Source organism: Arachis stenosperma, chromosome 4, assembly GCF_014773155.1.
Source record: "Arachis stenosperma cultivar V10309 chromosome 4, arast.V10309.gnm1.PFL2, whole genome shotgun sequence".
In the NCBI taxonomy this organism is placed as follows: domain Eukaryota; kingdom Viridiplantae; phylum Streptophyta; class Magnoliopsida; order Fabales; family Fabaceae; genus Arachis; species Arachis stenosperma.
In genome coordinates this window covers 138,312,903-138,384,991 of record NC_080380.1, presented here as the reverse complement: position 1 = coordinate 138,384,991, position 72,089 = coordinate 138,312,903, and positions in this window count along the sequence as shown.

Sequence of the window (72,089 nt, the reverse complement as noted above, 5' to 3'; positions counted from 1 at the left end):
GCCATTCCGTGAGATCAGAGTCTTCGTGGTATAGGCGAGAACTGATGGCAGCATTCAAGAGAATCCGGAAGGTCTAACCTTGTCTGTGGTATTCTGAGTAGGATTCAATGACTGAATGACTGTGACGTGCTTCAAACTCCTGAGGGCGGGGCGTTAGTGACAGACGCAAAAGAATCACTGGATTCTATTCCGGCCTGATTGAGAACCGACAGATGAATTCCGCTATGCTGTGACAGAGCATATGCAATCGCTTTCACTGAGAGGATGGGAGGTAGCCACTGACAATGGTGAAACTCTTGCTTAAGCTTGCCATGGAAAGGAGTAAGAAGGATTGGATGAAGGCAGTAGGAAAGCAGAGAGACGGAAGGGAAGGCATCTTCATGCGCTTATCTGAAGTTCCTACCAATGAATTACATAAGTATCACTATCTTTATCTTTTATGTTATTTTCGTTCATCATCATATACATTTGAGTTTGCCCGACTAAGATTTACAAGATGACCATAGCTTGCTTCAATACTAACAATCTCCGTGGGATCGACCCTTACTCACGTAAGGTTTATTACTTGGACGACCCAGTGCACTTGCTGGTTAGTTGTGCGAAGTTGTGTAATGCCATGGTATTGATCTACCACGTTTTTGGAGCCATTACCGGGGATTATGAGAGTTGTGAAAAAGTATTGTTCACAATTTCGCGCACCAGTGACCATAGCTTGCTTCATACCAACAATCTCCGTGGGATCGACCCTTACTCACGTAAGGTATTACTTGGACGACCCAGTGCACTTGATGGTTAGTTGTGTGAAGTTGTAGTGATCACAATTTCGTGCACCACTCTTAACATTAACAGTGGAGGTTTAGTTGCTCATGGTTCAGAGAGAAAAACTAGGATTCGTAAAAATGTAAATTGCGGAATGAGGTCTCCGAAGAGATTCTCCTCTAATCCTCAATAAATGTAAAATATATTTCCTAAAACTAAATAATATCTTTTTCTAATTATAAATAAAATAAAGTTTTAAATCAAAACTAAATTTAATTGATCCGTGCAGGGCTTGGGGAGCGTGGGGACCATTGGACTCATTAAGATCCACGCTGAACTTGGAAATTCCCAAGTTTAGCATGGAGGAGGCAGCAGCGTTTTGTTTGTTTCCCTTTGAGTCCACACATCCCACGCTGAACTTGGAGTTCCTCAAGTTCAACATGGAATTGTACGTATGATGAGCGGATAATTTGTACGCTTTTTGGCATTGTTTTTAGTATGTTTTTAGTATCTTTTAGTTAGTTTTTAGTATATTTTTATTAGTTTTTAATTAAAATTCACTTTTCTGGACTTTACTATGAGTTTGTGTGTTTTTCTGTGATTTTAGGTATTTTCTGACTGAAATTGAGGGTCCTGAGCAAAAATCTGATCCAGAGACTGAAAAGGACTGCAGATGCTGTTGGATTCTGACCTCCCTGCACTCGAAGTGGATTTTCTGGAGCTACAGAAGCCCAATTGGCGCGCTCTCAACGGCATTGGAAAGTAGACATCCTGGGCTTTACAGCAATATATAATAGTCCATACTTTGCCCAAGATTTGATGGCCCAAACTGGCGCTCAAAGTCACCTACAGAAATTCCAGCGTTAAACGCCGGAACTGGCATAAAATTTGGAGTTAAACGCCCAAACTGGCATGAAAGCTAGCGTTTAACTCCAGAAAAGGTCTCTACACGAAATTACTTCATTGCTCAGCCCAAGCACACACCAAGTGGGCCCGGAAGTGGATTTTTCTGTCATTTACTCATTTCTGTAAACCTTAGGACACTAGTTTACTATTTATAGGATCTTTTGACATTGTATCCGTACCTTATGACCTCATGACATTTTTTACACATTTCTTTGTGTACTTCCACAGCATGAGTCTCTAAATCCCATGGTTGGGGGTGAGGAGCTCTGCTGTGTCTTGATGGATTAATGCAATTACTACTGTTTCTTATTCAATCATGCTTGCTTCCATTCCAAGATAATACTTGTTCTTAATCCGGATGAATGTGATGATCAGTGACAATCATCATCATTCTCAACTATGAACATGTGCCTGACAACCACCTCTGTTCTATCTTAGATTGAGTAGTTATCTCTTGGGTTCTTTAATCGGAATCTTCGTGGTATAAGCTAGAACTGATGGCGGCATTCAAGAGAATCCGGAAGGTCTAAACCTTGTCTGTGGTATTCTGAGTAGGATTCAATGACTGAATGACTGTGACGTGCTTCAAACTCCTGAGGGCGGGGCATTAGTGACAGACGCAAGAGAATCACTGGATTCTATTCCGGCCTGATTGAGAACTGACAGATGATTAGCCTATGCTGTGACAGAGCATCAGGGACGTATTTTCACTGAGAGGATGGGAGGTAGCCACTGACAATGGTGAAACCCTACATACAGCTTGCCATGGAAGGAGCCTTGCGCGTTTGAAGAAGAAGATAGTAGGAAAGCAGAGATTCAGAAGATGGAGCATCTCCAAACCTCAACCTATTCTCCATTACTGCAAAACAAGTACCTTTTTCATGCTCTTTTGCTTTTTACAATCAATCCTGATAATTTCTGATATCCTGACTAAGATTTACAAGATAACCATAGCTTGCTTCAAGCCGACAATCTCCGTGGGATCGACCCTTGCTCACGCAAGGTATTACTTGGACGACCCAGTGCACTTGCTGGTTAGTTGTGCGGGATTGCAAAAGTATTATTGCAATTTCGTGCACCAAGTTTTTGGCGCCGTTGCCGGGGATTGTTTGAGTTTGGACAACTGACGGTTTATTTTGTTGCTTAGATTAGGACTGTTTTATTTTTGTTGGTTTAGAGTCTTTTAGTTGAGTCTAGTTCATATTTTAAGTTTGGTGTCCATTGCATGCCTTTTGCTTTTCTTTTAATTTTCGATTTTTGCATGTTCTTAGTCCCTTTTTGATTCACAAAAATTCTAAGTTTGGTGTCCTCTTTGTGTTTTTCCTTTAAAAATTTTCGAAAAATTAGTGTTTGATTTCTAAAAATTTTAAGTTTGGTGTCTTTTTGTATTTTTCTCTTTCCTCCTTTTAAAAATCAAATCTTTCTCATAAAAATTTTTCAATCATATCTTTTTAATTGCTATTTTCAAAATCTTTTTAATTAACTAATTGATTCAGTTCTCAATTTGCTTTGATCTCATTTTCCTTTTGATTTTCGAATATTTTTTTTATTTTATTTTCCTTTTGTTTTATTTTATTTTATTTTATTTTATATTTTTTCGGTTATTTCAAAAAAAAAAAAATAAGCAAAATTTATCTCTTTGCAATCATTCTCATTTCCCTTTTGTCCATTATGGACTTAAGTGGAATTAATCAGTCCAAGAGGACTCTGGGGTCATATGCTAACCCCATTACAGCTGCATATGGGAGTAGCATCTGCACGCCCCCCATCAAAGCAAGCAGCTTTGAGCTAAATCCTCAACTCATTATCATAGTGCAGCAAAATTGCCAGTATTCCGGTCTTCCACAGGAAGAACCTACTGAGTTTCTAGCACAGTTCTTACAAATTGCTGACACAGTACATGATAAAGAGGTAGATCAGGATGTCTACAGACTATTACTGTTTCCATTTGCTGTAAAAGACCAAGCTAAAAGGTGGTTGAATAACCAACCTACAGCAAGCATAAAGACATGGAAACAGTTGTCAGACAAATTCCTGAATCATTTTTACCCTCCAAAGAGGATGACACAGCTAAGGCTGGACATCCAAGGCTTTAAACAAGAGGATAATGAATCCCTTTATAATGCCTGGGAGAGGTATAGAGGTATGCTAAGGAAATGTCCCTCTGAAATGTTTTCAGAGTGGGTCCAGTTAGACATTTTCTACTATGGGCTTACAGAAAAAGCTCAGATGTCTTTAGACCACTCAGCTGGTGGATCTACACACATGAGGAAGACAATTGAAGAAGCTCAAGAGCTTATAGACACTGTTGCTAGAAACCAATACTTGTATTCTAGCAATGAGTTCGTTCCAAAGGAGGAAGTCATGGCATTAGTCACTGATACTAATCCTCAAGAACAGATGAATGAGCTTAATCAACAATTGCTCCTGATGACAGAACAGTTAGCAGAATTTAAAGAAATGCTCCATGAAACTAAAGTTGCTAACAAGAGCATAGAACTGCAGTTGAATCAAGCAAAACAGCAAATATCTAAACAGATAACAGAGGAGTGTCAAGCAGTTCAATTGAGGAGTGGAAAGACCTTGAATAACACTGTTCAAAGGAGTAAAAAGCCAAACAAGGAACAAGTGACAGAGGACAACCAAACCTCTGTTCAAAATCCCTCTGAGGACAGTAAGAGCCCAGAGAGGAATATTGGCGTTCAAACGCCAGAAAGGGAAGGAAAGCTGGCGTTAAACGCCCATTCCTTGCCCAGTTCTGGCGTTCAAACGCCAGAAAAGGGGGAAAAGTTGGCGTTAAACGCCCATTTTCCACCCATTCCTGGCGTCCAAACGCCAAGGGAGGATCAGACACCTGAGAGTGCTGACAATAATCCCTCTAAAAAGGCTTCTTCAACCACTTCTGTAAGGAATAAACCTGCAGCATCTAAGGTTGAAGAATACCAAGATGCCTTATCCTCAGAAACTCCGCAAGGCGGAACAGGATAAGCAATTTGCCCGCTTTGCAGACTATTTAAGGACTCTTGAAATAAAGATTCCATTTGCAGAGGCACTTGAGCAAATACCTTCTTATGCTAAGTTCATGAAAGAAATCTTAAGTCATAAGAAGGATTGGAGAGAAACTGAAAAAGTGTTTCTCACTGAAGAATGCAGTGCAGTCATTCTAAAAAGCTTACCAGAAAAGCTTCAAGATCCTGGAAGCTTTCTGATACCATGCACATTAGAAGGCACTTGCACCAAGACAGCTTTATGTGATCTTGGAGCAAGCATCAATCTAATACCTGCATCCACTATCAGAAAGCTTGGGTTGATTGGAGAAGTCAAACCAACCAGGATATGCCTCCAACTTGCTGATGGCTCCATTAAACACCCATCAGGCATAATAGAGGACATGATTGTCAAGGTTGGGCCATTTGCCTTTCCAACTGACTTTGTGGTGCTGGAAATGGAGGAGCACAAGAGTGCAACTCTCATTCTAGGAAGACCTTTCCTAGCAACTGGATGAACTCTCATTGATGTACAAAAGGGGGAAGTAACCTTGAGAGTCAATGAGGATGAGTTCAAGTTGAATGCTGTAAAAGCTATGCAGCATCCAGACACACCAGATGACTGCATGGGCGCTGACATTATTGACTCTCTGGTAGAAGAGATCAATATGGCTGAAAGCCTAGAATCAGAGCTTGAGGACATCTTCAAAGATGCTCAACCTGATCAAGAAGAACCAGAGGAGGCAAAGGAATTTTCGAAAATTCCTCAGGAAGAGGATAAGCCTCCTAAGCCTGAACTCAAACCACTACCATCATCCCTGAAATATGCATTTCTGGGAGAGGGTGACACTTTTCCAGTGATTATAAGCTCTGCTTTAAATCCACAGGAAGAGGAAGCACTGATTAAAGTGCTAAGGACACACAAGACAGCTCTTGGGTGGTCCATAAGTGATCTCAAGGGCATTAGTCCAGCTAGATGCATGCACAAAATCCTGTTGGAGGATAATGCCAAACCAGTGGTTCAACCACAGAGGAGGCTAAATCCTGCCATGAAGGAGGTGGTGCAGAAAGAGGTCACTAAATTACTAGAGGCTGGGATTATTTATCCTATTTCTGATAGCCCCTGGGTGAGCCCTGTCCAAGTTGTTCCCAAAAAGGGAGGCATGACAGTGGTTCATAATGAAAAAAATGAACTGGTTCATACAAGGACAGTCACAGGGTGGCGCATGTGTATTGATTACAGAAGGCTCAATACAGCCACCAGAAAGGATCATTTTCCTTTACCATTCATAGACCAAATGCTAGAAAGACTAGCTGGCCATGATTATTACTGCTTTTTGGATGGCTATTCAGGCTACAACCAAATTGCAGTAGATCCTCAGGACCAAGAGAAAACAGCATTTACTTGCCCTTCTGGCGTGTTTGCCTACAGAAGGATGCCTTTTGGTCTGTGCAATGCACCTGCAACCTTTCAGAGGTGCATGCTCTCTATCTTCTCAGACATGGTAGAGAAATTTCTGGAAGTCTTCATGGATGACTTTTCAGTATATGGAGACTCATTTAGCTCCTGTCTTAATCACCTATCACTTGTCCTAAAAAGATGCCAAGAGACTAACCTGGTTTTAAACTGGGAGAAATGTCATTTTATGGTGACTGAAGGAATTGTCCTTGGGCACAAAATTTCAAGCAGGGGAATAGAGGTGGATAAGGCAAAGGTAGAGGTAATTGAAAAATTACCACCACCTGCCAATGTTAAGGCAATCAGAAGCTTTCTGGGGCATGCAGGATTCTATAGAAGGTTTATCAAGGATTTTTCGAAAATTGCTAAACCTTTGAGTAACCTGTTAGCTGCTGACACGCCATTTGTGTTTGACACACAGTGTTTGCAGGCATTTGAGACCCTGAAAGCTAAGCTGGTCACAGCACCAGTCATCTCTGCACCAGATTGGGCATTACCATTTGAATTAATGTGTGATGCCAGTGATCATGCCATTGGTGCAGTGTTGGGACAAAGGCATAACAAACTTCTGCATGTCATTTATTATGCTAGCCGTGTTCTAAATGATGCACAGAAGAATTACACAACCACAGAAAAAGAGTTGCTTGCAGTGGTCTATGCCATTGACAAGTTTAGATCCTACTTAGTGGGATCAAAGGTGATGTGTACACTGACCATGCTGCTCTTAAATACTTACTCACAAAGCAGGATTCAAAACCCAGGCTTATAAGATGGGTGTTGCTTCTGCAAGAGTTTGATATAGAAATAAGAGACAGAAAAGGGACAGAGAACCAAGTGGCTGATCATCTGTCCCGGATAGACCCAGTAGCTGGGACGTCCCTCCCTTCTACTGAGATCTCTGAGACTTTCCCAGATGAGCAACTCTTTGCCATCCAGGAAGCTCCATGGTTTGCAGACATTGCAAATTATAAAGCTGTAAGGTTCATACCCAAGGAGTACAGCAGTGTGCAAAGAAAGAAATTAATTTCAGATGCCAAGTACTACCTTTGGGATGAACCATATCTCTTTAAGAGATGTGCTGACGGAGTGATCCGCAGATGTGTACCCAGAGAAGAAGCACAAAGGATCCTATGGCACTGCCATGGATCACAGTATGGGGGACATTTTGGAAGTGAGCGAACAGCCACTAAAGTTCTCCAGTGCGGCTTCTACTGGCCTACTCTCTATAAAGATTCCCGAGAGTTTGTGCGTAACTGTGACAGTTGCCAAAGAGCTGGTAACCTGCCTCACGGATATGCCATGCCTCAACAAGGGATATTAGAGATAGAATTGTTTGATGTATGGGGAATTGATTTCATGGGACCATTCCCACCATCATACTCAAACACTTACATTCTGGTGGCAGTGGACTATGTATCTAAGTGGGTAGAAGCAATTGCTACACCCACTAATGATACCAAGACTGTACTGAAATTCCTCCAGAAAAACATTTTCAGCAGGTTTGGCGTCCCCAGAGTGCTAATCAGTGATGGGGGCACTCATTTCTGCAATAAACAGCTATACTCTGCTATGGTTAGATATGGAATCAGCCATAAGGTGGCAACTCCGTATCATCCACAGACAAATGGGCAAGCTGAGGTCTCTAACAGAGAGCTAAAAAGAATCCTAGAACGGACTGTGATAGCCCGGAGAAAGGATTGGGCAAAGAGCTTGGATGATGCTCTGTGGGCATACAGAACAGCATTCAAGACTCCTATAGGAACCTCTCCATACCAACTGGTGTATGGGAAGGCCTGTCATTTGCCTGTGGAACTGGAACATAAAGCCTACTGGGCAACCAGATTCCTAAACATGGATGCACAGTTAGCTGGTGAGAAAAGACTGCTCCAGCTAAATGAGCTAGAGGAGTTCAGACTCAATGCCTTTGAAAATGCAAAAATTTATAAGGAAAAGGCAAAGAAGTGGCATGACAAGAGATTGTCTACCAGAGTCTTTGAGCCAGGACAAAAAGTTCCGCTCTTCAACTCCAGGCTCAAATTGTTTCCAGGAAAACTCAAATCCCGGTGGAGGGGTCAGTATGTGATTACAGGAGTCTCACCATATGGATATGTTGAGCTTCAGGATACTGATTCTGACAGAAAGTTCATTGTAAATGGACAGAGAATCAAGCACTATCTTGAAGGAAATTTTGAGCAGGAATGCTCAAAACTGAGGCTTGAGTGATTCTCAGTAAAAGTCCAGCTAAAGACAGTAAAGAAGCGCTTGCTGGGAGGCAACCCAGTCATTAGGAAGTTGTATGAATTGTTCTTACAGAGGCAAGTATCAAAAATGAAGGAATTCACAGAGTTACAGAAGGATTCAGCTCAAAAAGCAGAGAAAATGAGCTTACTGGCAAAAAAACGCCAGTAAGGGGCATTTTGGGCGTTAAACGCCAGAATGGGCACCATTCTGGGCGTTTAACGCCAGGTGTGCAGCATCCTGGGCGTTTTGGAAAAACGCCCAGTGACAAAAGATTTCTGGCGTTTAACGCCAGCCAGGGCACCTGGCTGGGCGTTAAACGCCCAAAGGGGTAGCAAATGGGCGTTAAACGCCAGAATGGGTGCCATTCTGGGCGTTTAACGCCAGAAAGGTGGGGGGACCACATTTTTGTTTTCAACTCAAATTTTTTCAAACTTTCCTCTTTTTAACCATACTCTTCTACATAAATGCACTTCAACCTTTCATCATTCACTTTCAAATCTTCACAAATCAAAACCATTCTTCAAATCTATTTCAATTTAATCACAAATCTTCTTCAAAAACTCACCCTTTTCTCAATTTCTTTTCATATTTTCTCAAATCTCCTTTCAAATTTTTATTTTTTCGAAATCCCTTCTCCCCTCCCTTATAAAATCACGTTTGGAACCCCCTTTACCCACACCATTCGAATTTCCTCTTTCTCTCTCTCTTCTTTCTTTTCTTTTGCTTGAGGACAAGCAAACCTCTAAGTTTGGTGTGCTTTTCCGTGATCACTAAGCCAAGATTCACCAATATCATGGCTCCTAAGGGAAAACAAACCAATTTAAGAGGCAAGAAAGAGAATAATCCAAAGAATCTTTGGAATCAAGAGAAGTTCTTAACTAAAGAACATGAAGACCATTATCACAAAATAATGGGTCTGAGGTCAGTGATCCCGGAAGTGAAATTTGATCTGAAAGAAGATGAATATCCGGGGATCCAAGAGCAAATTCGAAACAGAGGATGGGAAGTTCTAACCAATCCTGAGACAAAGGTTGGAAGGAACATGGTTCAGGAATTCTACTCAAATCTGTGGCTAACAGATAAGCAAAGAATGACTGGAACTGCTTACCATACCTACAGAACTATGGTCAGAGGGAAAGTTATATACTTCCATCTGGACAAAATAAGAGAAATCTTCAAGTTGCCTCAACTGCAAGATGATCCTGATTCCTTTAATAGGAGGATGGTGAGAGTAGATAAGGGGTTGGATCAAGTTCTAGAGGACATATGCCTCCCTGGAACTAAGTGGATAACCAATTCTAAGGGTGTCCCAAACCAACTCAAGAGGGGAGACCTCAAACCAATTGCAAAAGGTTGGCTAGACTTTATTGGGCGTTCCATATTGCCCACTAGCAACCGTTCTGAGGTCACCATCAAGAGAGCAGTGATGATTCATTGCATTATGCTTGGAAAAGAAGTGGAGGTTCATCATATGATTGCCTGTGAGATCTACACAATTGCAAATAGGAATTCCACTGTAACCAAATTGGCTTACCCAAGCTTGATCTCCTTGCTCTGTAAAGAGGCTGGGGTGAAGATAGAAGAAGATGAATTCATACCCATTGAGCATCCAATCACCAAGAAGACAATGGAAGGAGCAAGAGAAGCAGGGGCGTGAAATTCAAGAGATGAAACGCCAAAAGCTCCCATCTCAAGCTGAGGGAGCATCCACTTCTCAAAATCAAGGTTGTTGAGTCCTAACTCTGTGAAAACCTCTATCATTAGGAGCCTATTCTTTTTCGTTTTTTTTAATTATTTCGTCTTTTTTTTTTCTATTTTTAGTTTCATCTTATATTTAATTTCTGAGTCTTGTTCTTAATTCATAATTAATAAAATTTAAGTTTATGCCTTAAAGTTATGAATGTCCTATGAATCCATCACCTCTCTTAAAAGAAAAAATGCTTTAATCACAAAAGAACAAGAAGTACAGGATTTCGAAATTTATCTCTGAAACTAGTTGAATTAGTTTGATGTGGTGACAATACTTTTTGTTTTCTGAATGAATGCTTGAACAGTGCATATGTCTCTTGAATTTGTTGTTTTAAGAATGTTAAAAATTGTTGGCTCTTGAAAGAATGAGGAGAAAGAGAACTGTTATTGAGGATCTGAAAAATCATCAAATTGATTCTTGAAGCAAGAAAAAGCAGTGAATACAAAAAAAAAATTTCGAAAAAAAAAGAGAGAAGAAAAAGAAAAAGAAAAAGAAAGAAATAAAGTTGTGAACCAAAGCAATAAGAGTGTGCTTAAGAAGCCTGGACACCTCTAATTGGGGACTTTAGCAAAGCTGAGTCACAATCTAAAAAGGTTCACCCAATTATGTGTCTGTGGCATGTATGTATCCGGTGGTAATACTGGAAGACAGAGTGCTTTGGGCCACAGCCAAGACTCATACACTAGCTATGTTCAAGAATCAATATACTTAACTAGGAGAATCAATAACACTATCTGAGTTCTGAGTTCTTATAGATGCCAATCGTTCTGAACTTCAAAAGATAGAGTGAGATGCCAAAACTGTTCGGAAGCAAAAAGCTACTAGTCCCGCTCATCTAATTGGAGCTATGTTTCTTTGATATTTTGGAGTCTATAGTATATTCTCTTCTTTTTATCCTATTTTGATTTTCAGTTGCTTGGGGACAAGCAACAATTTAAGTTTGGTGTTGTGATGAGCGGATAATTTGTACGCTTTTTGGCATTGTTTTTAGTATGTTTTTAGTATCTTTTAGTTAGTTTTTAGTATATTTTTATTAGTTTTTAATTAAAATTTACTTTTCTGGACTTTACTATGAGTTTGTGTGTTTTTCTGTGATTTCAGGTATTTTCTTACTGAAATTGAGGGTCCTGAGCAAAAATCTGATCCAGAGACTGAAAAGGACTGCAGATGCTGTTGGATTCTGACCTCCCTGCACTCGAAGTGGATTTTCTGGAGCTACAGAAGCCCAATTGGCGCGCTCTCAACGGCATTGGAAAGTAGACATCCTGGGCTTTCCAGCAATATATAATAGTTCATACTTTGCCCAAGATTTGATGGCCCAAACCGGCGCTCAAAGTCACCTACAAAAATTCCAGCGTTAAACGCCGGAACTGGCATAAAATTTGGAGTTAAACGCCCAAACTGGCATGAAAGCTGGCGTTTAACTCCAGAAAAGGTCTCTACACGAAATTACTTCATTGCTCAGCCCAAGCACACACCAAGTGGGCCCGGAAGTGGATTTTTCTGTCATTTACTCATTTCTGTAAACCTTAGGACACTAGTTTACTATTTATAGGATCTTTTGACATTGTATCCGTACCTTATGACCTCATGACATTTTTTACACGTTTCTTTGTGTACTTCCACAGCATGAGTCTCTAAACCCCATGGTTGGGGGTGAGGAGCTCTGCTGTGTCTTGATGGATTAATGCAATTACTACTGTTTCTTATTCAATCATGCTTGCTTCCATTCCAAGATAATACTTGTTCTTAATCCGGATGAATGTGATGATCAGTGACAATCATCATCATTCTCAACTATGAACATGTGCCTGACAACCACCTCTGTTCTATCTTAGATTGAGTAGTTATCTCTTGGGTTCTTTAATCGGAATCTTCGTGGTATAAGCTAGAACTGATGGCGGCATTCAAGAGAATCCGGAAGGTCTAAACCTTGTCTGTGGTATTCTGAGTAGGATTCAATGACTGAATGACTGTGACGTGCTTCAAACTCCTGAGGGCGGGGCATTAGTGACAGACGCAAAAGAATCACTGGATTCTATTCCGGCCTGATTGAGAACCGACAGATGATTAGCCTATGCTGTGACAGAGCATCAGGGACGTATTTTCACTGAGAGGATGGGAGGTAGCCACTGACAATGGTGAAACCCTACATACAGCTTGCCATGGAAGGAGCCTTGCGCGTTTGAAGAAGAAGATAGTAGGAAAGCAGAGATTCAGAAGATGGAGCATCTCCAAACCTCAACCTATTCTCCATTACTGCAAAACAAGTACCTTTTTCATGCTCTTTTGCTTTTTACAATCAATCCTGATAATTTCTGATATCCTGACTAAGATTTACAAGATAACCATAGCTTGCTTCAAGCTGACAATCTCCGTGGGATCGACCCTTGCTCACGCAAGGTATTACTTGGACGACCCAGTGCACTTGCTGGTTAGTTGTGCGGGATTGCAAAAGTGTTATTGCAATTTCGTGCACCAACGTATGAAATGGAAGAGAATGGTATACTATTATTTATCGTTGGAAAGCTCTGAAAGTTAGCTTTCCAATACCACTGAAATCACGTCAATTGAGCCTCTATAGCCCGAATTATTTTTGTTTGAGTGCAAGGAGGTCGGGGTTAATAACGTCATTCACTTTCTTCCTTTTCTGCTACAAAACTCTGTCAAATCCATCCAAATGCTACCTGAAATAAACAAAAATTGCAAAAAACTCAAAGTATCATTCATAGTGGCTAAAGGTAATTAAATATTGATTAAACTCAATAATTTGAATATAAATTCAGTAGGAAAAGATAAAGAAGATGCTCACGCATCAGCCCTTCTACCACCACTGGCTCCTCCGAACCCGCGAGGCCATAGACCACCTCACCAGACCCAGCCTCCCCCTTGAGGCACTGGGCGTCGCCTTCACTACCCTAGGGACCAGCATCCATGATCGGCAATACGTGTTGTTAGATTAGTTTGTAGTTTATCTTTATTACTCCAGAGTACAATATTTTGTACTAAAATTTTACATTATAGTGATGATGTACTCCTTTATTTTTGTCTGTTTTATGTACCCTATTTAATGAATTTTTTTAGTTACTATCCATGCCTTGATTAGGGTTATGTATGCAAATTATCGTAATAGACCATAAAACATAGGCAGTTCGATTGCTAAATAAAACAAAATAACAATGATACATAACATAACCTCAAATGAATAGCACGCTTCTAGTACATATGAAATGCATCACAAGTTATGCAATTGCTATGTATCCTCTATTGGTTGATTCGAACAACCCCTCTGAGTATGGCTCGTTTTGCCAGCACATCCCGTACCATTTCTCTTGGCGCTTCACTTCATCTATATCGTTATGAAACCTCGTAGAAACTGGTTTGTCGGTTGCCTTTCTACGCATGGCTGGATTAGGCAAAAAATGTTTCCCGTGCCACTCCGGCTAAAGCTTTTTGTCAAGGATCGAAAAAAACTCTACCTTGTAAACCATGAACACAGACTCTTGAAGGTAGACTAGATGGACATATGGCCTCCACTCGACGCTGGTAAGCGGCACAAGCAGCAAGTGCATGATGACAGGAGAAATAAAGTGACTAAAAAAGCCCGCAGTCGCATGTCCCCGAGCTCAACCAAACACGGAATGAACCATTGCTCCAACCCTCAAATGGCTCTAATTCCTGTACCCAAAAAACTGAAACGTTCATGTCGTAATATGTAACATGATCTTCTTGAAACCCTCTCTATTCTTTTCAACTGCAGCCTACAACCATTGTGAATACCGATTACTCAATGTTATTAGAGCATGCGCCTCCCTACCCTTCTGGACAAACAACTGCTATAATATTTTGTATGTGCATCTAACAACAGCTAAAATGGGCAGATATCTTGTACCCTTCAGAACTGCATTGATGCACTCGGATACATTAGTTGTCATGTGCCCAAACCAATGTCCACCATCACAATGTTGCAACCATATTTTCTTATTAAATCTATCGGCCCAGTCAGTCATCTCACGCGATAACGTTCTTAGAGCATCCACGTACCACTCGTACCCAGTATTGCCCTCAGCTGACTTGAACTGAGACATAAAGTTCGTAGCCATGTGCCTGATACAATATGCATGGAAAGCCCTAGTAGGCTACCAGAGGCTGTCATCGACTCTAAGTGCAGCCTTGCTTGCTTGGGATCTATCAGATATAATTGGTAGCCCTTCTTGTGGTGTCACATGGCATTTCAAATTGGTAAGAAAGAAGGATCATGACTCCGTACTCTCCGACTCAATAATGGTGAAGGCCACAGAGAGGATGTTACTGTTACCATCCTGTGCAACTATAATTAGTGATGCTCCACCATATTTGCCATACAAGTGCGTGCCATCTACGGAGACGAACGACTTACAATGCTTGAGAGCTTCAATGTAGGGAGGGTATGACCAAAACACCTTGTCAAACTGACCGCAATCGCGCACCATCAAGTGACCATCATAATACGGCACCATACTGATGTCACATACCGTGCCAAGGAGACAACTCTAAAACGCTTGGAGCAACCGCAACACCTTGTTGTACAACTCCTCCCAATCACCATATATCTGCGCAAATGCATTTTGTTCTACCATTCAAACCTTCCTGTATGACGTCTTGAAGTGATAGCTTTGTCTCATTGTACTATGTAGAACAGGAATGGTCACTGATGAACTGGAATGTATGAGTGGTATGATGATTCTGCATATGAGGTTGCTGTCCAGCTATCGACGATCTTGTGGCATGGTGGGGTCCAGATACGTATGTGGTCCACTGAATTTACACACTTCCCAAGCCATTTTAAATATGGTTGAATTAAAATCCAACCAAAATAAGAACGATGAAGAAGATAACGAATTAAAATACAATAACACTCACCAATGATTCTATCAGAGGATGACACAGAGATTCCAAGGACAACCATCCATAAATTGCTGGTAACGTACATGTACTTTAACCAAACCAACTCGACTACTTGATAGTCAGCACTTCTCTGAATACTGTAATTCTTCACGCCTTGCAGCACTGCCTCTCTGCTCCTGAACCTATGACTAACTCGAAACTCCATACCACCATCAGTGTTGTAATCATTGGCCCCACATTCGAATACAAAATTTCCTCGTGCATTGCATCTAAATCCAATGTATGGTAGTAGCTGGGCACAGATTATAACTCTGGAAGTGGAAGCGGAGTAGGCAAAAGGTATCGAAATGATCCACAAAGAGGAGTCTCAGGTATGAACTTATCATCGTTGTCATCGTTAGAGGAACCACTTTCGTGGCTATCGGCAACATACTCTTTGTCGAATTCTTCGTCCTCAATGTTCATGTCCTGTACTGGACTAGCACAATGCAATGGTCGTGGTGCGTGTGGAGGGTCATTCGGTACAAAATTCGAGCTGCCAGCACCACCACCACCAACATCACGAACCTCCACAGAAAGCCCCATCACTTGTTCAACCATAATTTTGTCATGCATGTCAAACATTAGGCGCACATGCTCATCACTATTGAGCCAAAATAGACGAAACCAAAATACACCATTCTCCATCGGTGCTAGTATCCTATACTCAACTCTACCAACCTCTTTTCTCTCTCCACCACTGATGTGCATCAATATCATACTCTTTAACTCGGATAACGAATTTTCTTTTTGAGTTCAGAACAATGCAGGACTCTCACACTCAAATATAACCCTGCGGTCACTGTTTCTCATCTGACAGTTGGATACACTATTACAACAAAGAAACCACTGTCACTAGACATTTTTGCTAAGTTTTTTGAAGAAAATCAGAAGAGAAAGAAGAACTGAGAGATTTTTTAGGAATACCAATGTTTTTTTATCCTTTTATAAGGGGTTATTTTTGTCGTATTCTATCTCGTTGACTGTGTAAACGTTTTTTAATCCCACGTATCTGTAAACAAGATATGACTAAACGTGATATGAGTAAACAACTATTTCTCATGTATCATGTTTGTAAACGTGATATGTTGCCACGTGTTCTTACCTTATCTCGTTTAAACTGTAAATGAAATAAGTCACTTAAGTCACTTAAAGAAAATTGGTAAATATCCTCAAATTAACATATATTCGTAATTAAAATATTTATTTTATTTATTTAAAAAAATCCATTGTAGGATAACTCAGTATTTTTATTCAGAATTTAAGGGGGTACATGGACCGGATAAAATTGGATTTGTCTTAATTTAGACCCGGCCTTAAATATATACCGGGCCTATTTTCTAGACTCTAATCTGACCCTAGATCCGATGAAATCTATATCCATTCGAGCCACAATTATACTAGGTAAAAATCGGGTAAAAACTAGATCTTTAATCATCATTTCATGCATCTTTGTTTCTCTATTCTAGTTTCACAATTATTTTTATTAAAAATAAATAGATTAATTTATAATTAATATTACACAATAGTTAGAAAACACAAATTCAAGACAACGTATTATCTTCTTGAATGCTAGTATGAGAGAAGCTCCAAATCTCCAACAATTATTTCGTATGAATTTCATTTAAAAAAAAAATACTAATCAAATTCTAAAATTAAAGCATAATAATGAATCAATACTAATAACATTACATATGTAAGTCACATACAAATAACACAAAATATTATGTATTAGTCTAAAGTCTTATATCTCTTAAACACAAAATAATAATTTTGGAATATGCATCCTCACCGGGCGAGGTCGGGTGATCCGAGGTATGGCTCGGATTCGGATGAAGTATTCTTCCAAGTGTTATTTTCTGTCTCCGAGTCAAACTCGAGCCACTTCAGATCCGGGCCAACATGTGCATAAATGCTTCAGATCTGGGCCGGCTACACCCTTTCAAATAGTTGATGGGAATCGATCATCTCTTTTTTTTTATTTTGTTAAATGTGATTGTTTAACATATATTTTTTAAGTCAGATTAAAATAAAACATATGAAAAAATATATTAAATAATAAAAAATTATATTTTAAAAATAATTGTAAACAAATTTAAAAGTCTATTCTCATAGTTAATTAATAATTGTATTAAGTTATATACATACCATATTGAGATTTTTATTATTAATAATAGAATAATTACTCAAATATGAGGTTTTTAGAATTAGACACTTTAGTCTCACAATTTTTAAAATACACAAAAAAAATTTCACTTTAACTTTGGCAAACAAATCAGTCTTTGGCCTTGTTTCTCCATCAATAACAAACGAAAAATGCTGACATAAAGACTTGGACTAGTACACGTGACAGTCAATTGTCCACGTGTGCAAACAAGACAAATTAGTCTCTAGGCCTTGTTACAAAACTACATGGTTTTTTAAAACCCTCCATATTAAACTATTGACCAATTCACCATGAATGATCCAAGCGGCAACAACCCACCACCATTGTACATACTAGTGGTTATGTTCCCATCACAAGGCCACATGATACCCACAAGCTAGCCTTCACCATCACCATCACCATTTCCACCACCCCAAATAACCTCACCTTCCTCGACCCTCTCCTCTCTTCTTTCTCAGCCATCATCCACCTCCTTGGTCCTCCCTTTACCTTCACACTCATCTCTCCCTTCGAACGTAGAAAACTCCAAAAACATGCCAACTTCCATGTCTTTCATCATGCTCTTTTTCTCCAATCTCTACAACCCTCTCTTCCAATGGTTCCACTCCTACCCTTCCCCTCATTACCTCATCATCTCCAACATGTTCTCTGACTGGACCCAAAATCTCGCCACCCACCTCAACATTTGCAAAAATGCCTTCTCCCATTTCGGATCCTTCGCTCTTTCCACCATGGCGGTAATGTAACTTTTTCTTTCCTTGAAATTCTCCATCTGCAAGAATCCTACTCAAGGCTCTGGATTTGTCTCTTGTTCCTGTTGATAGCGTCGTTGCTCTTTTTGGACATATTCCAGTGACAATAAGCATGTGAGGCACTAGATCTCACTGGAGATGTTACTGCTATAGGCAAAAAAGTCACTGAAAGCGTTTGAGAGGTCAACAAGTTCCTTATTGGAGACTGGTGAAGTAGGCTTGATGACATTCCTGGAGGTGAGCTTGCTGAGGCGAATGTGTTGAATTGGTCAAGGGTTCAAAATGAAAGGTCTCCAAAGCGACATAGTTTTTGTAAAATGGTCCAGGGACTAATTTGTCTTATTTGCCCACGTGGACAGCTGACTGTCATACGTACTAGTTCAAGCTTCTATGTCAGCATTTTCTGTTTGTTATTGTTGGAAAAACAAAGTCAGAGATTGATTTATCCGCCAGAGTTAAAAGTAGGAGAATTTTTTGTGTATTTCAAAAGATGGAAAACCAAAATGTCCAATTCTAAAAATCGCAGGGACTGATTTAGGTAATTACTCTTAATAATACTATTAAGTATACTAGATTTACTTACAACAATTTTTACTAAGAAATTTATCAAAATAAAATTTTAGAACTAATTTCATATAAATATATCATCTTGTCTACTAATCTTAATTAAATCTATTAGAAAAGAAATATAAATGAAAGTATTTAAAATACCTTTTGGTGGGATTTCGCAGCAAATATGCAATGAGGCATCAATCAATATAAGGATTATAAATATATTTTCGGAGATCGATGACATTTATATACATCTCTGAAAATTTTCTTTTTAAAGTAAATATCCTTTTTAATTTCTGACCATTTGCTCTTGGGATATCACACCCCTTAATCATCCTTAAATTTCATAATGATCCTCACTCACACATGATATAAGGGATTCAAGTGTTATTCCCCTAATAGAAAAATTTATATACCTCTCTATTTGAAACTCATAATCCACCTCATATATCATCAAACTCCATTACTCCACACACTAGCACTCCATCATTTGCCCCTTATATTTCATCTGCATTGACACCTCACAATCCTATCCCTTTGCATTCATCTCATGAGTTTTTCACTATTGCATCGTTAACTAATACCATTGCATAATCAAATTCTAATATTGGCATTTCTGGGGTTGACACTCACCCCCCACCTCTAGTTGATCCTGTCCTTCAATTAGCTTTTAATACACACCTATGGTCACTCGATCCAAATCTAGCAATAACAAACCAAAAGTTTACTATCAATGTTGCTTTGGACCTTGCTTTACACCCACCTGCCTCTGTCCAATAGGCTTTGTCCAGTCCCTATTAGGCTAAAGCAATGGAGGACGAATATCAAGCCCTTTTAAAAAATTAGACTTGGGATTTATTGGATTATCCCTTTAATAAAACTATCATTGGTTTGCCTTTCAACTATTAGGCTTATTCTTTTCGTGGAATATTCCCAAGGGTGGTTTTTGAAGCAATATGACTTCAATAATGCATTCCTTAATGAGGAACTTTCTAAACCTGTTTTTACGAAAAGGTTTATTAGGACATATGTTAAGTTTACAAATTAAAATTTTTTTATTAACAATATAAAAAATTTAAATTTTCAATGCATTTGTTTTGTATTAATTAAATGAAAAAATTTAAATTTTTTCACTAATGGTAAGTTTATTGTGTCCCCTTAGGGCACATATTGGCTAAACTCTTTACGAATTACCACCTGGACTGCTATCTAGTAATTCAAATTAGGTTTTCAAACTCAAGAAATTCTTTTATGGCCTCAACCAGGCGTTGCGAGCTTGGTACACAAAATTGAGCTCCAGGTTAGCTAAATTTGGTTTCAAACCTACTAAGTCTGACACATCTTTGTTCACCGGATTCACTCACAATCCAATTACTTTTATTCTTGTCTATGTGGATGATATGGTCATCACTGGTAACAATTCTAATCAAATTGATTTTGTAATATCTCAACTCAAAAGTATCTTCTCTTTAAAGAAACTTGGCCCTTTGAACTATTTTCTAGGTTTGGAAATTAATGAAACTAACTATAGTGATTTTCATGTGTCTCAGAATAAGTACATTCAAAACTTACTAACTGGTGCACGAAATTGCAATAATACTTTTGCAATCCCGCACAACTAACCAGCAAGTGCACTGGGTCGTCCAAGTAATACCTTGTGTGAGCAAGGGTCGATCCCACGGAGATTGTCGGCTTGAAGCAAGCTATGGTTATCTTGTAAATCTTAGTCAGGAGATCAGAAATTATCAGGATTGATTGTAAAAAGTAAAAGAACATGAAATGGTTACTTGTTTTGCAGTGATGGAGAATAGGTTGGGGTTTTGGAGATGCTCCATCTTCTGAATCTCTGCTTTCCTACTGTCTTCTTCATCAAACACGCAAGTCTCCTTCCATGGCAAGCTCATGTAGGGTTTCACCATTGTCAATGGCTACCTCCCATCCTCGCAGTGAAAGCTAATGCACGCACTCTGTCACAGTACTGCCAATCACCGGTTTGGTTCCCTCCCCTACCGGAATAGAATCCCTCTTTTGCGTCTGTCACTAACGCCCAGTAGGTTACAGGTTTGAAGCACGTCACAGTCATTCAATCATTGAATCCTACTCAGAATACCACAGACAAGGTTTAGACCTTCCGGATTCTCTTGAATGCTGCCATCAGGTCCTGCCTATACCACGAAGATTCTGATTAAAGAACCCAAGAGATAACTACTCAATCTAAGATAGAACAGAGGTGGTTGTCAGGCACGTGTTCATAGTTGAGAATGATGATGATTGTCACGGATCATCACATTCATCCGGATTAAGAACAAGTGTTATCTTAGAATCGAAGCAAGCATGATTGAATAAGAAACAGTAGTAATTACATTAATCCATCAAGACACAGCAGAGCTCCTCACCCCCAACCATGGGGTTTAGAGGCTCATACTGTGGAAAGAAACGTGTACAAAATGTTATGGGGTCATAAGGTACGGATACAATGTCAAAAGATCCTATAAGTAGTAAACTAGTGTCCTAAGGTCTACAGAAATGAGTAAATGACAGAAAAATCCACTTCCGGGCCCACTTGGTGTGTGCTTGGGCTGAGCAATGAAGGAATTTCGTGTAGAGACTTTTTCTGGAGTTAAACGCCAGCTTTCATGCCAGTTTGGGCGTTTAACTCCAAATTTTATGCCAGTTCCGGCGTTTAACGCTGGAATTTCTGTAGGTGACTTTGAGCGCCGGTTTGGGCCATCAAATCTTGGGCAAAGTATGGACTATTATATATTGCTGGAAAGCCCAGGATGTCTACTTTCCAATGCCGTTGAGAGCGCGCCAATTGGGCTTCTGTCGCTCCAGAAAATCCACTTCGAGTGCAGGGAGGTCAGAATCCAACAACATCTGTAGTCCTTTTCAGTCTCTGGATCAGATTTTTGCTCAGGACCCTCAATTTCAGTCAGAAAATACCTGAAATCACAGAAAAACACACAAACTCATAGTAAAGTCCAGAAAAGTGAATTTTAATTAAAAACTAATAAAAATATACTAAAAACTAACTAAAAGATACCAAAAACATACTAAAAACAATGCCAAAAAGCATACAAATTATCCGCTCATCACAACACCAAACTTAAATTGTTGCTTGTCCCCAAGCAACTGAAAATCAAAATAGGATAAAAAGAAGAGAATATACTATAGACTCCAAAATATCAAAGAAACATAGCTCCAATTAGATGAGCGGGACTAGTAGCTTTTTGCCTCCGAACAGGTTTGGCATCTCACTCTATCCTTTGAAGTTCAGAATGATTGTCATCTATAAGAACTCAGAACTCAGATATTGTTATTGATTCTCCTAGTTAAGTATATTGATTCTTGAACATAGCTAGTGTATGAGTCTTGGCTGTGGCCCAAAGCACTCTGTCTTCCAGTATTACCACCGGATACATACATGCCACAGGCACATAATTGGGTGAACCTTTTTAGATTGTGACTCAGCTTTGCTAGAGTCCCCAATTAGAGGTGTCCAGGGTTCTTAAGCACACTCTTTTGCCTTGGATCACAACTTTATTTCCTTCCTTTTCTTTCTTTTTCTTTTTCTTTCTCTTTTTTTTTTTCGAAATTTTTTTTTTTGTATTCACTGCTTTTTCTTGCTTCAAGAATCAAATTGATGATTTTTTTTCAGATCCTCAATAACAGTTCTCTTTCTCCTTATTCTTTCAAGAGCCAACAATTTTAACATTCTCAAAGCAACAAATTCAAAAGACATATGCACTGTTCAAGCATTCATTCAGAAAACAAAAAGTATTGTCACCACATCAAACTAATTCAACTAGTTTCAGAGATAAATTTCGAAATCCTGTACTTCTTGTTCTTTTGTGATTAAAGCATTTTTCTTTTTAAGAGAGGTGATGGATTCATAGGACATTCATAACCTTAAGGCATAAACTTAAATTTTATTAATTATGAACTAAGAACATGACTTAAATATAAATATAAGATGAAACTAAAAAAAAAATAACTAGAAAATAAAAAAAAATGCAAACATAGGCTCCTAATGATAGAGGTTTTCACAGAGTTAGAACTCAACAACCTTGATTTTGAGAAGTGGATGCTCCCTCAGCTTGAGAGGAGAACTTTTGGCGTTTCATCTCTTGAATTTCATGCCCTTGCTTCTCTTGTTCCTTCAGCAATTTGCAGAGCATGCAGTTCTGATTCTGCTGCTCTTCCTTCAGTTGCTCCATAGTCTCTTGCAACTTGTTAATAGATGCTTCTAGGTTGGACCAGTAGTCAATTCTTGGGAATTCAGGGAGGAATTCCTGCGCCCTCCTCTTGATGGAGTTGTCTTGCACTTGTCCTTCCATTGACTTCTTAGTGATTGGGTGTTCAATGGGTATGAACTCATCCACTCCCATCTTCACCCCAGCCTCTTTACAGAGCAAGGAAATCAAGCTTGGATAAGCCAATTTGGCTTCAGTGGAATTCTTATTTGCAATTGTGTAGATCTCACAAGCAATCACATGATGCACCTCCACTTCTTTTCCAAGCATAATGCAATGAATCATCACTGCTCTCTTGATGGTGACCTCAGAACGGTTGCTAGTGGGCAATATGGAGCGCCCAATAAAGTCTAGCCAACCTCTTGCAATTGGTTTGAGGTCTCCCCTCTTGAGTTGGTTTGGGACACCCTTAGAATTGGTTATCCACTTAGTTCCAGGGAGGCATATGTCCTCTAGAACTTGATCCAACCCCTTATCTACTCTCACCATCCTCCTATTAAAGGAATCAGGATCATCTTGCAGTTGAGGCAACTTGAAGATTTCTCTTATTTGGTCCAGATGAAAGTATATAACTTTCCCTCTGACCATGGTTCTGTAGGTATGGTAAGCGGTTCCAGTCATTCTCTGCTTATCTGTTAGCCACAGATTTGAGTAGAATTCCTGAACCATGTTCCTTCCAACCTTTGTTTCAGGATTGGTTAGAACTTCCCATCCTCTGTTTCGAATTTGCTCTTGGATCCCCGGATATTCATCTTCTTTCAGATCAAATTTAACTTCCGGGATCACTGACCTCAGACCCATTATTTTATGATAATGGTCTTCATGTTCTTTGGTTAAGAACTTCTCTTCATTCCAAAGATTCTTTGGATTATTCTCTTTCTTGCCTCTTAAATTGGTTTGTTTTCCCTTAGGAGCCATGATATTGATGAATCTTGGCTTAGTGATCACGGAAAAGCACACCAAACTTAGAGGTTTGCTTGTCCTCAAGCAAAATAAAAGAGAGAAGAGAGGGTGAGGAAGAGAAAATTCGAATGGTGTGGTGGAACGAGGGAGCCAAACGTGTATTTATAAGGTGGGGAGGGGAGTTTTCGAAAAACAAGAGAGGGATTTGAAAAGATATGGAAAGAAATTGAGAAAAGGGTGAGTTTTTGAAGAAGATTTGGGATTAATTTGAAATAGATTTGGAGAATGGTTTTGATTTGTGAAGATTTGAAAGTGAATGATGAAGGGTTGAAGTGCATTTATGTAGAAGAGTATGGTTAAAAAGAGGAAAGTTTGAAAAAAAATTGAGTTGAAAACAAAAATGTGGTCCCCCCACCTTTCTGGCGTTAAACGCCCAGAATGGCACCCATTCTGGCGTTTAACGCCCATTTGCTGCCCTTTTTGGGCGTTTAACGCCCAGCCAGGTGCCTTGGCTGGCGTTAAACGCCAGAAATCCTTTATCACTGGGCGTTTTTCCAAAACGCCCAGGATGCTGCACACCTGGCGTTAAACGCCCAGAATGGTGCCCATTCTGGCGTTTAACGCCCAAAATGGTACCATTACTGGCGTTAAACGCCCAGAATGGTGCCCATTCTGGCGTTTAACGCCCAAAATGCCCCTTACTGGCGTTTTTTCGCCAGTAAGCTCATTTTCTCTGCTTTTTGAGCTGAATCCTTCTGTAACTCTGTGAATTCCTTCATTTGTGATATTTGCCTTTGTAAGAACAATTCATACAACCTTCTAATGACTGGGTTGCCTCCCAGCAAGCGCTTCTTTACTGTCTTTAGCTGGACTTTCACTGAGAATTACTCAAGTCTCAGTTTTGAGCATTCCTGCTCAAAATTTCCTTCAAGATAGTGCTTGATTCTCTGTCCATTAACAATGAACTTCTTGTCAGAATCAATATCCTGAAGCTCAACATATCCATATGGTGATACTCCTGTAATCACATACGGACCCCTCCACCGGGATTTGAGTTTTCCTGGAAACAATTTGAGCCTGGAGTTGAAGAGCAGAACTTTTTGTCCTGGCTCAAAGACTCTGGTTGACAATCTCTTGTCATGCCACTTCTTTGCCTTTTCCTTATAAATTTTTGCATTTTCAAAGGCATTGAGTCTGAACTCCTCTAGCTCATTTAGCTGGAGCAGTCTTTTCTCACCAGCTAACTGTGCATCCATGTTTAGGAATCTGGTTGCCCAGTAGGCTTTGTGTTCCAGTTCCACAGGCAAATGACAGGCCTTCCCATACACCAATTGGTATGGAGAGGTTCCTATAGGAGTCTTGAATGCTGTTCTGTATGCCCACAGAGCATCATCCAAGCTCTTTGCCCAATCCTTTCTTCGGGCTATCGCAGTCCGTTCTAGGATTCTTTTTAGCTCTCTGTTAGAGACTTCAGCTTGCCCATTTGTCTGTGGATGATACGGAGTTGCCACTTTATGGCTGATTCCATATCTAACCATAGCAGAGTATAGCTGTTTATTGCAGAAATGAGAGCCCCCATCACTGATTAGTACTCTGGGAACACCAAATCTGCTGAAAATGTTCTTCTGGAGGAATTTCAGTACAGTCTTGGTATCATTAGTGGGTGTAGCAATTGCTTCTACCCACTTAGATACATAGTCTACTGCCACCAGAATGTAAGTGTTTGAGTATGATGGTGGGAATGGTCCCATGAAATCAATTCCCCATACATCAAACAATTCTATCTCTAATATTCCTTGTTGAGGCATGGCATATCCGTGAGGCAGGTTACCAGCTCTTTGGCAACTGTCACAGTTACGCACAAACTCTCGGGAATCTTTATAGAGAGTAGGCCAGTAGAAGCCGCACTGGAGAACTTTAGTGGCTGTTCGCTCACTTCCAAAATGCCCTCCATACTGTGATCCATGGCAGTGCCATAGGATCCTTCGTGCTTCCTCTCTGGGTACACACCTGCGGATCACTCCGTCAGCACATCTCTTAAAGAGATATGGTTCATCCCAAAGGTAGTACTTGGCATCTGAAATTAGTTTCTTTCTCTGCACATAACTGTACTCTTTCGGTATGAACCTCACAGCTTTATAGTTTGCAATATCTGCAAACCATGGAGCTTCCTGAATGGCAAAGAGTTGCTCATCTGGGAAAGTCTCAGAGATCTCAGTAGAAGGGAGGGACGTCCCAGCTACTGGTTCTATCCGGGACAGATGATCAGCCACTTGGTTCTCTGTCCCTTTTCTGTCTCTTATTTCTATATCAAACTCTTGCAGAAGCAACACCCATCTTATAAGCCTGGGTTTTGAATCCTGCTTTGTGAGTAAGTATTTAAGAGCAGCATGGTCAGTGTACACAATCACCTTTGATCCCACTAAGTAGGATCTAAACTTGTCAATGGCATAGACCACTGCAAGTAACTCTTTTTCTGTGGTTGTGTAGTTCTTCTGTGCGTCATTTAGAACACGGCTAGCATAATAAATGATGTGCAAAAGCTTGTTATGCCTCTGTCCCAACACTGCACCAATGGCATGATCACTGGCATCACACATTAATTCAAATGGTAATGCCCAATCTGGTGCAGAGATGACTGGTGCTGTGACCAGTTTAGCTTTCAGGGTCTCAAATGCCTGCAAACACTGTGTGTCAAACACAAATGGCGTGTCAGCAGCTAACAGGTTACTCAAAGGTTTAGCAATTTTCGAAAAATCCTTGATAAACCTTCTATAGAATCCTGCATGCCCCAGAAAGCTTCTGATTGCCTTAACATTGGCAGGTGGTGGTAATTTTTCAATTACCTCTACCTTTGCCTTATCCACCTCTATTCCCTTGCTTGAAATTTTGTGCCCAAGGACAATTCCTTCAGTCACCATAAAGTGACATTTCTCCCAGTTTAAAACCAGGTTAGTCTCTTGGCATCTTTTCAAGACAAGTGATAGGTGGTTAAGACAGGAGCTAAATGAGTCTCCATATACTGAAAAGTCATCCATGAAGACTTCTAGAAATTTCTCTACCATATCTGAGAAGATAGAGAGCATGCACCTTTGAAAGGTGGCAGGTGCATTGCACAGACCAAAAGGCATCCTTCTGTAGGCAAACACGCCAGAAGGGCAAGTAAATGCTGTTTTCTCTTGGTCCTGAGGATCTACTGCAATTTGGTTGTAGCCTGAATAGCCATCCAAAAAGCAGTAGTAGTCATGACCAGCTAGTCTTTCTAGCATTTGGTCTATGAATGGTAAAGGAAAATGATCCTTTCTGGTGGCTGTATTGAGTCTTCTGTAGTCAATACACATGCGCCACCCTGTGACTGTTCTTGTAGGAACCAGTTCATTTTTTTCATTATGAACCACTGTCATGCCTCCCTTTTTGGGAACAACTTGGACAGGGCTCACCCAGGGGCTATCAGAAATAGGATAAATAATCCCAGCCTCTAGTAATTTAGTGACCTCTTTCTGCACCACCTCCTTCATGGCAGGATTTAGCCTCCTCTGTGGTTGAACCACTGGTTTGGCATTATCCTCCAATAGGATCTTGTGCATGCATCTAGCTGGGCTAATGCCCTTGAGATCACTGATGGACCACCCAAGAGCTGTCTTGTGTGTCCTTAGCACTTTAATCAGTGCTTCCTCTTCCTGTGGATTTAAAGCTGAGCTTATAATCACTGGAAAAGTGTCACCCTCTCCCAGAAATGCATATTTCAGGGATGATGGTAGTGGTTTGAGTTCAGGCTTAGGAGGCTTATCCTCCTCCTGAGGAATTTTCGAAAATTCCTTTGCCTCCTCTGGCTCTTCCTGATCAGTTTGAGCATCTTTGAAGATGTCTTCAAGCTCTGATTCTAGGCTTTCAGCCATATTGATCTCTTCTACCAGAGAGTCAATAATGTCAGCGTTCATACAGTCCTCTGGTGTGTCTGGATGCTGCATAGCTTTTACAGCACTCAACTTGAACTCATCCTCATTGACTCTCAGGGTTACTTCCCCTTTTTGTACATCAATGAGAGTTCGTCCAGTTGCTAGGAAGGGTCTTCCTAGAATGAGAGTTGCACTCTTGTGCTCCTCTATTTCCAGCACCACAAAGTCAGTTGGAAAGGCAAATGGCCCAACCTTTACAATCATGTCCTCTATTATGCCTGATGGGTGTTTAATGGAGCCATCAGCAAGTTGGAGGCATATCCTGGTTGGTTTGACTTCTCCAATCAACCCAAGCTTTCTGATAGTGGATGCAGGTATTAGGTTGATGCTTGCTCCAAGATCACATAAAGCTGTCTTGGTGCAAGTGCCTTCTAATGTGCATGGTATCAGAAAGCTTCCAGGATCTTGAAGCTTTTCTGGTAAGCTTTTTAGAATGACTGCACTGCATTCTTCAGTGAGAAACACTTTTTCAGTTTCTCTCCAATCCTTCTTATGACTTAAGATTTCCTTCATGAACTTAGCATAAGAAGGTATTTGCTCAAGTGCCTCTGCAAAAGGAATCTTTATTTCAAGAGTCCTTAAATAATCTGCAAAGCGGGCAAATTGCTTATCCTGTTCCGCCTTGCGGAGTTTCTGAGGATAAGGCATCTTGGCTTGATATTCTTCAACCTTAGATGCTGCAGGTTTATTCCTTACAGAAGTGGTTGAAGAAGCCTTGTTATAGGGATTACTGTCAGCACTCTCAGGTGTCTGATTTTCCCTTGGCGTTTGGACGCCAGGAATGGGTGGAAAATGGGCGTTTAACGCCAACTTTTCCCCCTTTTCTGGCGTTTGAACGCCAGAACTGGGCAAGGAATGGGCGTTTAACGCCAGCTTTCCTTCCCTTTCTGGCGTTTGAACGCCAATATTCCTCTCTGGGCTCTTACTGTCCTCAGAGGGATTTTGAACAGTGGGTTGGTTGTCCTCTGTCATTTGTTCCTTATTTGGCTTTTTGCTCTTTTGGACAGTGTTATTCAAGGTCTTTCCACTCCTCAATTGAACTGCTTGGCACTCCTCTGTTATCTGTTTAGATATTTGCTGTTTTGCTTGATTCAACTGTAGTTCTATGCTCTTATTAGCAACTTTAGTTTCATGGAGCATCTCTTTAAATTCTGCTAACTGTTCTGTCATCAGGAGCAATTGTTGGTTAAGCTCATTCATCTGTTCTTGAGGGTTAGGATCAGTGACTACTGTCATGACTTCCTCTTCTGGAGAGAACTCATTGCTAGAGTACAAATATTGGTTTCTAGCAACAGTGTCTATAAGCTCTTGAGCTTCTTCAATTGTCTTTCTCATGTGTATAGATCCACCAGCTGAGTGGTCTAAAGACATCTGAGCTTTCTCTGTAAGCCCATAGTAGAAAATGTCTAACTGGACCCACTCTGAAAACATTTCAGAGGGACATTTCCTTAGCATACCTCTATACCTCTCCCAGGCATTATAAAGGGATTCATGATCCTCTTGTTTAAAGCCTTGGATGTCCAGCCTTAGCTGTGTCATCCTTTTTGGAGGGTAAAAATGATTCAGGAATTTGTCTGATAACTGTTTCCATGTCTTTATGCTTGCTGTAAGTTGGTTATTTAACCACCTTTTAGCTTGATCTTTTACAGCAAATGGAAACAGTAATAGTCTGTAGACATCCTGATCTACCTCTTTATCATGTACTGTGTCAGCAATTTGTAAGAACTGTGCCAGAAACTCAGTAGGTTCTTCCTGTGGAAGACCGGAATACTGGCAATTTTGCTGCACTATGATAATGAGTTGAGAATTTAGCTCAAAGCTGCTTGCTTTGATGGGAGGTATACAGATGCTACTCCCATATGCAGCTGTAATGGGGTTAGCATAAGACCCCAGAGTCTTCTTGGACTGATTAATTCCACTTAAGTCCATAATGGACAAAAGGGAAATGAGAATGATTGCAAAGGGATAAATTTTGTTTATTTTTATTTTTTTTTTGAAATAACCGAAAAAAATAAAATACAATAAAATAAAACAAAAGAAAAATAAAATAAAATTCGAAAATAAAAAAAAAATAAAATAAGATCAAAGCAAATTGAGAACTGAATCAATTAGTGAAAAAAAAGATTTTGAAAACAGCAATTAAGAAGATATGATTGAAAAATTTTTATGAAAAAGATTTGGTTCTTAAAAAGAGGAAAGAGAAAAACACAAAAAGACACCAAACTTAAAATTTTAGAAAATCAAACACTAATTTTTTTCGAAAATTTTAAAAAGGAAAAACACAAAGAGGACACCAAACTTAGAACTTTTATGAATCAAAACGGGACTAGGGACAAGAAAAATTCGAAAGTTAAAAGAAGAAAAACAAAAAGCATGCAATTGACACCAAACTTAGAATATGAAACTAGACTCAACTAAAAGACTCTAAACCAACAAAAATAAAACAGTCCTAATCTAAGCAACAAGATAAGCCGTCAGTTGTCCAAACTCGAACAATCCCTAGCAACGGCGCCAAAAACTTGGTGCACGAAATTGCAATAACACTTTTGCAATCCCGCACAACTAACCAGCAAGTGCACTGGGTCGTCCAAGTAATACCTTGTGTGAGCAAGGGTCGATCCCACGGAGATTGTCGGCTTGAAGCAAGCTATGGTTATCTTGTAAATCTTAGTCAGGAGATCAGAAATTATCAGGATTGATTGTAAAAAGTAAAAGAACATGAAATGGTTACTTGTTTTGCAGTAATGGAGAATAGGTTGGGGTTTTGGAGATGCTCCATCTTCTGAATCTCTGCTTTCCTACTGTCTTCTTCATCAAACACGCAAGTCTCCTTCCATGGCAAGCTCATGTAGGGTTTCACCGTTGTCAATGGCTACCTCCCATCCTCGCAGTGAAAGCTAATGCACGCACTCTGTCACAGTACTGCCAATCACCGGTTTGGTTCCCTCCCCTACCGGAATAGAATCCCTCTTTTGCGTCTGTCACTAATGCCCAGTAGGTTACAGGTTTGAAGCACGTCACAGTCATTCAATCATTGAATCCTACTCAGAATACCACAGACAAGGTTTAGACCTTCCGGATTCTCTTGAATGCTGCCATCAGGTCCTGCCTATACCACGAAGATTCCGATTAAAGAACCCAAGAGATAACTACTCAATCTAAGATAGAACAGAGGTGGTTGTCAGGCACGTGTTCATAGTTGAGAATGATGATGATTGTCACGGATCATCACATTCATCCGGATTAAGAACAAGTGTTATCTTAGAATCGAAGCAAGCATGATTGAATAAGAAACAGTAGTAATTACATTAATCCATCAAGACACAGCAGAGCTCCTCACCCCCAACCATGGGGTTTAGAGGCTCATACTATGGAAAGAAACGTGTACAAAATGTTATGGGGTCATAAGGTACGGATACAATGTCAAAAGATCCTATAAGTAGTAAACTAGTGTCCTAAGGTCTACAGAAATGAGTAAATGACAGAAAAATCCACTTCCGGGCCCACTTGGTGTGTGCTTGGGCTGAGCAATGAAGGAATTTCGTGTAGAGACTTTTTCTGGAGTTAAACGCCAGCTTTCATGCCAGTTTGGGCGTTTAACTCCAAATTTTATGCCAGTTCCGGCGTTTAACGCTGGAATTTCTGTAGGTGACTTTGAGCGCCGGTTTGGGCCATCAAATCTTGGGCAAAGTATGGACTATTATATATTTCTGGAAAGCCCAGGATGTCTACTTTCCAATGCCGTTGAGAGCGCGCCAATTGGGCTTCTGTCGCTCCAGAAAATCCACTTCGAGTGCAGGGAGGTCAGAATCCAACAGCATCTGTAGTCCTTTTAAGTCTCTGGATCAGATTTTTGCTCAGGACCCTCAATTTCAGTCAGAAAATACCTGAAATCACAGAAAAACACACAAACTCATAGTAAAGTCCATAAAAGTGAATTTTAATTAAAAACTAATAAAAATATACTAAAAACTAACTAAAAGATACCAAAAACATACTAAAAACAATGCCAAAAAGCATACAAATTATCCGCTCATCACTAACTCGAGCTGGACTAGACAGACTCCAATGTTGTCTACATCAAAATTGACATATTCGGACTCCAACCTGTTTGATCACTTACCTTATATCCCTCTATTGTTGGTAGACTGCAATATGCTATTCTCACCCACCCTGAGACCTCTTTCTCAGTGAATCATGTGAACCAGTGTATGCAACAACCTTTGAGGCATCATCAGGTGGTAGTTAAGCGTATCTTATGATATCAATCAGATTATAATATTGTTGCTTTTTCATATTCGGGCTGGGCCATCGACTTCGAACATTGGCATTCAACTTGTGGTTATTGCATCTATGTGGGGAGTAATATTGTTAGCTAGTCCAGCAAAAAGCATGATACTGTAAGCCATTCCTTTACTGAAGTAGAGTTTCAGACGCTTGCAGCAATTGCTTCTGAAGTTAGTCTCCAAAATTTACTCCAGGAGCTGCATGTGCCATCCCCAACGACTTCTATTATTTATTGTGATAACTTGAGGGCGTGTTTGTTGGCTGCAAATCCTATTCTCCACAGTCTCACCAAGGCAATTTGTCTGTGAACGGGTCACTAGGAAACAACTTATAGTCACTCACATTCCCTCTACCTTGCAAGTAATAGACATCATAACTAAAGCTTTACCCACCACCAGCTTCGAAAGATTCAAATCTAAACTCATGGTGTCTGACCTTCTACCCATGAGTTTGAGAGAGAATATGGAGAATAATAGTAGTCATGTGTACAAGAATGTAAATACTATTGAGATAAATACCTTTGTTAGTAATAGCTTGTCAAACTCTGTGACTTAGCATTAGGATGTGATTAGTTTTGTATATATAGTATATATATTATTGTATAAGACTCAACATAGTATACTTTTTAATTTTGATCCAAATACAATATTTTTTTCTACATATCTCTCTCTCTCTCTCTCTCTCTCTCTCTCTCATATTATCTCATTATTGTTGAAAATTTTGACTGGGTATAATTGTTCATGTTGTTAAGATGTACCATGTGTCCATGCTATGGCAAAAATATTAAAGGTGAGGGTAAAAGCTACAAAGGACTTTGTGTCTCCATTCTTCATCACGGAGGCTATCAAAACTTATGAAATGTGCATAAACCATGTTAATAGTGAAGAATATTAACAACCATATGATTCCATCAAATATCTTCCATTGAGAATTGTGAGGCCAGCTGGTTACCCAAAGGAGAAGATAACTGAAACTGCTCAACCTCCTCTGCCAACAAACCTAGACAAAGTCAAAAAAACCTTTTAAGTTACCTGTAACTACTATTGTGGAAAGAGGGGTCATTACTTCAAAAGAAAAAAAAAAGAACAGAAAAGAAGGAAAAGAAGGCCCATTTTTTGCTATTGTACCAAGTACTGCACCTCTAGCTCCTACCCCTCATGGAAACCAACTATCTCTGGTACCTATTTTTGTTGAAGTTACGAAGATGTTCATATATATTTTAAGTGATCGTAAGGTAGTCAATTTGTAATTATTTTCAAGATGGTGCCATTATTCAAAATTAGAACATTATTGCAGCTAAAAAACCTATAAAAAAGGAAATTATGGTAAGGTTTAAATGAGTTGTCATTCTAGTAGCATTTGAATTTAGTTTCAAGCAATTCTTAAATTTATTGGGACTAAAATAGGCTAAGTTGAAAAATAATGAGAAAAAATGCCAAAGAAGCCTAATGTGGCACATGATTTACAAGAAGAAATTTCTGTCTCTCAATCTGCACCTAACACAATGGTAAATTGTTCTTTAAATTTGACCTCAATGCACCTTTTGTTGTAGTACGACTATGCCTTAGTTTGAGTGTATTTTGGGCTTCTTTTTTGGTCTAGGGATAGGAAATGAAGCTGCACCACCAACCGCATCCTCCACCATGGTTTAGCCTAAACAAAGGATCTTCAAGCCACTAGCGCAGCCTGTACCAACACACCTTACACTAGCCCAACCTGCAATAACTCACCATGTATCAAGTTAGTATGTACAAAAAGAAAATTAGCCATGATGCCATTTCCAAAGAGACAATGAAAGCAGCTAATGGAACAACTTTCCCAGGACTCTACTCTTCAAGTTCATTTCAGCTCCAAAAATTCAAGTCTCCTAGATAGAATTAAATTGTTAAGGATAGTTAGTACCTTTTGAGAAGTTATGGATTTGGTATTTCTGTTTGACACTTTTGTGGTTTTGGTGTGCTATTGTGAAGTTTGGACAAAAGTTATGTTTGACATTTTCTAATGTAGTCTGCTATTGTCATGTTTGGACAAATTCTAATGTAGGTCTCACTACAAGAAAAACGTCGAGTACCATCGAATTTACCATCAGAAAATCGAATAAAATCTTACAGTAAATCTTTTACCATCGGATTTTGCACCAGTATTTATTCGACGGAATAATTCTCGCCGGTAACATAATACTAGCGGGTTCTTTTTGTCCAATGGTAATTTCTATCGGATTTAAAGATGGAATATAGATGGTAAGAAAACAAAATCTATTGAACGTTACCGTCAAATATTTATGATGGTAACGTTGGCGTCATATAATACGTCTCTGCGCCATCTTATCGGTGGATTAATCCAACGGTAATGCTGACCAAAATGTTTTTAATTCTTTTTACAAAAATTAACTGTGCTATTATCATTGGTATATTCTGACGATAATTTCGACGGTAGTCTTCATTATTTTTTTTGGTAATCTTTTTTCATCCATTTATAATGTACCTTGATAATTAATAATTGAAACAATACTTTAAAACTGGTGTGAAATATAAAAATATAAACTAAAAATACGAAATAATGGTAATTAAAATATCTAAAACAATGCAAATTGTATTACATTCTTCTTAAAGTTTGGTAAAGAAATACATATCATAGAACTATATATACATCAATCCTATTCAGATTTATCATCTTCTTTCTCTGGTTCGCCATCCTCCTCTGCTGAGGTCGTTTCCTGATCATCGAACCCGTCTTCCTCTTTTTCGTCGCCATCAACCCCGTCTTCTTCTTGAAGATTGTCGTGCTCTGGTGGTAGTGCATCGAGATCTATTCCAAGGTCAATGATGTCATCATCCATAATAGCCGACCTAAGGGTGACCAACTCACCGGTATCAACAACCGTAAAGAGTTTGGTCATCAATCTGGTAAGGTTCTGTTGAGTTTAGAAAACTTAAAATATAATGATGATCAAACAATGTTAAAAATATTAATTACAAAATTATTTTTTGATTCCAATTGGTTGTTTAATAATTTTGTTGAGTGTGCAGATTTTTTTTTATTGGGCCAAAAGTCACATGAGTCCAATATGATGAGAAAGTGTTCAACCTTGGTACAAAAATAATTCCAAGCATGGTGGCTGAATTATTTTATACATTACAAATGCTTATTGGGCCAGAAAACTAATATGCAGCCTAAATCAAATTCCTTTTGATCCAACAATTTGTTGGTCCGAAATTGAAGAAGAAAGAAAGGAAATGGGGGCATGCTTGGTTCGGTTACCTACTTCCCCTTGTGGAATAGAATTCAAAATTCAATTGGTTTAATTATTTGCCTTGGTAACTGAAGAGAAAAATTAAAAGTGATTTGATTGCATTAAATGACTCCACACATTTCCTTATGCATAGGGGAATGGAAGTGGAAATTAATTTGTTTTAATATCATTCATTACTTCCATTGAAAGTTTTTTTGTATTTTCTCTCTCCTCTCTCTCTCTCTCTTTGTTTCAGTCATGTCAATCAGGAAAGAAGAAGATACAAGTTATCAAAAAAGCAATGAGGCTATGAAGAAGGAAAAAGGCTAGGTTGTTGATGGCATTTGAGAAAAAGAAGATCTAAAGCATGGCGTGGCTGAAATTTTTGCCACTAATGGCAAGGTGTGAAAAAGAAGTTTCAAGATCTCCATGCCAAGAATAGAGGCAATGGTCTCGGTCAGAGAGGAAGATCTCTGTGGTAAAAGTTCGTTTCCATTTTTGTTCATCCATCACAGGAGATAGCTTCTGAAGTTATGTGAAGGAAGAAGCAAACATGGGAAAGAAGGAGCTGTCAAGGATTAGTGATCCATCGAAGGTTAAAAGTCTCTCTTGGAGCCAAAGTTAAGATGAAGGGCTCAGATTAATGAAGCTTGATGAAAAGGGATGAGAGAGAGGTACATGTATGTTGATTTGCTTTTGGTTTTCCCTCTCTCTTCTCTCTGTCCGAACTGGCCTTTGTGTTGAAGAAGAAGATGGCGGCTTGGTTGAATCGGTTTCAACTTTGGAAGCTTCCCCTTCCATAATAAGGGTGAACGACCAAGGGTTGAGACAAGGAGAGTAAGCATAGAGTTATCATAGCTACCCTAAGCTAACAGAGTTCTTCTCTTTCAATGTGTTTCATTTTGTTTTCTTTTCTTTAGTTTTGTCTGTCTGAGTCTCATAGTGAAAAGGCAAACAGAGTGAGGTTTGTAAAAAAAAGCCAGTGAGAGAAAAAAGGCAGAGAGTGCAAAATTAAAGAAAAAGCCATAGATGTCTCAGATTTTCTTTGTACATCTGTATGTTGTGTGTCATGATTATGTGGGGATTCCCTTGCAAGTTAGGTTAGCACTTTGCGGTTGAAAGCTTGGCAGTTGTCTAAGTCAAGTTTAGTTTTGGGATAGATTCTGGAGTTGTCGCGGATAGGAATGGGTAGTTCCTAGGGAAGAATTGGTGGATGTAATCTATAAATTATAGTGAAATTCCGTCACTATTGTGATGGAGACTGGATGTAGGCTACATTGCACTTAGCAGCTGAACTAGGATACTTCTTGGTATGATTCTCTCTTTCTCTTCAACTCCATTTCTGTTTCTGTTACATAGGAGACAAAATTAAAAAATATCTCCTAACTGTTTATGAAACAAAAAGAAAATGTCTCTTGACTAGTTATGAGACAAAAAGCAGAAAAATCTCTGAAGCTATCTTAAAAGGCAAAAAGTAATACTCAACAAAAGGGGGCTAAGATTCAACCCCCCTTCTCTTAGCCACTGATTACCATCAGGTACCTAAGCCTCTATCCTATCATCAGACTAAATGTAGACTCTTGGCTTAGTTTTAACCACAACCACCCAACTAGACTTGCATGAACCCAGATAAGGCAAATAGTATACCTGTCGTGCATTTTGAGGTAGAATAAAAGGATCGCATGGCCTTTATTTCCTAGTTACATTAACTTCAGTAATATCATAGTCCTTGTGCTTTCGTGTTCCTTGTCGTGAACTTGGATCATACCATTCACATTCAAACAGTAACACCCTACTACAAAGAGCTTTATGCTTAGTCGTAAATCAGAGGTGGTGAAGTATTATGACCTCTGATGAGCGGATATTTTATACACTTTTTGGCATCATTTTCATATAGTTTTTAGTATGTTTTGTTTAGTTTTTATTGAGGTTTTATAGGTTTTAGTGTTAAATTCACATTTTGGATTCTACTTTGAGTTTGTGTGTTTTTGTGCAATTTCAGGTATTTTCCGGCTGAAATTGAGGAGCTGGAGCAAAAGTCTGATTCAGAGACAGAGAAAGCACTGCAAATGCTGTCTGGATCTGACCTCCTTGCACTCAGAAGAGCTTTTCTGGAGCTATAGAAGTTCAAATGGAGCGTTCTCAACGGCTCAGCTTTCCAGAAATGTATAATAGTCCATACTTTGCTTCAGATTAGAAGGCCCAAAACTGGTGTCCAACGCCAGCCTCCTGCCCCCTTCCAGGCATCCAGCGCCAAAAGAGCAGAGACCAGCGTCCAAACACACAGAGAGGACCCTCTAGCCAGTGTTCAACACCCTAGAGGTTCCCTAGCACGTGGATTTCGTCAAAGCTCAGCCCAAACACTCACTAAGTGGGCCCCAGAAGTGGATTTTAGCACTAAATAGACTGTTTTATCCTTACTAGTCATCTGTTTAGCATTTAAGACTTATTTTAAATTCTCCAAAAGGGGGGAGATGCATACTTTACACCGTATTCGAGTTTCACATTGTATTTCCTTTCAATATGAGTTTCTAAACCTCCTAGGTTGAGGGGAGGAGCCCTGCTGAGTCCTATGAATCAATAAAAGTATTACTGTTTTCCTTCGATCCGTGTTTGATCAATTCTAAGATGTATATTCGTTATTTAACATGGTGAATAGGATGATATGTGATAATCAGCTCTGTTCATCATACTAAGACCGCATGCTTGACAATCACCCGTGTCTCCTTGGGTTCGTGTGAATACGAGCCAGGAAAGCATCGAACCGCCAGCTATGTTTATACATCTCTCAGATGGCTAATTCACGACTTCGTTGGGGACTTCTCGAGACACCAGCTCAGCCAATTTTCAGGGAGATTAGGGTCTCTGTGGTAAAGGCTAGAACCCAAAGATGCAGCATTCTCTGATCCGGAAGATCCGACCTTGTTTGTGGCGTTTTGAATAGGATCATTAAGGAGACTGGACTGTAAGAGCTTCGCCCTCAATCAGACTGGATGCACACTAACCCTGGTGTTCAGATCTGTACGAAGTGTGGGGATTCATGCACCAAGTTTTTGGCGTGTTGCCGGAGATTGTTCGAGTTTGGACAACTGATAGATTATCTTGTTCCCTAAATCAAGTATTTTATTTAATTTTAGAGTCTTTTATTTTATTTTATTTTCTTCTTCTCTTTTTTCGAAAAAATCAAAAACTTTTTCAAAAATATTTTTCTTTTCTTTGATTAATCTTTGTTCTTTGTTTGAGTCTTTTGTTTTTCTTCTTGTTGTGTTTTTCGATTTTTATGAGTCTTTCTTTCAAAAAATTTTCAAAAATAGTTTCTTTGTTTAAATCTTGTGTCAAATCTTTGAGTTTGGTGTTTTCTTGTGTTTTTCTTTATAATTTTCGAAAATTTTATGTTTGGTTTTCAAAAATTTTAAGTTTGATGTCTTTTATATGTTCTTGTGTTCTTTGTGTTCTTTTTAATCTTCAAAGTGTTCTTGTGTATTCTTTTTGTTTTGATCTTAAAATTTTTAAGTTTGGTGTCCCTTTGTGTTTTTCCTCCAAAATTTTGAAAATTAGGTGCACTAGATCTAAAAATTTTAAATTTTATGTCTTTTACTTGTTTTTCTCTCTCCTCATTAGATTCAAAAATAAAAAATATATATTTTCTATCTTTATTTTAATCATATTTTCAAAAATCTTAATTAAAAATTCAGATTTTAATTTCAAAATTTTTATCTTATCTTATCTTAGTTTTAAAAATCAAAATTCAAATCTTTTCAAAATCAAATCTTTTTAAAAATTTTATCTTTTTCAAAATCATATCTTATCTTTTTATCTTTCTCAAAATTCAAAAACCTTATCTTATCTTATTTCAAATTTTCAAAATTCAATTTTCAAATTTTCAAATTTAAAAATTCAAACTTTAAAAATCCTATCGTTTTCAAAATCAAATTTCAAATCTTATCTTTTTCAAATCTTTTTAATTTCTTATCTTATCTTTTCTAACTTCAAATTTTAAATTCAAATCTTTTCTAACCTCCTATCTTATCTTGTTTTCAAATCTTTCTTAATTAATTACTTATCTTCTCTCTCTTCTTTTTTCGAAAATTCACTAACTAATTTTCAACTCTTTTTAAATTATTTAACTTAATTTTCAAAAATTAATTAATAAATAAAATAAAAACAAAAATATTTTAATTCTTATTTATCTTTTCTATTCTTAATTCTTCTCCTTTCTATTTCTATTTATTTGAACTCCTCTTCCCCTATTTTCAAAGTATTCTCCTTCTTCTCTCTCATCTTCCATCTTCACTTTTCTGTCTTCTTCTTCTTTCTTTACATCTCACTGGGAATCTTCTATACTCAAATCAGGCATAGAAGCTTTCTTTTTTTTCTTCTTTTCTTGTTTGTGACCAGGAACACGAATAAAGAGCCTCTCTTTAATCTTAATCTTGAACCTGAGAGGACTTTAAGGAGGAGCTTACAACAAGTTAAAACACAACACTCCAGAAGAAACCTTTAAGAAAATTTTGAACAAGAAATAGAAGACATGGCCGAACCTCAAGAAGGAGAGGCAAGAAAGGTTCTTGGTGACTTCACCATACCTACCTCTGACTTTTACGGTAGAAGTATCTCTGTACCTGCCATTGGAGCTAACAATTTTGAGCTTAAGCCTTAGTTAGTCTCTCTTCTGCAATAGAATTGCAAGTTCCATGGACTTCCAATGGAAGATCCACATCAGTTCATAGCTGAATTCTTACAGATCTGTGATATTGTTAAGAGCAATGGAGTAAATCCTGAAGTCTACAAGCTTATGCTCTTTCCCTTTGCTGTAAGAGACAGAGCTAAGATCTGGTTAGATTCCCAACCTAGAGAGAGCTTAGACTCTTGGGAAAAGCTGATTAATGCTTTTCTAGCTAAATTCTTTCCCCCTCAAAAGATGAGCAAAATTAGAGTGAAAGTTCAAACCTTTAGACAAAGAGAAGGTGAATCCCTCTATGAAGTTTGGAAAAGATACAAGCAATTGATTAGAAGGAGTCCTCCTGACATGCTCTCAGAATGGTCTATTATAGGCATGTTCTATGATAGTCTATCTGAGATGTCCAAAATATCATTGGACAGTTCTGCAGGTGGATCACTCCACTTGAAGAAAACGCCTGCAGAAGCAAGAGAACTCATTGAGATGGTTGCAAACAACCAATTCATGTACACTTCTGAAAGAAATCCTATAAGTAATGGGGTCTCTCAGAAGAAAGGAGTTCTAGAAGTTGATACTCTGAATGCCATATTGGCTCAGAACAAGATCTTGACCCAACAGGTCAACATGATCTCCCAGCATCTGACTGGGATGCAAACTGCAGCTGGGAGTACTCAAGAAGTATCCCCTGATGTAGATGCTTAAGATCCTGACCAACCCACGACGGAGGAGGTGAATTACATGGGTGAACCCTATGGAAACACCTACAATCTTTCATGGAAGAATCAACAGAAACCTCAGCAAGGTTTCAATAACAATCAAGGTGGAAGGAACTAGAATAGGTTCAACAACAGAATACCATTCCCATCTTCTTAAAGGAATATGGAGACTTCTAAGTTAAGCTTTTTTGACTTAGTCACTCTAGTCTCCAACCTCTCTAAGACCATATATAGTTTCATGAATGAAACAATGTCCTCCATTAGAAACTTGGAGGTACAAGTTGGTCAACTGAGCAAGAGGATCCCTGAGACTTCTCCTGACACTCTTTCTAGTAACACTGAAGTAAACCCAAGAGAAGAGTGCAAAGCCATCACCATTGAGGTAGAGGCCGAATCTGGAGAAGCTGGAAAGGCATTGAACACCAGTGAGAAAGCCCTCACTGGGTGTTCAATGCCCAAGATGGCAGAGAACCTGGCGCTGAACGCCAGTGAGGAACCCCTCACTGGGCATTCAACGTCCATCTTGGCAGTAAAGCTGACGTTGAACGCCAGCTAGGGAGCACTGGCTGGGCATTCAATGCCCCACCAGACAGGGAAGCTGGCGTTGAACGCCAACCAAGATACCCCTGCTGGGTGTTCAACGCCCAAAATGCTAAAGGGACTGGCTTTTAAAGCCAGTAAGGGTGGACAACATGGGCATTCAATGCCCAATAAGCTAATAGAGCTGGCGTTGAACACCAATAAAAGCACATCTTCTGAGTGCTCAATAGCCACTCAAGAAACCCCTATTCAAGAACTAAAGGAAACCAAGGCTCATATAGAGACCATAGAGGTTCCTTTGCAAGCACTTCTGTAGTGCATGAGTTTTGATGAATACTCATCCTCTGATGAGGATGAAGATACTAGGGAAGAGCAAGTTGCTTGGTTCCTAAGAGCTCTCATGAAGCTGAATGCCAAGCTATTTAGTACAAAGCCTTTGGAGGAAGAACCTCCTCTACTTTCCAAAGAACTTATTGCTTTGGTTCAGTAGAAGCTACCTTAGAAGCTTTCAGATCCTAGATGCTTCCTGATTTCTTGCACCATAGGCACCATGACCTTTGAAAAAGATTTGTGTGACCTAGGGTCAAGCATAAACCTCATGCCATTCTCTGTAATGGAGAAGTTAGGTATCTTTGAGGTGCAGGCTGCAAACACCTCACTAGAGATGGCAGACAAGTCCATGAAAAAACCATATGGCTTAGTAGAGGATGTCCTGGTAAAGGTTGAAAACCACTACATCCCTACAAACTTCATAGTCTTGGACATAGGAGAGGATGAGGATGATTCTGTCATCCTTGGAAGACCTTTCCTTACTACTACAAAAGCAATCATTGATGTGGCTAAGGGAGAACTAACTCTACAACTAGGGAAAGATCACATCTTGTTCAAGATGCCTCACCCTAACTCTCTGATAAACCCCATATTTAGGGTTTATCTTGTGCTTGATTTAAGGGATTTTATCACCTTTTACCCACATTTATTCAATGAAATAGCATGGTTTTATAACTTCTCCCTTAATTGTGCTTAAGAGTAAAAACATGCTTTTTAGGACTTAAAGTAAATAAATTTAATTCACCTTGATTCCATTAGATGCCTTGATATGTTTGTTAAGTGATTTAAGGTTTAGGAGGCAAAGATTGGATCAAGGGAATGAAGAAAGAAGCATGAAAAGTTAGAGAACTCATGAAGAAATGAAAGAACCGGAAAGCTGTCAAGCCAACCTCTTCGCACTTAAACGACCATAACTTGAGCTACAGAAGTCCAAATGATGCGGTTCCAGTTGGGTTAGAAATCTAACATCCGGGGCTTCGAAACGATATAAGATTTGCCATAGTTGCTACACGTATGGTAGTGCGCACGCGCATAGTACGCGCACGCGCCGTTGCTGCCACCTGGTTCACTTAAAGCAAAACGTGGCCAGCGAATTCTAAAGCCTTGTGGGTCCAATCCAACTCATTTCTAATGCTATTTAACCCAAGGAGTAAAGAGGGAAACACAAGTTAGTTACCATTAGCTTAGTTAGTAGTTAGAGGTAGTTTCTAGAGAGAGAAGCTCTCCCTTCTCTCTAGAATTAGGATTAGGATTAGGTTTAGTTCTTAGATCTAGGTTTTAATCTTTGCTTTCTTCCACTTCTACCTTTCAATTCCTTGTTGCTACATTCATCTTCTTCTATTCTTTTATTGTAATTCCCTTTATGTTGTTCTTATATTTTGTTGTAGATCTAGTATTGTTCCTTCTACATTCTTCCAATTTAATAAGAGGTAATTCATAATAAATGTGTCTTCTTTGCTTTTCTATTGTTGATCTCTTGTTTTTGTAGTTGTAGATTCCTTTAATTTTTGCATTTAATAATGTTTACTTCTATTGCACTTTATGTGTTTGTTGAAATGCCTCTTCTAGATATAGTATAGATTTTGTTCCTCTTGGCCTAGGTAGAGTAATTAGTGACTCTTGAGTTATCTAATTCCTTTGTTGATTGATAATTGGAGAGATTGCTAATTGATTTGGAGTGCACTAAAGCTAGTCTTTCCTTGGGAGTTGGCTAAGACTTGTGGCTCAAGTCAATTCATCCACTTGACTTTCCTTTATTTAGTAAGGGTTAACTAAGTGGTAGCAATGAACAATTCTCATCACAATTGAGGAGGATAACTAGGATAGGACTTCTAATTTTCATACCTTGCCAAGAGCCTTTTATAGTTGTTAGTTTACTTTCTTGCCATTTATCTTTCATGCCTCTTATCAAAACCCCAAAAATAACTCAACCAATAACAAAACACTTCATTACAATTCCTAGGGAGAACGACCCGAGGTTTGAATACTTCGGTTTATAAATTTAGGGGTTTGTTTTAGTGACAAACAACTTTTGTATGAAAGGATTATTGCTTGGTTTAGAAACTATACTTCGACGAGATTTTATTTGAGAAATTCTAAACCGTCAAAAATCTAATCATCAAAATGGCGCCGTTGCCGGGGAATTGCAATGGTGTTATGTTATTGGTTATTGTATATATGTGAATAGTGTGAATATCTTGCTTTTTTTTTGCTTTTGTTGCTATTTGTAGAATTTTGTTTCTCTTATTTTCTATTAGCTTTTGATTCTTGTTTTCTCTTTTCACCATGAATTCTCATTTTGGCTATGAGTGTGATTACAACTATGTTGTAGGTGATGAGAACTTCAATGAGAATGTGTATCAAGGATGGGACAACCAAAGGTGGGAGGAGCCATATGCATATGATCAATCCTCATGGCAACAACCCCCACCAATGCACTATGAAGAGACATTCTATGATGCATATCAATGCAATGGCTATGGTGAATCTCCTTGTGACTTTCAAGAACCACCACCATATGCCTATGATCCATATCCTCAACATAACTCTCAACCATACTCACAAGCCCCTTCTTACCAACCACCTTCATATGACCCTAATCCATATCCATCCTACCAACAACCATATGAGCCATATGAACCATATATAGAGCCACCACCATTCCAACATCAATATTTTCAAGAGCCACCCCCTCCATATTATTACCAAGATGAACCACCTCTAATAAATGAAAATTTTCAACCACAAGATGAATACTACTTTCCACCACGACCTCCCATGGAAGAATACTGATATCCATTGATCCAAGAGCCACATGATCCTAATCATATTATCCAAGAGGAACAAGAGTCAAGGGATCGTCTCAAGGAAGCATTGGATCAATTTCAAGCAACCATGGAGTGTGTTGTGCAACAAATGGAAAGAGTGGAGAATATTGAACCACCACAACTCTACCAAGAAGAACCATCTTCCTACTATGAACCCTTCCCCCAAAATGATGAATCCTTCCATCCACCCCAACCTCTAATGGATGAAACCCTTGGTGTTCTTGTTCAAGGGCAAGAAGAGATGAAAAGGGATGTGCAAAATTTTATGGCCGCCTTGGATGCGGTAACAAATCAATTAGCCTCCCAATGCTTGAACACTCAAGGAACTCCCATGGCTACATGTGGAGAATCAAATGAAGAACATAGCATGAAGGAGAGATTGGAAACTCCGGTGGGAAATGAGAGAAATTGCTTTGTATTGGAACAATTGGAGGAAGCTTTAATTGTTGAAGACAAGGAAGAAGCAATAGAAGACTTAGGAGATGCGGAGCCTCCATGGGAATATAGAGTTGAAGAAAACCCCTCCAAGATGATTGAAATTGATGCTAGGGAGGAAAGTGCACACCTTCCAAGGCATATTCCATATGAAGACTTGGATGGGATAGAGCAAGAATTGAGTTCCCATGGCAATGAAGAGAAAGCATCAAGTCCTAGTGGTGGAGAATCCTTTGAACTTGAAGAACCTTCTCCCGGTGCATTTGAAAATATTGTGGAGGTAAACTTCTTTCACCCTCCCAATTATAGTTTGATTAAGGGAAAAGGCTTAGATAGTATTAATGAACAAAGGATTGAATTAGAGAAATCTTGTGAAGAGGTGGAAGTCCTTAGAAATAGAAGGATGGGAGTGGAATACGCTTTGTCAAGATCGTTGGAAGCATCTTTACCTAGGTTGTCATCTACTCCTTCACTTGAGTGGGTAAAATTCATTTCTATTAGCTTTATTATCCCACTTGAGTATGGCTTGCTTGAAACGGATGGTCAACTTAGGATGATTTGTGGGATGAAGCGTAAGCGTAAGATGTTTCGTGGTTGGCGTTGCAAATCAAGGCTCATTTTGGTTGATACTTCAAGAGTTGAATACAAAGGTGGGAATAGTGCTTAAATAGATGGGTCTAGGAGGATTGTTGGGCACTTCATAGAGAATTCATCTTGTTCACCACCCGGATGGACTAATAATGATGATCAACCTCAAGACGGGTGTGAAAACAAAGTGTGGGATCCCGGATTACAAGAAGAGGACCAACTTTGGGAGCCCCAAGCTTGTGAAGAACTCCATCAACACTTGGCTCAATCCATAAGAAATCTTGGGGCACAATGGAGATTCAAGCATTGGTGGAAGTTCCAAGATGAGTACAAGCACAAGCCACCTTGAGAGGAGCTCCCCATAAGTCCAACTTAAGGACAATAAACAAAAGTGCTAGGTGGGAGACACCCCACCATGGTAAAATCCTTTCATTTTCTCTTTTGTACATATTGGTAGAATTAGTTTAATTTCTTGTTTTGATTGTTTTAATGAGTCTAATTGGTAGTTTAGTATGTTAAATAAGGTTTTATGGTATTTTGGTAGTTGTTTGGAGGTTTGGAATGCTTGGATTGGTGCAAAAACATAAAAAAAATTTTGAAAACAAAGCACCATCCACGCGTACGCGCACTGCGTGCGTACGCGTGCATCAAGCGTTTTGGACCATCCACGCGAGCGCGCCATGCACGCGTACGCGTGGATTGAGAAGTTCCACCTTCCATACCTTGACCCGAGAGTTAGGCCTGCACTGTGCAGAAATTGGGCCTGAGGCACAAACCTATTTGCGCGCTCGCGCACATGACTCGTACGCGCCACTCTCGAAATAAGCCATCGACGCGCGCGCGCCATGCGTGCGTGCGCGTGGATGTCCTTTCTTCCATCCATTTCTCTTCTTCTCCTCTTTCTATTTCTTTCCTCCTCCTTTCTTCTTCCCTCCTCCTACCTCTCATCCAACACTTCTAAACACCATGGATAACCATTTATTTTAGTTGGTTAATTAGTTAGTTTTCATTTTATTTTCTCTCTTTTCATTATAAGTGTTGGATTATTGATTTTGTTTACTATACATTGCTGCCCCTTATTGCCTAAATGCTATTTTAGCATGAATATTTTTAGATAATCTTTGTTGGATTCTATGATTGAGGTTATATTTTGCTACTTGGTTTTGAGTTTTTCATGCTTACCTTTTTTGAATACCAAGTGATGAGAATTGCCTTCGAGCTTGTAACTCTTTTTGAATTGCATGATTTGGCCACCATGTGATTTGAGCCTTATTTTGTAATTAGGCAACTTCTTGATGGATGATGATGTGCATTTACCTTAATGCATTGTATTTCATGAACATATGCATCTATAGGCTTAGCTTGAATGCTTCCATGCTTCTTTAATGCTTGTTTTATCTTACAAGCTTACTTAAAGCATCTCAAGCACACTAGGATAAGTGAAGTGCATGCTTCTTTTGTGACATCGCCCTTTTATGCTAATGTGTGTTCTAAACCGCGCAATTTAGAACTCACACACTTATTCGTCATTCATGTCACACTAATTCACTCACTCATTTCTAGTGATTTACCTCATTCCAACAAGGTATGCTTTCTTGCTTTTATATCGTCTCATCTTATGATGTTATATTTTTGTTTTCCATGAACAATGCACCACAAGCAAACATGGAAGCGGAAGAAAGAACACGTAGCAATCCGGAGAGTCGCCGTACCCCTTGCTCATCTTTGAGTGCACCGAGGACGGTGCAAACTTTTAAGTGTGGGGAGGTCGTCCGACCGATCGGCGATTTTGGGTGACAAATTTCTAATCCCAACACTTTTGCATTTCATTCTAGGATTTTAGGATTTTTACTTGCATTTTTTATTTTTGCATATATATACACAATAAGCTTAGTCAAAATAATGAAATTTTTCAAGAATTCTATCTATAGGGCACCAATTGATTTGAGTAAAAACTTTTCATAGAACTTGCTTGAATTATATATATTGTGGATCATGTTTTTGAGCTAAGAACACAAGCAAGTGATATTTGAGCCTAATGGTGTGGTTACATCTTATAACCACTTAGTTTTCCTTCTTGTGTGCATTATTCTCTTTCTATGATTGTAATCTTTGATTTGTTTGATTCTTTATGTCCATTATTTTGTGTATTCATGCATTTATATGATTGAGGCTATCATTTCATTTAGCTCACTTACCCAAAAAGCCTTACCTTATATCTTCCATTGTTAGCCAATTTGAGCCTACGCTTAATCCACTTGTTCTTAATTTAGCACATTACAAGCTTAAAACGGAAAACAATAAAAGTCCTTATTTGGATCTTTGATTAGCTTAGGCTAGTTTATGTGAGTATCATTCAAGTGTGTGGATCTTGGGACATTGGGGGAATAAAAGGGGTGTATTTTGTATGTTATTGAAAATATTAGGAATTGGGTACATACTCATGTATTGATCAAATGTAAAACCTTATGCATTGAGGTTCTTGTATATAGAAAGAAAAAAATGAGAAAAACAAAAGAAAAAAAAAAGAAAAAAAAAGAGAAAAATAATATGGAAAAGAAAAAGAAAAAATAGAAAAAGAAAGAAAATGAAGAAAAAGAAAGTAATAAAAAGGGGACAAAATGCCCCAAAGCAAGGTCCAATAAAACTCAATGCATATGTTGTGAAATGAAAAGGGATACATGAGTATATGAAAAAGTGAGAAATGGGTAGTTAGGTTAGCTTTGAAATTGTATAGGATGTCATAGGTTAGGTGAGAAGTCTAAGTTTATCAAAGATTCAAATTTTAAGCTCACTTAACCATATATGCATCATACCTTGACCCTAGCCCCATTACAACCAAAGAAAAGACCTCATGATACTTGTATGCATGCATGAAATATATGTTGATTGTTAGAAGAAGAACAAATCTTGAAAAACATGATTAGGGGAGAATTGAGAGAATCAACCCTAAACACTTGAGCGAATAGAGTGCAAATACATCCGGTGAGGGTTTGATGCTCAATTACATGTTTTCACCTATGATCATAATTTTCATGCAAGTTTATAAAAATATTTAATAACTCAATTCAATTGTGGATTAGACTTACTAGTCCTTAGCCCTTGTGCATATATGCTTCTTGGGAATTGATTTATTTTGGCTAAGCAATCGCATTCATTTAGATAGTTGCATATAGGTAGATTGCATTTAGTTAGTTTTCATTGAATAAATGTTGATCCCTTTGCTTTCTCTTGGTTTAAGCATGAGGACATGCTTGGTTTAAGTGTGGGGAGGTTGATAAACCCCATATTTAGGGTTTATCTTGTGCTTGATTTAAGGGATTTTATCACCTTTTACCCACATTTATTCAATGAAATAGCATGGTTTTATAACTTCTTCCTTAATTGTGCTTAAGAGTGAAAACATGCTTTTTAGGACTTAAAGTAAATAAATTTAATTCACCTTGATTCCATTAGATGCCTTGATATGTTTGTTAAGTGATTTAAGGTTAGGAGGCAAAGATTGGATCAAGGGAATGAAGAAAGAAGCATGAAAAGTTGGAGAACTCATGAAGAAATTAAAGAACCGGAAAGCTGTCAAGCCGACCTCTTCGCACTTAAACGACCATAACTTGAGCTACAGAGGTCCAAATGATGCGGTTTCAGTTGGGTTAGAAAGCTAACATCCGGGGCTTCGAAACGATATAAGATTTGCCATAGTTGCTATATGTATGGTGGTGCGCACGCGCATAGTACGCGCACGCGCCGTTGCTGCCACCTGGTTCACTTAAAGCAAAACGTGGCCAGCGAATTCTAAAGCCTTGTGGGTCCAATCCAACTCATTTCTGATGCTATTTAACCCAAGGAGTAAAGAGGGAAACACAAGTTAGTTACCATTAGCTTAGTTAGTAGTTAGAGGTAGTTTCTAGAGAGAGAAGCTCTCTCTTCTCTCTAGAATTAGGATTATGATTAGGTTTAGTTCTTAGATCTAGGTTTTAATCTTTGCTTTCTTCCACTTCTATGTAAAACCCGGTTAATTAACGGCTAATTAACCCATAAATGAGAATTTATTCTAGAAAGCCTAAAATGTGATTTTTATGGCTAAATGTGATAGAGGAGACTGAGACGAGAATTTTGGTACCAATTTTATAGAATTCGGGTCAAGATTGGACCAAACGGGCCAAACCGGGCCAATTGGACCCAAAGTGGGCCCTTGGCCCAACATAACTTAACCAAAACCCTAGTTTTCAGCACTCTCTCTCCTCATTTGTTACACACAAGCTGAAAATTAGAAAGAAAGGGAGGAAGAACACTCTTTCAAGTTCTCTCCCTTGGTTGATCTTCAAATCACCATAACTTTTGATCTAGAGCTCCGATTGCCGCTCCGTTTGCGGCCACGCGTTCACCGCGGAGAGCTCTACAAAACCCATACAATCAATCTTGAGGTAAGCCACACTATGCTGTTCGAAACTTCAGCCCCTATTTTCGAATTTCATGGGTGAAATGTTGAGATTTTGGGTTCTTTGATGTTATAGGACCCAACTCTCTTGAAGGAGAAGGTTAATCTTGTCTCCTTGGACCTTGGGTGTGGTAAGATTCTCAACCCTAGTGTATTTTGTTGTTTTATGATGTTTGGGTTTTGAGGTGTTGTGTATGGGTATGATGTTTGTGGCTTAGGTTGTGTATGTGTGTATTTTGGAGCTTGATTGGTGACTTTGAAAAGCTTGGAAAGGGTTTGGTGATGAAAAATCTGTTCTTGGAGGTGTTGAGACCTTGAGAGCTTGTGGATAAGTGGTTTGGAAGTGCTCCGGTGGAGCTTGGAAAATTCGGCTAAGGTATGGTTTCGGTTTCTCGTATCTAATATGTAATGTGGTAGGAAATACTTAGGCTAGAGGCCCTAAGATAGGCATTGAATGGTTGATGTTGTTGGATGGTTGATATATATGATGTGGTCATATATGTGATGATCATTATTGATGCCTTGGTGGTATGATGTATGAGAAATATGCATGTTGTGATATATGCTTGATGATTGGTTATGGTTGAATTGTGGGTTGAACCATGTTGAAGGTGATTATGATGTTGATCGTGTACATTAATGGTTTATGGGAATTGGTGTTGTTAAAAATTGGCATGAGTAATAGTATATGATATGTCAATATGTTTGAGTTTGAGCCACTTGGGTGAAGTGGGCTAAAATGATGAGATAGTGATTTTGTATATTGTGGTTACGTGTCAATGTGTGAGTTGAGGAGGCTTGATGTTGGATTTGATACATTTTGAATTGATTTCAAAGAAAAGGGATGAAATTGGCATGTTTTGATTGATTTTGGAAAGAGTTGAAAATGGTTTGTTTTGAAAATGGCATATTGTGGTTTTGTATGGAAATATGGTTTTTAGGCATACTTTGACGGGACATAACTTGGACTACGGATCTCCGTTTTGTACCAAATCTGTTTAGAAATGAAATTGGATCCGGGATGTCCATGCCGTTCGAAGAACGGGTGAAAAACGATTTAAAATGAGGAAGTTATGTCCGTTGGAAGATTGGGGTTTAAATCTGTGAAATTCTGCAGCTTTTAACTTAGAAAATTTTTAGCAGAATGACCCCTTGCGCGTGGGCGCACCTGGCGCGTACGCGCCGATCTTCTGAAAAGTGCCATCCACGCGTACGCGTGATGTGCGCGGGCGCGCCGATTGTGCTGCACCCAATGCCCAGCCATTTTCCCGAGAGTTATGCCAGAACTGTGCCGGTGTTGTGCCTGGGGCACGAGAACACCCGCGCGTACGCGTGGTTGACGCGTGCGCGTCGATGGGCAAGTTTGAAATCCACGCATTAGCGTGCACGACGCTTGCGCGCCGATGAGTTTTTGAGGCCATCCACGCGTGCGCGTGGAGTGCGCGTACGCGTGGCCCTGTTTTCATCCCAAAGTTGATTTTGAGTTTTAAAAGCCAAATCTCATACTTCTAAGCCTCCGATCTCACCATTCATGTCTTAAATCATCATAATATGCCTAGCTATTAGAAAGGGGCTAGTGAATGTGATAACTTGCGAGTGAAGCAAGGGAAAAATGTATGATCAATGAGGATCAAGATGATTATGTGAGATGCGGAGGATGGTGGTGGAAGTGTTTGTTATGCCATGGGCCGAAAGGCTATAATTGTTAATGAAATGGCTGGTTATGGATTTAACCATGAGCCGGAATAGCTGTGTATGCTATGAATATTGGCTGGTTCTGGATTGAACCGTGAGCCGGAATGGCTGGTATGGATGTTGATCCATGGATGAGAATTCATGCATGTTGATGCTGAATTATTGATAATTGTGAAATTGCACTTCCACTATCTGAGTACGAGTTTCCTTGGGTAGTAGCAGTGGCTAGCCACCACGTGCTCCAGGTTGAGACTCGAAGCTCTGTTAACCCTATGTTGTAAGTGTGGCCGGGCACTGTGAAAGGCCCGGATGAGCTCGAACCCCCATAAATATTCACCAGTGAGGGTGAAGGATATGGATCATGTTTATGATCACGTTTATAACGAGTATAACTCGAGTTTGGGGATGCACGACAGAGGGACAGTCCAATGGTTAGCGACCAGGACTTGTCGGGTTGGCTCTATAACCGACAAGATGATATCATCGGCCACTAGGGACAGGCATTCATCATATGCATACTATGTGGATTGTTTGAGATTGCCTATATGACTGCATATTACTTGCTAATTGTCTAAATGTCTTAACTGCTACTAATTGTATATTCTTTGTTTGATATATCTGTGTTTGCTATATTATACTCCTGTTGGTGGTTGGGAGGTTTGAAGGAATTGGAAAGGGAAGTATTAGTTAGACTGAAGAATCCTTAGTCAGATGCCCTTATATGGTTTAGCTTGTTTATAAGCTTTGATATTATCTGGAGGGAGTTATAGGATTGCCTTTGGCTTTCCTCTATTATTATGTATTATATATGTGGAAGTTGTTACCATGCTGGGGACCTCTGGTTCTCACCCATGCGGATTTTGTGGTTTTCAGATGCAGGACGTGAGGTGTCCCGCTGATGCATGCTGGAGACTTCTATATTGCGAAGATCCTTGTTCTCGGGGCTATGTCTTGGTTTACATGTTTTGTTTAGATACTTTTATCTCCATTAAATAATACGAACTGTGATGACTCCTCTTATGGGAGATTTTGGAGAATAGGTTTTATGTATTTGTGTCCCTTTGGGTTTCCTTGGGGTTTTCCTTATTTTATCATATGTATACATTGCTATGCTCGGACCGGTTATCTTCGCAGCCGGATCTTGAGTCTTGATATTCCTGTTTTTGACACTCTTTTGTATATATAATCTCGCGTTGGTTTATCCTTGTTCGTCACGTTATCGATCGGAGTGTTGCGCTTTTGAGTTGCGGTTTTTGTTTACCCCTTTTTCTACAAAGGCTCCTAGTTATAATCAATCATTCATACTACTATACGTACTAAATTTTTATTTTAGAGGTCGTAATACCTTGCCATCTCTGAATTATGACTTAAGCATAAGACTTTGTGTGGTAGGGTGTTACATTATGGTATCAGAGCAGTTCGTTCCTGTAGAGCCTGAGGAATGGACTGACTATGCTTCTGTGCATTCTCTGTGTGTGTGTTATGTGCTGTTAGTATATCTACTTGATATAATTGGCATAAACGTTCATGAGCATGCATTTGGGACTTTGAAGCACTAGACTTCCGATATTGAGACTGATCAACTTAATATCGATTGTTGGGTGTGTATAGGAACCAGATGGCGCCTCGTGGACGCGGTAGAGGTAGCGCGAGAGGTCGTACGAATGCTCGTGCATCGGAGAATAACCCTAATGACCCGGTGAACTTTATGGCTGCGTTGGAGAATATGGCTGCTGCTATGCAAGCCACTGCTGAGGCTCTTGGTCAACAGATGAACAACCATGGTAATGATGGAGGTGGAGTTCAGGGCCCGATGACTCTAGCAAACTTTTTGAAGGTTAATCCGCCTAAGTTCAAGGGAACTACTAGCCCGACTGAGGCTGATACATGGTTTCAGGCTATAGAGCGAGCGCTGCAAGCGCAAGTGGTGCCTGAAGGACAGCGTGTCGAGTTTGCTACCTATATGCTTGTCGGTGAAGCGTCGCATTGGTGGCAAGGTATCCGACGTCTTCTGCAGCAGGGTGATGACTATATCACCTGGAATGTCTTTCAAGAAGAGTTCTATAAGAAGTACTTTCCGACTTCGGCTAGGACAGCTAAGGAACTTGAATTGTTACAGCTGAAGCAGGGTACCATGTCCATATCAGAGTATACGGACAAGTTTGAGGAGCTGTTCAGGTTCTCTCGCATGTGCCAAGGGACCCCGGTGGACTATGAGGAATGGAAGTGTGTTAAGTATGAAGGAGGACTCTGGAGTGATATCTTCAGTTCAGTGGGACCAATGGAGATTAGGACTTTCTCCGAATTGGTGAACAAGTGTAGGGTTGCTGAAGAGTGTGTAAAAAGGGCAACCGCTGAGAAGGGGAGTCATAAAGGATCATTCCCACAGAACCGAGGGAAGAGCTTTGCACCTAGAGGTCCGCCTTTCAAGAGGGGAGGCTCCTTCAGGAGGCCCAACAACAACAACTCCCAAGGAAAGAAGTTTGGGAAGCAGCCTCAGAATGATCAAGCTTGTGCTAGGTGTGGGAGTCACCATCCGGGAGCACCATGCAAGGCCGGATGGGGTTTGTGCTACAATTGTGGAAAAGCGGGGCATAAAGCCGCCAATTGTCTGGAGAGGCAGAAACAAGGTGCTGGGAAGGCACAACAGACTGGTCGGGTGTTCACCACTTCAGCTGTAGGAGCTGAGGGATCTGAGACACTCATTCGAGGTAACTGTGAAATAGCTGATCAAACTTTAAATGCTTTATTTGATTCGGGAGCATCACATTCATTTATTGCATTTGAGAAAGCTCATGAGTTAGGATTGAAGATTGTAACCTTAGGTTATGACCTAAAGGTATATAATGCTACCCATGAAGCCATGGTAACTAGGCTAGGATGTCCGGAAGTTTCCCTTAGATTCAAGCAGCGTGATTTTGTTCATAATTTAATCTGCTTGCCGATGATTGGTCTTGATCTTATCTTGGGATTGGATTGGTTATCTAAGAACCATGTCCTACTTGATTGTTCTACAAAATCGGTGTACTTTATGCCGGAAGATACGGAAGTGCCGGTCGTGGTGAATAATTATTACTTGAACTCGATGATGGTGAACTGTTCTGGGATCGAATGTCAAGGCATCATGTTGTTAACAGCGGGTGTTTCGGGTGATGACCAAAAGTTGGAACAGATTCCGGTTGTGTGTGAGTTTCCGGAAGTGTTTCCCGATGATATTGATGAGTTTCCACCTAACCGAGAGGTTGAGTTTGCTATTGAGTTGGTGCCCGGGGCGGGACCAATCTCGAGTGCTCCTTATAGGATGTCACCGTTAGAGATGAACGAGCTAAAGTCTCAGTTAGAGGACTTGTTGGGAAAGAATTTTATACGACCAAGTGTCTCTCCGTGGGGTGCTCCAGTGTTACTGGTGAAGAAGAAGGATGGGAGTATGCGGCTCTGTGTGGATTACAGGCAGTTGAACAAGGTTACAATAAAGAATAAGTACCCATTGCCGAGAATTGATGATCTCATGGATCAGTTACAAGGAGCTGGAGTTTTCTCTAAGATTGACTTGCGATCCGGTTATCACCAGATAAGGGTGAGGGGCGAGGATATCCCTAAGACCGCTTTCAGGACTCGTTATGGTCATTACGAGTACACTGTGATGTCTTTTGGGTTGACGAATGCTCCTGCGGTATTCATGGATTACATGAATAGAGTCTTCCGTCCGTTTCTGGATAAATTCGTTGTTGTCTTCATTGATGACATACTAATTTATTCCAAGACTGAAGAAGAGCATGCGGAACACTTGAGGACCGTATTGCAGATTCTAGAGGAGAAGAAACTTTACGCAAAACTGTCTAAGTGTGAGTTTTGGAAGAGTGAGGTGAAGTTTTTGGGCCATGTGGTGAGTAAGAAGGGAATAGCAGTAGATCCAACTAAGGTGGAGGCGGTGATGGACTGGACACAACCAACCACCATAACAGAGATAAGAAGTTTTCTGGGTCTAGCTGGCTATTACTGAAGGTTTATCAAGGGCTTTTCACAGATAGCTTTGCCATTGACAAAGTTAACCCGCAAAGACACTCCGTTTGTTTGGACTCCGGAGTGCGAGGAGAGCTTTCAGACATTGAAGAAAAAGTTGACCACTGCACCTGTGTTAGTGTTACCCGAATCGAATGAGCCATTTGAGGTGTATTGTGATGCCTCATTGAAGGGTTTAGGGTGCGTGCTGATGCAGCATCGTAATGTGGTGGCGTATGCCTCACGACAGTTGAGACCTCATGAGGTTAGTTACCCTACGCACGATTTGGAACTCGCTGCGGTTGTGTTTGCCTTGAAGGTGTGGAGACATTATCTCTATGGGGTTAAGTTCCAAGTTTTCTCTGATCATAAGGGCTTGAAGTACCTCTTTGATCAGAAAGAGCTCAATATGAGGCAGAGAAGGTGGATGGAATTGTTGAAGGACTACGACTTTGAGTTGCATTACCATCCGGGAAAGGCGAACGTAGTGGCGGATGCGTTAAGTCGGAAGTCGTTATATGCGGCTTGGATGATGCTTCAAGAGGAGAAGTTGCTCAAGGGATTCGAGAGTCTAAAAATCGGTGCTCGAGAAGTATCCGGAGCTTTGTGTTTGAGCCGATTAGAGGTCTCAAGTGATTTTAAGACCGAACTCCTAAAGGCTCATCAAAATGATGAAGCATTATGGAAAGTGTTACCGGCCATTGAGCAAGGGAAACAGTGGAGAGTATCGGAAGAAAAAGATGGGTTAAGGAGATTCAAGGGTAGAATCATTGTGCCGGATGTTGGCACTTTGAGGCAAGATATTTTAAAGGAGGCACACAAAAGCGGATTCTCCATTCACCCGGGAAGTACTAAGATGTACCATGATTTAAAGGCGATGTTTTGGTGGCCGGGTATGAAGAATGATGTGGCGGAGTATGTTTCAAAGTGCTTAACTTGTCAAAAGGTAAAGATTGAACATCAAAAGCCCGCCGGTATGTTGCAACCTCTAGAGATTCCACAATGGAAGTGGGAAAGTATTGCAATGGACTTTGTGTCAGGATTGCCAAGGACTAGGGCTGGTTTTGATGCTGTTTGGGTGATTGTGGACCGACTGACGAAGTCAGCTCACTTTTTGCCCATTCGTATGACTTACACCCTTGAGGAGCTAGCACGGTTGTACATAAAGGAGATTGTGAGACTTCATGGTGTACCTGCTACTATAATCTCTGATAGAGATCCTCGTTTTACTTCAAGGTTTTGGGGTGCATTTCAGAAAGCTTTTGGAACCCGATTAAGCTTGAGCACGGCTTACCATCCTCAAACAGATGGTCAATCTGAGAGGACAATCCAAACACTAGAGGATATGTTGAGAGCTTGTGTTTTGGACCAACCGGCGAGTTGGGATCGGTATATGCCATTGGTGGAGTTTGCATACAATAATAGTTATCATGCGAGCATCGGAATGGCTCCGTATGAGGCCTTGTATGGGAGAAAATGTCAATCTCCGCTATGTTGGTATGAAGCTGGAGAGAAAAGCTTGTTGGGGCCAGAAATGATAGCTGAGACTACTGAACAAGTCAAGAAAATCCGTGATAGGATGCTTACGGCGCAGAGTCGTCAAAAGAGTTACGCCGATCAAAGGCGAAAGCCCTTAGAATTTGAGGAAGGAGACCATGTTTTTCTTAAGGTTACCCCGACTACGGGAGTAGGTAGGGCAATTAAGGCAAAGAAGTTGAATCCTCGATACATTGGTCCATTTCAAATCCTGGAGAGGATTGGACCGGTGGCGTATCGAATGGCTCTACCACCTCATCTTTCGAACCTGCACGACGTGTTTCACGTGTCGCAGCTTCGGAAGTACACTCCTGATGCTAGCCATGTGTTGGAACCTGAATCGGTTCAGTTGAGGGAAGATTTGACGCTTCCAGTAGCTCCGGTCAGAATTGATGATACTAGTATCAAACGGTTGCGTGGAAAAGAGGTTTCATTAGTCAAAGTGGCTTGGAGTCGAGGCGGTGTTGAGGAACACACTTGGGAACTTGAGTCAGAGATGCGATCGGATTATCCGCATTTATTCTCAGGTAATTGCATTTGAATTTTGTGGGCAAAATTCCCAATTAGGTGGGTAGGATGTAAAACCCGGTTAATTAACGGCTAATTAACCCATAAATGAGAATTTATTCTAGAAAGCCTAAAATGTGATTTTATGGCTAAATGTGATAGAGGAGACTGAGACGAGAATTTTGGTACCAATTTTATAGAATTCGGATCAAGATTGGACCGAACGGGCCAAACCGGGCCAATTGGACCCAAAGTGGGCCCTTGGCCCAACATAACTTAACCAAAACCCTAGTTTTCAGCACTCTCTCTCCTCATTTGTTACACACAAGCTGAAAATTAGAAAGAAAGGGAGGAAGAACACTCTTTCAAGTTCTCTCCCTTGGTTGATCTTCAAATCACCATAACTTTTGATCTAGAGCTCCGATTGCCGCTCCGTTTACGGCCACGCGTTCACCGCGGAGAGCTCTACAAAACCCATACAATCAATCTTGAGGTAAGCCACACTATGCTGTTCGAAACTTCAGCCCCTATTTTCGAATTTCATGGGTGAAATGTTGAGATTTTGGGTTCTTTGATGTTATAGGACCCAACTCTCTTGAAGGAGAAGGTTAATCTTGTCTCCTTGGACCTTGGGTGTGGTAAGATTCTCAACCCTAGTGTATTTTGTTGTTTTATGATGTTTGGGTTTTGAGGTGTTGTGTATGGGTATGATGTTTGTGGCTTAGGTTGTGTATGTGTGTATTTTGGAGCTTGATTGGTGACTTTGAAAAGCTTGGAAAGGGTTTGGTGGTGAAAAATCTGTTCTTGGAGGTGTTGAGACCTTGAGAGCTTGTGGATAAGTGGTTTGGAAGTGCTCCGGTGGAGCTTGGGAAATTCGGCTAAGGTATGGTTTCGGTTTCTCGTATCTAATATGTAATGTGGTAGGAAATACTTAGGCTAGAGGCCCTAAGATAGGCATTGAATGGTTGATGTTGTTGGATGGTTGATATATATGATGTGGTCATATATGTGATGATCATTATTGATGCCTTGGTGGTATGATGTATGAGAAATATGCATGTTGTGATATATGCTTGATGATTGGTTATGGTTGAATTGTGGGTTGAACCATGTTGAAGGTGATTATGATGTTGATCGTGTACATTAATGGTTTATGGGAATTGGTGTTGTTAAAAATTGGCATGAGTAATAGTATATGATATGTCAATATGTTTGAGTTTGAGCCACTTGGGTGAAGTGGGCTAAAATGATGAGATAGTGATTTTGTATATTGTGGTTACGTGTCAATGTGTGAGTTGAGGAGGCTTGATGTTGGATTTGATACATTTTGAATTGATTTCAAAGAAAAGGGATGAAATTGGCATGTTTTGATTGATTTTGGAAAGAGTTGAAAATGGTTTGTTTTGAAAATGGCATATTGTGGTTTTGTATGGAAATATGGTTTTTAGGCATACTTTGACGGGACATAACTTGGACTACGGATCTCCGTTTTGTACCAAATCTGTTTAGAAATGAAATTGGATCCGGGATGTCCATGCCGTTCGAAGAACGGGTGAAAAACGATTTAAAATGAGGAAGTTATGTCCGTTGGAAGATTGGGGTTTAAATCTGTGAAATTCTGCAGCTTTTAACTTAGAAAATTTTTAGCAGAATGACCCCTTGCGCGTGGGCGCACCTGGCGCGTACGCGCCGATCTTCCGAAAAGTGCCATCCACGCGTACGCGTGATGTGCGCGGGCGCGCCGATTGTGCTGCACCCAATGCCCAGCCATTTTCCCGAGAGTTATGCCAGAACTGTGCCGGTGTTGTGCCTGGGGCACGAGAACACCCGCGCGTACGCGTGGTTGACGCGTGCGCGTCGATGGGCAAGTTTGAAATCCACGCGTTAGCGTGCACGACGCTTGCGCGCCGATGAGTTTTTGAGGCCATCCACGCGTGCGCGTGGAGTGCGCGTACGCGTGGCCCTGTTTTCATCCCAAAGTTGATTTTTGAGTTTTAAAAGCCAAATCTCATACTTCTAAGCCTCCGATCTCACCATTCATGTCTTAAATCATCATAATATGCCTAGCTATTAGAAAGGGGCTAGTGAATGTGATAACTTGCGAGTGAAGCAAGGGAAAAATGTATGATCAATGAGGATCAAGATGATTATGTGAGATGCGGAGGATGGTGGTGGAAGTGTTTGTTATGCCATGGGCCGAAAGGCTATAATTGTTAATGAAATGGCTGGTTATGGATTTAACCATGAACCGGAATAGCTGTGTATGCTATGAATATTGGCTGGTTCTGGATTGAACCGTGAGCCGGAATGGCTGGTATGGATGTTGATCCATGGATGAGAATTCATGCATGTTGATGCTGAATTATTGATAATTGTGAAATTGCACTTCCACTATCTGAGTACGAGTTTCCTTGGGTAGTAGCAGTGGCTAGCCACCACGTGCTCCAGGTTGAGACTCGAAGCTCTGTTAACCCTATGTTGTAAGTGTGGCCGGGCACTGTGAAAGGCCCGGATGAGCTCGAACCCCCATAAATATTCACCAGTGAGGGTGAAGGATATGGATCATGTTTATGATCACGTTTATAACGAGTATAACTCGAGTTTGGGGATGCACGACAGAGGGACAGTCCAATGGTTAGCGACCAGGACTTGTCGGGTTGGCTCTATAACCGACAAGATGATATCATCGGCCACTAGGGACAGGCATTCATCATATGCATACTATGTGGATTGTTTGAGATTGCCTATATGACTGCATATTACTTGCTAATTGTCTAAATGTCTTAACTGCTACTAATTGTATATTCTTTGTTTGATATATCTGTGTTTGCTATATTATACTCCTGCTGGTGGTTGGGAGGTTTGAAGGAATTGGAAAGGGAAGTATTAGTTAGACTGAAGAATCCTTAGTCAGATGCCCTTATATGGTTTAGCTTGTTTATAAGCTTTGATATTATCTGGAGGGAGTTATAGGATTGCCTTTGGCTTTCCTCTATTATTATGTATTATATATGTGGAAGCTGTTACCATGCTGGGGACCTCTGGTTCTCACCCATGCGGATTTTGTGGTTTTCAGATGCAGGACGTGAGGTGTCCCGCTGATGCATGCTGGAGACTTCTATATTGCGAAGATCCTTGTTCTCGGGGCTATGTCTTGGTTTACATGTTTTGTTTAGATACTTTTATCTCCATTAAATAATACGAACTGTGATGACTCCTCTTATGGGAGATTTTGGAGAATAGGTTTTATGTATTTGTGTCCCTTTGGGTTTCCTTGGGGTTTTCCTTATTTTATCATATGTATACATTGCTATGCTCGGACCGGTTATCTTCGCAGCCGGATCTTGAGTCTTGATATTCCTGTTTTTGACACTCTTTTGTATATATATAATCTCGCGTTGGTTTATCCTTGTTCGTCACGTTATCGATCGGAGTGTTGCGCTTTTGAGTTGCGGTTTTTGTTTACCCCTTTTTCTACAAAGGCTCCTAGTTATAATCAATCATTCATACTACTATACGTACTAAATTTTTATTTTAGAGGTCGTAATACCTTGCCATCTCTGAATTATGACTTAAGCATAAGACTTTGTATGGTAGGGTGTTACATTCTACCTTTCAATTCCTTGTTGCTACATTCATATTCTTCTATTCTTTTGTTGTAATTCCCTTTATGTTGTTCTTATATTTTGTTGTAGATCTAGTATTGTTCCTTCTACATTCTTCCAATTCAATAAGAGGTAATTCATAATAAATGTGTCTTCTTTGCTTTTCTATTGTTGATCTCTTGTTTTTGTAGTTGTAGATTCCTTTAATTCTTGCATTTAATAATGTTTACTTCTATTGCACTTTATGTGTTTGTTGAAATGCCTCTTCTAGATATAGTATAGATTTTGTTCCTCTTGGCCTAGGTAGAGTAATTAGTGACTCTTGAGTTATCTAATTCCTTTGTTGATTGATAATTAGAGAGATTGCTAATTGGTTTGGAGTGCACTAAAGCTAGTCTTTCCTTGGGAGTTGGCTAAGACTTGTGGCTCAATTCAATTCATCCACTTGACTTTCCTTTATTTAGTAAGGGTTAACTAAGTGGTAGCAATGAACAATTCTCATCACAATTGAGGAGGATAACTAGGATAGGACTTCTAATTTTCATACCTTGCCAAGAGCCTTTTATAGTTGTTAGTTTACTTTCTTGCCATTTATCTTTCATGCCTCTTATCAAAACCCCAAAAATAACTCAACCAATAACAAAACACTTCATTACAATTCCTAGGGAGAACGACCCGAGGTTTGAATACTTCGGTTTATAAATTTAGGGGTTTGTTTTAGTGACAAACAACTTTTGTATGAAAGGATTATTGCTTGGTTTAGAAACTATACTTCGACGAGATTTTATTTGAGAAATTCTAAACCGTCAAAAATCTAATCATCACTCTCCCTCTAAGAAAAGAGAGATAATTGTGCAACACTTAGTGTTTCAATCCTCTCTTTCTATGCAGAGCTTTACAGAGCTCCCAAACATCAATTCTAAGTTTGGTATTGGGCAGCCATCAACAAGCTCTAAGCACAAAGGAACTAAGAAGAAAGTACCTAAAGGCTGGAGGGACAAGAAAGTCCCAACTAAAGGCCTCTCACCTGGCATGAGAGTTGTCTTTACCAAGAAACCAATCATACCACATACAGTGAGTCATGTCCTGTCTCTAGAGCATGTGGAGCTCATTCATGAGGAGACAGGAAGAAAGTTCACTGTAAGGGGCAAAATTCTGAGCCCATACTCACCTCCGTAAGGAGCTAACTATCAAGCTAATGACGTTAAAGAAGCGCTTGTTGGGAGGCAACCCAACTTAAATAATTGTTTCTATTTCTTATTTTTATTTTCTTTAAAAGTTTTGTTTTTAGGTTCATAATCATGTGAAGCAGTCAGAACAGAGACAGAATTATTCAGCAATGAAAATAGAACACTCTGGATGGAGTGTTATTAAAGTTGAACGCCAGTTATGGAGCAGCCTCTGGGCGTTTAACGCCCCTAATGGGCAGCATAGCTGGCATTAAACGCCAGCCAGGGAGAAGACCCTGGGCATTCAAATGCCAGTGTAGAGGGTAGGGAATATGAATTCTTTAGCCTCTTAGGACCAGTGGGTCCCATAGCATCTTCACCTACTCCACTCCTTTCTTTCTTACTTTCACACTTTCCCATACACACTTCCTGATAAATCCTAGCCCAATCACACCCATATCACTTCCCCAAAACCATCATAACTCCCACCAACACCCACCCACTTTAACATCAAATTTCCCACCCAATTCCCTACCCATGGCCGAACCCAACCCTACCCACTCCCTATAAATGCCCCTCATTCTAACCCTTCATACACACATCTATCATACACTCATAAGCCCCATGGCCGAGCCCTCTCTCTCCCTCTATCTCCATCTATTTTCTTCTTTTTTTACTCCATTTTCTCTTTTCTTTATTTTTGCTTGAGAACGAGCAAAGTTTTAAGTTTGGTATTGGAAAAGCCTAGCTTTTTTTTCTTTCCATTACCATTCATGGCACCCAAGGTTGGAGAACCCTCTAGAAAGAGGAAAGGAAAGGCAGTAGCCACCACCTCTGAATCTTGGGAGATGGATAGATTCATCACCAAAGCCCATCAAGACCACTTCTATGAAGTAGTGGCTGAGAAGAAAGTGATCCCTGAGGTCCCTTTCAGGCTCAAGAAGAATGAGTATCTGAAAATCCGAAGACAGATTCGGAGAAGAAGTTGGGAAGTCCTAACCAATCCCATCCAAGAGGTTGGGATTCTAATGGTGCAAGAGTTTTATGCTAATGCATGGGTCACTAAAAACCATGACACTAGAGTAAACCTAAATCTAAAGAATTGAAGCACCATTGTTCGAGGGAGAATCTTAGATTTCAGCCCGGAAAGTGTGAGGTTAGCATTCAACTTGCCTTTAATGCAAGGAGATTGATGAGCGGATAATTTATACGCTTTTTGGCATTGTTTTTAGTATATTTTTAGTATATTTTAGTTAGTTTTTATTACATTTTTATTAGTTTTTAGTTAAAATTCACTTTTCTGGGCTTTACTATGAGTTTGTGTGTTTTTCTGTGATTTCAGGTATTTTCTGGCTGAAATTGAGGGACCTGAGCAAAAATCTGATTCAGAGGCTAAAAAGGACTGCAGATGCTGTTGGATTCTGACCTCCTTGCACTCGAAGTAGATTTTCTGGAGCTACAGAAGCCCAATTGGTGCACTCTCAATTGTGTTGGAAAGTAGACATCTTGGGATTTTCAGCAATGTATAATAGTCCATACTTTGCCCGAGATTTGATGGCCCAAACCGGCGTTGCAAATAAGCTTCAGAATTCCCGGCGTTTAACGCCGGAACTGGCACAAAAATTGGAGTTAAACGCCCAAACTGGCATAAAAGCTGGCGTTTAACTCCAGAAAAAGTCTCTACACATGAAAGCTTCAATGCTCAGCCCAAGCACACACCAAGTGGACCCCAGAAGTGGATTTTTACATCATTTACTCATTTCTGTATACCCTAGGTTACTAGTTCACTATTAATAGGATCTTTTGACATTGTATCTTTACCGGATGACACATTACACGTTTCTTATTGTATCTTCTACGGCATGAGTCTCTAAACCCCATGGTTGGGGGTGAGGAGCTCTGCTGTGTCTTGATGGATTAATGCAATTACTACTGTTTTCCATTCAATCACGCTTGCTTCTATTCTAAGATATCACTTGTTTTTCAACTTGATGAATGTGATGATCCGTGACACTCATCATCATTCTCACCTATGAACGTGTGCTTAACAACCACCTCCGTTCTACTTTAGATTGAATAGATATCTCTTGGATTCCTTAATCAGAATCTTCATGGTATAAGCTAGAATTGTTGGCGGCATTCAAGAGAATCCGGAAGGTCTAAACCTTGTCTGTGGTATTCTGAGTAGGATTCAAAGATTGAATGACTGTGACGAGCTTCAAACTCCTGAGGGCTGGGCGTTAGTGACAGACGCAAAAGAATCACTGGATTCTATTCCAACCTGATTGAGAACCGACAGATGATTAGCCGTGCTGTGACAGAGCGCGTTGAACATTTTCACTGAGAGGATGGGAGGTAGCCATTGACAACGGTGAAACCCTACATACAGCTTGCCATGGAAGGAGCCTTGCGTGCATGAAGAAGAAGACAGTAGGAAAGTAGAGATTCAAAAGATAGAGCATCTCCAATACCTCAACCTATTCTCCCTTACTGCAAAACAAGTATTTATTTCATGTTCTTTTACTTTTCACAATTAAACCTGAGAATTATTGATATCCTGACTAAGAGTTACAAGATAACCATAGCTTGTTTCAAGCCAACAATCTCCGTGGGATCGACCCTTACTCACGTAAGGTATTACTTGGACGACCCAGTGCACTTGCTGGTTAGTTGTGCGGAATTGCAAAAGTGTGATTGCAATTTCGTGCACCAAGTTTTTGGTGCCGTTGCCGGGGATTGTTCGAATTTGGACAACTGACGGTTTATCTCGTTGCTTAGATTAGGACTGTTTTATTTTTTTGGTTTAGAGTCTTTTATTTGAGTTTAGTTTCATATTCTAAGTTTGGTGTCTTCTTTGTGTTTTCCTTTAAAATTTTTGAAAATTTGTGTTGATTTTCTAAAAATTTTAAGTTTGGTGTCATTCTGTTGTTTTTCTCTTTCCTCATTTCAAAAAAATCAAATCTTTTTCAAAATAATTTTCAATCATATCTTTTCAATTGCTAATTCCAAAATCTTTTTATTTAACTAATTGATTTAGTTTTCAATTTGCTTTGATCTTATTTTCTTTTAGTTTTCGAAAATTTATTTTATTTTCCTTTTGTTTTATTTTATTTTTTCGGTCAACTAAAAAAAAATATTTTTACTTTACTTGTGAATCCATATCATATTCTCTTTCTCCGTCATGGACCTAAGTGGAAATGAGCAGTCCAGAAGGACTCTAGGGTCATATGCTAACCCCATTACAGCTGCATATGGGAGTAACATCTGTATACCTCCCATAAAAGCAAGCAGCTTTGAGCTAAATCCTCAACTCATTATCATGGTGCAGCAAAATTGTCAGTATTTTGGTCTTCCACAGGAAGAACCTACTGAGTTTCTGGCACAATTCTTACAAATTGCTGACACAGTACGTGATAAAGAGGTGGATCAGGATGTCTACAGACTATTACTGTTTCCATTTGCTGTAAAAGATCAAGCTAAGAGATGGTTGAATAACCAACCTACAGCAAGCATAAAGACATGGAAACAGCTATCAGACAAACTCCTGAATCAATTTTACCCTCTAAAAAGGATGACACAGCTAAGGCTGGACATCCAAGGCTTTAAACAAGAGGATAATGAATCCCTTTATAATGCTTGGGAGAGGTATAGAGGTATGCTAAGAAAATGCCCCTCTGAAATGTTTTCAGAGTGGGTACAGTTAGACATCTTCTACTATGGGCTTACAGAAAAAGCTCAGATGTCTCTAGACCACTAAGCTGGTGGATCTATACATATGAGGAAGACGATTGAGGAGGCTCAAGAGCTTATAGATACTGTTGCTAGAAATCAATATTTGTACTCTAGCAATGAGTCCTCTACAAAAGAAGAAGTTATAGCGGTAGCCACTGATCCTAATCCTCAAGAACAGATGGTTGAGCTTAATCAGCAACTACACCTGATGACAAAACAGTTAGCAGAATTTAAAGAGATGCTCTAAGAAACTAAAATTGCTAACAAGAACATAGAATCACAGTTGAATCAGACAAAACAGCAGTTATCTAAATAGATAACAGAAGAATGCCAAGCAGTTCAACTGAGAAGTGGGAAGACATTGAATAACACTGCTCAAAGTAGCAAAAAGCCAAGAAAGGAACAGTTGACAGAGGATAACCAAACCACTGCTCAAAATCCCTCTGAGGACAGTAAGAGCCTAGAGAGGAGTACTCCTGGCGTTCAAACACCAGAAAGAGGGGAAAACTGGCGTTAAACGCCCATTCCCTGCCCAGTTCTGGCGTTCAAACGCCAGAAAAGGGAGAAAAGTTGGCGTTAAACGCCCATTCTTCACCCAATCCTGGCGAGGAATCAGACACCTGAGAGTGCTGATAGTAACCCCTCTAAAAAGGCTTCTCCAACCACCTCTGTAGGGAATAAACCAGCAGCAACTAAGGTTGAAGAATATAAAGCCAAGATTCCGTTTGCAGAGGCACTTGAGCAAATACCTTCTTATGCTAAGTTCATGCAAGAGATCTTAAGTCATAAGAAGGATTGGAGAGAAACTGAAAAAGTTTTTCTCACTGAAGAATGCAGTGCAGTCATTCTGAAAAGCTTACCAGAAAAGCTTCAAGATCCAGGAAGCTTTACGATACCATGCACATTAGAAGGTGCTTGCACCAAGACAGCACTGTGTGACCTTGGAGCAAGTATCAATCTAATACCTGCGTCTACTATCAGAAAGCTTGGGTTGATTGATGAAGTCAAACTAACCCGGATATGTCTCCAACTTGCTGATGGCTCCATTAAATATCCATCAGGCATAATTGAGGACATGATTGTCAAGGTTGGGCCATTCGCCTTTCCAACTGACTTTGTAGTGCTGGAAATGGAGGAGCACAAGAGTGCAACTCTCATTCTAGGAAGACCTTTCCTAGCAACTGGACGAACTCTTATTGATGTACAAAAAGGGGAAGTAACCCTGAGAGTCAATGAGGATGAGTTCAAGTTGAATGCTGTAAAAGCTATGCAGCATCCAGACACACCAAATGACTGCATGAGCGCTGACGTTATTGACTCTTTGGTGGAAGAGATCAATATGGCTGAAAGTCTAGAGTCAGAGCTAGAGGACATCTTCAAGGATGTTCAGCCTGATCAGGAGGAACCAGAGGAAACAAAAGAATTTTTGAAAATTCCTCAGGAAGAGGATAAACCTCCCAAACCTGAGCTCAAACGACTACCACCATCCCTGAAGTATGCATTTCTGGGAGAGGGTGACACTTTTCCAGTGATCATAAGCTCTGTTTTAAATCCACAGGAAGAGGAAGCACTGATTGCAGTGCTAAGGACACACAAGACAGCTCTTGGGTGGTCCATAAGTGATCTTAAGGGCATTAGCCCAGCAAGATGCATGCACAAGATCCTATTGGAGGATAATGCCAAACCAGTGGTTCAACCACAAAGGCGGCTAAATCCAGCCATGAAGGAGGTGGTGCAGAAAGAGGTCACTAAATTACTAAAGGCTGGGATTATTTATCCTATTTCTGATAGCCCCTGGGTGAGCCCTGTCCAAGTTGTCCCCAAGAAGGGAGGCATGACAGTAGTTCATAATGAAAAAAATGAACTGGTTCCTACAAGATCAGTTACAGGGTGGCGTATGTGTATTGACTACAGAAGGCTCAATACAGCAGCCAGAAAGGATCATTTTCCTTTACCATTCATAGACCAAATGCTAGAAAGACTAGCTGGTCATGATTATTACTGCTTTTTGGATGGCTATTCAGGTTACAACCAAATTGCAGTAGATCCTCAAGACCAAGAGAAAACAGAATTCACTTGTCCTTCTGGCGTGTTTGCCTACAGGAGAATGCCTTTTGGTCTGTGTAATGCTCCTGCAACTTTTCAGAGATGCATGCTATCCATCTTCTCTGATATGGTGGAGAAATTTCTGGAAGTCTTCATGGATGACTTCTTAGTATATGGAGACTCATTCAGCTCCTGTCTTAACCACCTAACACTTGTCCTGAAAAGGTGCCAAGAGACTAACCTGGTTTTAAACTGGGAGAAATGTCACTTTATGGTGACTGAAGGAATTGTCCTTGGACACAAAATTTCAAGCAAGGGAATAGAGGTGGATAAGGCAAAGGTAGAGGTAATTGAAAAATTACCACCACCTGCCAATGTTAAGGCAATCAGAAGCTTTCTGGGGCATGCAGGATTCTACAGAAGGTTTATAAAGGATTTTTCAAAAATTGCAAAACCTCTGAGCAACCTGCTAGCTGCTAACACACCATTTGTGTTTGACACACAGTGTTTGCAGGCATTTGAGACCCTGAAAGCCAAGCTGGTCACAGCACCAGTCATCTCTGCACCAGACTGGACATTACCATTCGAATTAATGTGTGATGCCAGTGACCATGCCATTGGTGCAGTGTTGGGACAGAGGCATAACAAGCTTCTGCACGTCATTTATTATGCCAGCCATGTTCTAAATGATGCACAGAAGAATTACACAACCACAGAAAAAGAGTTACTTGCAGTGGTCTATGCCATTGACAAGTTTAGATCCTATCTAGTGGGATCAAAGGTGATTGTGTACACTGACCATGCTGCTCTTAAGTACTTACTCACAAAGCAGGATTCAAAACCTAGGCTCATAAGATGGGTGTTGCTTCTGCAAGTTGATATAGAAATAAGAGACAGAAAAGGGACAGAGAACTAAGTAGCTGATCATCTGTCCCGAATAGAACCAGTAGCTGGGGCGTCCCTCCCTTCTACTGAGATCTCTGAGACTTTCCCAGATGAGCAACTTTTTGCCATTCAGGAAGCTCCATGGTTTGCAGATATTGCAAATTACAAAGCTGTGAGGTTCATACCCCAGGAGTACAGCAGGGTGCAAAGAAAAAAATTAATTTCAGATGCCAAGTACTACCTATGGGATGAGCCATATCTCTTTAAGAGATGTGCAGACGGAATGATCCGCAGATGTGTACCCAGAGAGGAAGCACAAAGGATCCTGTGGCATTGCCATGGATCACAGTATGGGGGACATTTCAGAAGTGAGCGAACAGCCACTAAGGTCCTCCAATATGGCTTCTACTAGTCCACTCTCTATAGAGACGCTCGAGAGTTTGTGTGTAACTGTGACAGTTGCCAAAGAGCTGGTAACTTGCCTAATGGATACGCCATGCCTCAACAAGGGATCCTAGAGATTGAATTGTTTGATGTATGGGGTATTGACTTTATGGGTCCGTTCCCACCATCATACTCAAACACTTACATTCTGGTGGCAGTGGACTACGTATCTAAATGGGTAGAAGCAATTGCTACACCCACTAATGATACTAAGATCGTGCTAAAATTCCTCTAGAAACACATCTTCAGCAGGTTTGGTGTTCCCAGAGTACTAATCAGTGATGGGGCACTCATTTCTGCAATAAACAGCTATACTCTGCTATGGTCTGATATGGAATTAGCCACAAAGTGGCAACCCCATATCATCCACAGACAAATAGGCAAGCTGAAGTCTCTAACAGAGAGCTAAAAAGAATCCTAGAACGGACTGTAATTGCCCGTAGAAAGGATTGGGCAAAGAGCTTGGATGATGCTCTGTGGGCATACAGAACAGCATTCAAGACTCCAATAGGAACCTCTCCATACCAACTTGTGTATGGCACGGCTTGTCATCTGCCCGTGGAACTGGAACATAAAGCCTACTGGGCAACCAGATTCCTAAACCTGGACGCTAAGTTAGCTGGTGAAAAAAGATTGCTCCAGCTAAATGAGCTAGATGAATTTAGACTCAGTGCCTTTGAAAATGCAAAAAATTTATAAGGAAAAGGCAAAGAAGTGGCATGACAAGAAGTTGTCATCCAGAGTCTTTGAGCCAGGACAAAAAGTTCTACTCTTCAACTCTAGGCTCAGACTGTTCCCAGGAAAACTTAAATCCCGGTGGAAGGGTCCGTATGTGATTACATAAGTGTCACCATATGGATATGTTAAGCTTCAGGATACTGATTCTGACAAAAAGTTCATTGTTAATGGACAGAGGATCAAGCATTATCTTGAAAGTAATTTTGAGCAAGAATGCTCAAAACTGAGGCTTGAATGATTCTCAGTGAAGGTCCAGCTAAAGACATTAAAGAAGCGCTTGCTGGGAGGCAACCCAGTCATTAGCAGGTTATCTATTTTGTTTAATCAAAGTTTGATACATATTCTCAAAGGGCAATCATCAAAATTGAAGGAATTCACAGAGTTACAGAAGGATTCAGTGCAAAAAGCAGAGAAAAAGAGCTTGGCAAAAAAACGCCAGTAAGGTGTACTTTGGGCGTTAAATGCCAGAATGGGCACCATTATGGGCGTTTAACGCCAGTAAAGGTGCCATTTTGGGCGTTAAACGCCAGAATGGGCACCATTCTGGGCGTTTAACGCCAGGTGTGCAGCATCCTGGGCGTTTAGCAAAACGCCCAGTGATGAAGGGGTTTCTGGCGTTTAACGCCAGCCAGGGTACCTGGCTGGGCGTTAAACGCCCAAATTGGCCAACATTTGGGCGTTAAACGCCAGAATGGATACCATTCTGGGCGTTTAACGCCAGAAAGGTGGGAGACAGAGATTTTGCTTTCCACTTAAAATTTTTTTCAAACTTTCCTGTTTTAATCCATAATTTTCTACAATAATACATTTCAAACTTTCATCATTCACCTTCAAATTTTCAAATTTAAAATCATTCTTCAAATCTCTTTCAAATCCTTTCCAAATATTCAAAAAAAACTCAAATATCTCTCAATTTCTTCCCATATCTTCTCAAATCTCCTTCAAAATTTTCGAACTCTCTCTCCCTTCCTTATAAATATATGTGCGGCCACACCCCCCTTCCCCACTGATGAGCGGATAATTTATACACTTTTTGGCATTGTTTTTAGTATGTTTTTGGTATGATCTAGTTAGTTTTTAGTATATTTTTATTAGTTTTTAGTTAAAAATCACTTTTCTGGACTTTACTATGAGTTTGTGTGTTTTTCTGTGATTTCAGGTATTTTCTGGCTGAAATTGAGGGACCTAAGCAAAAATCTGATTCAGAGACTGAAAAGGACTGCAGATGCTGTTGGATTCTGACCTCCCTGCACTCGAAGTGGATTTTCTGGAGCTACAGAAACCCAATTGGCGCGCTCTCAACGGCGTTGGAAAGTAGACATCCTGGGCTTTCCAGAAATATATGATAGTCCATACTTTGCCCAAGATTTGATGGCCCAAACCGGCGTTCAAAGTCACCTCAAGAAATCCCAGCGTTAAACGCTGGAACTGGCACCCAAATGGGAGTTAAACGCCCAAACTGGCATAAAAGCTGGCGTTTAACTCCAAGAAGAGTCTCTACACGAAATTGCTTTATTGCTCAGCCCAAGCACACACCAAGTGGGCCCGGAAGTGGATTTTTATGTCATTTATTCATCTCTGTACACCCTAGGCTACTAGTTTCCTATAAATAGGACCTTTTACTATTGTATTTTCATCTTGGTTCTTCTGGTTCCCTCTCTGGGGCCGAAACCAATGATCACTTTTGTTCTTATGTATTTTCAACGGTGGAGTTTCTACACACCATAGATTAAGGTGTGGAGCTCTGCTGTACCTCGAGTATTAATGCAATTACTATTGTTCTTCTATTCAATTCCGCTTGTTCTTTGTCCAAGATATTCATTTGCACCCAAGAACATGATGAATGTGATGATTATGTGACGCTCATCATCATTCTCACTTATGAACAAAGTGACTGACAACCACTCTTGTTCTACAAGCAAACGAGGCTCTAATGTTTATCTCTTGGATTCTTTAATCGGAATCTTCGTGGTATAGGCAGGACCTGATGGCGGCATTCAAGAGAATCCGGAAGGTCTAACCTTGTCTGTGGTATTCTGAG